Genomic DNA, 71,100 nt, shown 5'->3' on the forward strand with positions numbered 1-71,100 from the left:
CTGTCATAAGGAGAGCAAGATGTAAGTGTGGGGACCGACTGTTATCGTGGTGTCATCGAGTGCAGATCTGTCTTAGGTATCACGGCTTAACGTCATTGAAGTCTAGAGAGTGGACAACACGTTCGTCTTACTCAGAGCGGTGTCTGAACTCTATTTTCGACGTTATGCGTGCCACTTTCATTGTGGCCAACTACGATTCGATACAGAATGCACGAAACCTGAAAGACACCCTCACTGATACATAGAGAGTAGGGTTTGTCTGCGGAATAATGGGAGTGCAAGGGTCTGTGACGTTGATATGACTGTATGTAGCACTACTAGTTAACGGGGGGGTGGGCGTAGCTCAGATGGTAGAGCGCTCGCTTAGCGTGCGAGAGGTACTGGGATCGATACCCAGCGCCTCCAGAATTTTTAACACACCTACATGCGCACCTTGCCATGCAAGTGGAATAATTCCCAACCAGCAGAGGTGTGTAGGCAGATACGAGCGAACGATTAACATCCACAATTGGCGAGCGTGCTTTTATTCGTGCGCAGGAAGCACCCTCCTCCCACACCTACACTTAATTTAGAAACAGTACAAATGTTCCCATAAGATTCTCAGGCCTACGTCGGAAAGATCTGCCTTGCGCCGATTTCACGTAAATCCCACTGCACGTTCCCATTCTTTGCGTGCAGTCGGCTGCTACTGTTGTTGCTGGTTGTGACTGCTGATAACAGATGCCGTAGCAATCAATTCATGGAGTGAGTTGTATGTTTTGCGATAGTCTGTCTCTGACAAGGAAGCACAGGTGATATAGGTGCGAACACAGGAAGCTTGCAGCCCCTCGCTGCCTGCAGACACAGAGCAGCCACACTAGGAGAGCGGCCTAAGCCGTAGGCGAAATGTGCTCATTCGCTTTGGCGCGACGTCGAACTATAAATAAGGCTGTCACTAGCGTGAGCGTCGTGTAAAGTCGGAAAAGTCATCTGCATGGGTGATTGCCAAGTTTGGGGAGCGTTTCGTAGTACGATCAGTGCAATGGAGACGCGGAAACTTGTTGTGTCCCAGTGTTTTGCAGTTGGATGACAAGAGTTTTACACAGTAGCAAAGAGCGAGGCACTGAGTTGGCATGAACAATGGAGAGCACAATGGGGCTCGAGATGTGCTTGTTACCTCAGGTGCTGTGTGATTGTCGACAAGGAGTGAAATGGACCAATTTGTGACCGCCCTTTCAATTTAAGACGTTCAAAACAGACGGAATTTGCATTCGTAATACCAGAGCATCGAAACTACTTGGAACTCTTGTGTATATGAACGTGTCCGCGCCTTTGTATTCTGGTACCTTCGCCGCTACAAACCAACCAACCATCGTGTCCGTGCACATCAGAGTCGCAAAGAATGGAGAATAGCCAGGCTTGGTCGTGTGTGTAGCTGTAGCTCAGTTGACAGATCGTTCGCTTAGCGTGTGAACGGTCTCGGGTTCAAGCCCCGGCTCCTCCATGTTTTGTGGTCAGTACATGGTAAGTGTTGGTCGCGGCGAACATAAACGCACGCAAGAAGTTGCAAAACCAGCGTCACAGACTGATATGATGTATACTGTCATAAGGAGAGCAAGATGTAAGTGTGGGGACCGGCTGTTATCGTGGTGTCATCGAGTGCAGATCTGTCTTAGGTATCACGGCTTAACGTCATTGAAGTCTAGAGAGTGGACAACACGTTCGTCTTACTCAGAGCGGTATCTGAACTCTATTTTCGACGTTATGCGTGCCACTTTCATTGTGGCCAACTACGATTCGATACAGAATGCACGAAACCTGAAAGACACCCTCACTGATACATAGAGAGTAGGGTTTGTCTGCGGAATAATGGGAGTGCAAGGGTCTGTGACGTTGATATGACTGTATGTAGCACTACTAGTTAACGGGGGGGTGGGCGTAGCTCAGATGGTAGAGCGCTCGCTTAGCGTGCGGGAGGTACTGGGATCGATACCCAGCGCCTCCAGAATTTTTAACACACCTACATGCGCACCTTGCCATGCAAGTGGAATAATTCCCAACCAGCAGAGGTGTGTAGGCAGATACGAGCGAACGATTAACATCCACAATTGGCGAGCGAGGTTTTATTCGTGCGCAGGAAGCACCCTCCTCCCACACCTACACTTAATTTAGAAACAGTACAAATGTTCCCATAAGATTCTCAGGCCTACGTCGGAAAGATCTGCCTTGCGCCGATTTCACGTAAATCCCACTGCACGTTCCCATTCTTTGCGTGCAGTCGGCTGCTACTGGTGTTGCTGGTTGTGACTGCTGATAACAGATGCCGTAGCAATCAATTCATGGAGTGAGTTGTATGTTTTGCGATAGTCTGTCTCTGACAAGGAAGCACAGGTGATATAGGTGCGAACACAGGAAGCTTGCAGCCCCTCGCTGCCTGCAGACACAGAGCAGCCACACTAGGAGAGCGGCCTAAGCCGTAGGCGAAATGTGCTCATTCGCTTTGGCGCGACGTCGAACTATAAATAAGGCTGTCACTAGCGTGAGCGTCGTGTAAAGTCGGAAAAGTCATCTGCATGGGTGATTGCCAAGTTTGGGGAGCGTTTCGTAGTACGATCAGTGCAATGGAGACGCGGAAACTTGTTGTGTCCCAGTGTTTTGCAGTTGGATGACAAGAGTTTTACACAGTAGCAAAGAGCGAGGCACTGAGTTGGCATGAACAATGGAGAGCACAATGGGGCTCGAGATGTGCTTGTTACCTCAGGTGCTGTGTGATAGTCGACAAGGAGTGAAATGGACCAATTTGTGACCGCCCTTTCAATTTAAGACGTTCAAAACAGACGGAATTTGCATTCGTAATACCAGAGCATCGAAACTACTTGGAACTCTTGTGTATATGAACGTGTCCGCGCCTTTGTATTCTGGTACCTTCGCCGCTACAAACCAACCAACCATCGTGTCCGTGCACATCAGAGTCGCAAAGAATGGAGAATAGCCAGGCTTGGTCGTGTGTGTAGCTGTAGCTCAGTTGACAGATCGTTCGCTTAGCGTGTGAACGGTCTCGGGTTCAAGCCCCGGCTCCTCCATGTTTTGTGGTTAGTACATGGTAAGTGTTGGTCGCGGCGAACATAAACGCACGCAAGAAGTTGCAAAACCAGCGTCACAGACTGATATGATGTATACTGTCATAAGGAGAGCAAGATGTAAGTGTGGGGACCGGCTGTTATCGTGGTGTCATCGAGTGCAGATCTGTCTTAGGTATCACGGCTTAACGTCATTGAAGTCTAGAGAGTGGACAACACGTTCGTCTTACTCAGAGCGGTATCTGAACTCTATTTTCGACGTTATGCGTGCCACTTTCATTGTGGCCAACTACGATTCGATACAGAATGCACGAAACCTGAAAGACACCCTCACTGATACATAGAGAGTAGGGTTTGTCTGCGGAATAATGGGAGTGCAAGGGTCTGTGACGTTGATATGACTGTATGTAGCACTACTAGTTAACGGGGGGGTGGGCGTAGCTCAGATGGTAGAGCGCTCGCTTAGCGTGCGGGAGGTACTGGGATCGATACCCAGCGCCTCCAGAATTTTTAACACACCTACATGCGCACCTTGCCATGCAAGTGGAATAACTCCCAACCAGCAGAGGTGTGTAGGCAGATACGAGCGAACGATTAACATCCACAATTGGCGAGCGAGGTTTTATTCGTGCGCAGGAAGCACCCTCCTCCCACACCTACACTTAATTTAGAAACAGTACAAATGTTCCCATAAGATTCTCAGGCCTACGTCGGAAAGATCTGCCTTGCGCCGATTTCACGTAAATCCCACTGCACGTTCCCATTCTTTGCGTGCAGTCGGCTGCTACTGGTGTTGCTGGTTGTGACTGCTGATAACAGATGCCGTAGCAATCAATTCATGGAGTGAGTTGTATGTTTTGCGATAGTCTGTCTCTGACAAGGAAGCACAGGTGATATAGGTGCGAACACAGGAAGCTTGCAGCCCCTCGCTGCCTGCAGACACAGAGCAGCCACACTAGGAGAGCGGCCTAAGCCGTAGGCGAAATGTGCTCATTCGCTTTGGCGCGACGTCGAACTATAAATAAGGCTGTCACTAGCGTGAGCGTCGTGTAAAGTCGGAAAAGTCATCTGCATGGGTGATTGCCAAGTTTGGGGAGCGTTTCGTAGTACGATCAGTGCAATGGAGACGCGGAAACTTGTTGTGTCCCAGTGTTTTGCAGTTGGATGACAAGAGTTTTACACAGTAGCAAAGAGCGAGGCACTGAGTTGGCATGAACAATGGAGAGCACAATGGGGCTCGAGATGTGCTTGTTACCTCAGGTGCTGTGTGATTGTCGACAAGGAGTGAAATGGACCAATTTGTGACCGCCCTTTCAATTTAAGACGTTCAAAACAGACGGAATTTGCATTCGTAATACCAGAGCATCGAAACTACTTGGAACTCTTGTGTATATGAACGTGTCCGCGCCTTTGTATTCTGGTACCTTCGCCGCTACAAACCAACCAACCATCGTGTCCGTGCACATCAGAGTCGCAAAGAATGGAGAATAGCCAGGCTTGGTCGTGTGTGTAGCTGTAGCTCAGTTGACAGATCGTTCGCTTAGCGTGTGAACGGTCTCGGGTTCAAGCCCCGGCTCCTCCATGTTTTGTGGTCAGTACATGGTAAGTGTTGGTCGCGGCGAACATAAACGCACGCAAGAAGTTGCAAAACCAGCGTCACAGACTGATATGATGTATACTGTCATAAGGAGAGCAAGATGTAAGTGTGGGGACCGGCTGTTATCGTGGTGTCATCGAGTGCAGATCTGTCTTAGGTATCACGGCTTAACGTCATTGAAGTCTAGAGAGTGGACAACACGTTCGTCTTACTCAGAGCGGTATCTGAACTCTATTTTCGACGTTATGCGTGCCACTTTCATTGTGGCCAACTACGATTCGATACAGAATGCACGAAACCTGAAAGACACCCTCACTGATACATAGAGAGTAGGGTTTGTCTGCGGAATAATGGGAGTGCAAGGGTCTGTGACGTTGATATGACTGTATGTAGCACTACTAGTTAACGGGGGGGTGGGCGTAGCTCAGATGGTAGAGCGCTCGCCCAGCGTGCGAGAGGTACTGGGATCGATACCCAGCGCCTCCAGAATTTTTAACACACCTACATGCGCACCTTGCCATGTAAGTGGAATAATTCCCAACCAGCAGAGGTGTGTAGGCAGATACGAGCGAACGATTAACATCCACAATTGGCGAGCGAGGTTTTATTCGTGCGCAGGAAGCACCCTCCTCCCACACCTACACTTAATTTAGAAACAGTACAAATGTTCCCATAAGATTCTCAGGCCTACGTCGGAAAGATCTGCCTTGCGCCGATTTCACGTAAATCCCACTGCACGTTCCCATTCTTTGCGTGCAGTCGGCTGCTACTGGTGTTGCTGGTTGTGACTGCTGATAACAGATGCCGTAGCAATCAATTCATGGAGTGAGTTGTATGTTTTGCGATAGTCTGTCTCTGACAAGGAAGCACAGGTGATATAGGTGCGAACACAGGAAGCTTGCAGCCCCTCGCTGCCTGCAGACACAGAGCAGCCACACTAGGAGAGCGGCCTAAGCCGTAGGCGAAATGTGCTCATTCGCTTTGGCGCGACGTCGAACTATAAATAAGGCTGTCACTAGCGTGAGCGTCGTGTAAAGTCGGAAAAGTCATCTGCATGGGTGATTGCCAAGTTTGGGGAGCGTTTCGTAGTACGATCAGTGCAATGGAGACGCGGAAACTTGTTGTGTCCCAGTGTTTTGCAGTTGGATGACAAGAGTTTTACACAGTAGCAAAGAGCGAGGCACTGAGTTGGCATGAACAATGGAGAGCACAATGGGGCTCGAGATGTGCTTGTTACCTCAGGTGCTGTGTGATAGTCGACAAGGAGTGAAATGGACCAATTTGTGACCGCCCTTTCAATTTAAGACGTTCAAAACAGACGGAATTTGCATTCGTAATACCAGAGCATCGAAACTACTTGGAACTCTTGTGTATATGAACGTGTCCGCGCCTTTGTATTCTGGTACCTTCGCCGCTACAAACCAACCAACCATCGTGTCCGTGCACATCAGAGTCGCAAAGAATGGAGAATAGCCAGGCTTGGTCGTGTGTGTAGCTGTAGCTCAGTTGACAGATCGTTCGCTTAGCGTGTGAACGGTCTCGGGTTCAAGCCCCGGCTCCTCCATGTTTTGTGGTTAGTACATGGTAAGTGTTGGTCGCGGCGAACATAAACGCACGCAAGAAGTTGCAAAACCAGCGTCACAGACTGATATGATGTATACTGTCATAAGGAGAGCAAGATGTAAGTGTGGGGACCGGCTGTTATCGTGGTGTCATCGAGTGCAGATCTGTCTTAGGTATCACGGCTTAACGTCATTGAAGTCTAGAGAGTGGACAACACGTTCGTCTTACTCAGAGCGGTATCTGAACTCTATTTTCGACGTTATGCGTGCCACTTTCATTGTGGCCAACTACGATTCGATACAGAATGCACGAAACCTGAAAGACACCCTCACTGATACATAGAGAGTAGGGTTTGTCTGCGGAATAATGGGAGTGCAAGGGTCTGTGACGTTGATATGACTGTATGTAGCACTACTAGTTAACGGGGGGGTGGGCGTAGCTCAGATGGTAGAGCGCTCGCTTAGCGTGCGGGAGGTACTGGGATCGATACCCAGCGTCTCCAGAATTTTTAACACACCTACATGCGCACCTTGCCATGCAAGTGGAATAACTCCCAACCAGCAGAGGTGTGTAGGCAGATACGAGCGAACGATTAACATCCACAATTGGCGAGCGAGGTTTTATTCGTGCGCAGGAAGCACCCTCCTCCCACACCTACACTTAATTTAGAAACAGTACAAATGTTCCCATAAGATTCTCAGGCCTACGTCGGAAAGATCTGCCTTGCGCCGATTTCACGTAAATCCCACTGCACGTTCCCATTCTTTGCGTGCAGTCGGCTGCTACTGGTGTTGCTGGTTGTGACTGCTGATAACAGATGCCGTAGCAATCAATTCATGGAGTGAGTTGTATGTTTTGCGATAGTCTGTCTCTGACAAGGAAGCACAGGTGATATAGGTGCGAACACAGGAAGCTTGCAGCCCCTCGCTGCCTGCAGACACAGAGCAGCCACACTAGGAGAGCGGCCTAAGCCGTAGGCGAAATGTGCTCATTCGCTTTGGCGCGACGTCGAACTATAAATAAGGCTGTCACTAGCGTGAGCGTTGCGTGAGCGTCGTGTAAAGTCGGAAAAGTCATCTGCATGGGTGATTGCCAAGTTTGGGGAGCGTTTCGTAGTACGATCAGTGCAATGGAGACGCGGAAACTTGTTGTGTCCCAGTGTTTTGCAGTTGGATGACAAGAGTTTTACACAGTAGCAAAGAGCGAGGCACTGAGTTGGCATGAACAATGGAGAGCACAATGGGGCTCGAGATGTGCTTGTTACCTCAGGTGCTGTGTGATTGTCGACAAGGAGTGAAATGGACCAATTTGTGACCGCCCTTTCAATTTAAGACGTTCAAAACAGACGGAATTTGCATTCGTAATACCAGAGCATCGAAACTACTTGGAACTCTTGTGTATATGAACGTGTCCGCGCCTTTGTATTCTGGTACCTTCGCCGCTACAAACCAACCAACCATCGTGTCCGTGCACATCAGAGTCGCAAAGAATGGAGAATAGCCAGGCTTGGTCGTGTGTGTAGCTGTAGCTCAGTTGACAGATCGTTCGCTTAGCGTGTGAACGGTCTCGGGTTCAAGCCCCGGCTCCTCCATGTTTTGTGGTCAGTACATGGTAAGTGTTGGTCGCGGCGAACATAAACGCACGCAAGAAGTTGCAAAACCAGCGTCACAGACTGATATGATGTATACTGTCATAAGGAGAGCAAGATGTAAGTGTGGGGACCGGCTGTTATCGTGGTGTCATCGAGTGCAGATCTGTCTTAGGTATCACGGCTTAACGTCATTGAAGTCTAGAGAGTGGACAACACGTTCGTCTTACTCAGAGCGGTATCTGAACTCTATTTTCGACGTTATGCGTGCCACTTTCATTGTGGCCAACTACGATTCGATACAGAATGCACGAAACCTGAAAGACACCCTCACTGATACATAGAGAGTAGGGTTTGTCTGCGGAATAATGGGAGTGCAAGGGTCTGTGACGTTGATATGACTGTATGTAGCACTACTAGTTAACGGGGGGGTGGGCGTAGCTCAGATGGTAGAGCGCTCGCTTAGCGTGCGGGAGGTACTGGGATCGATACCCAGCGTCTCCAGAATTTTTAACACACCTACATGCGCACCTTGCCATGCAAGTGGAATAACTCCCAACCAGCAGAGGTGTGTAGGCAGATACGAGCGAACGATTAACATCCACAATTGGCGAGCGAGGTTTTATTCGTGCGCAGGAAGCACCCTCCTCCCACACCTACACTTAATTTAGAAACAGTACAAATGTTCCCATAAGATTCTCAGGCCTACGTCGGAAAGATCTGCCTTGCGCCGATTTCACGTAAATCCCACTGCACGTTCCCATTCTTTGCGTGCAGTCGGCTGCTACTGGTGTTGCTGGTTGTGACTGCTGATAACAGATGCCGTAGCAATCAATTCATGGAGTGAGTTGTATGTTTTGCGATAGTCTGTCTCTGACAAGGAAGCACAGGTGATATAGGTGCGAACACAGGAAGCTTGCAGCCCCTCGCTGCCTGCAGACACAGAGCAGCCACACTAGGAGAGCGGCCTAAGCCGTAGGCGAAATGTGCTCATTCGCTTTGGCGCGACGTCGAACTATAAATAAGGCTGTCACTAGCGTGAGCGTCGTGTAAAGTCGGAAAAGTCATCTGCATGGGTGATTGCCAAGTTTGGGGAGCGTTTCGTAGTACGATCAGTGCAATGGAGACGCGGAAACTTGTTGTGTCCCAGTGTTTTGCAGTTGGATGACAAGAGTTTTACACAGTAGCAAAGAGCGAGGCACTGAGTTGGCATGAACAATGGAGAGCACAATGGGGCTCGAGATGTGCTTGTTACCTCAGGTGCTGTGTGATAGTCGACAAGGAGTGAAATGGACCAATTTGTGACCGCCCTTTCAATTTAAGACGTTCAAAACAGACGGAATTTGCATTCGTAATACCAGAGCATCGAAACTACTTGGAACTCTTGTGTATATGAACGTGTCCGCGCCTTTGTATTCTGGTACCTTCGCCGCTACAAACCAACCAACCATCGTGTCCGTGCACATCAGAGTCGCAAAGAATGGAGAATAGCCAGGCTTGGTCGTGTGTGTAGCTGTAGCTCAGTTGACAGATCGTTCGCTTAGCGTGTGAACGGTCTCGGGTTCAAGCCCCGGCTCCTCCATGTTTTGTGGTTAGTACATGGTAAGTGTTGGTCGCGGCGAACATAAACGCACGCAAGAAGTTGCAAAACCAGCGTCACAGACTGATATGATGTATACTGTCATAAGGAGAGCAAGATGTAAGTGTGGGGACCGGCTGTTATCGTGGTGTCATCGAGTGCAGATCTGTCTTAGGTATCACGGCTTAACGTCATTGAAGTCTAGAGAGTGGACAACACGTTCGTCTTACTCAGAGCGGTATCTGAACTCTATTTTCGACGTTATGCGTGCCACTTTCATTGTGGCCAACTACGATTCGATACAGAATGCACGAAACCTGAAAGACACCCTCACTGATACATAGAGAGTAGGGTTTGTCTGCGGAATAATGGGAGTGCAAGGGTCTGTGACGTTGATATGACTGTATGTAGCACTACTAGTTAACGGGGGGGTGGGCGTAGCTCAGATGGTAGAGCGCTCGCTTAGCGTGCGGGAGGTACTGGGATCGATACCCAGCGTCTCCAGAATTTTTAACACACCTACATGCGCACCTTGCCATGCAAGTGGAATAACTCCCAACCAGCAGAGGTGTGTAGGCAGATACGAGCGAACGATTAACATCCACAATTGGCGAGCGAGGTTTTATTCGTGCGCAGGAAGCACCCTCCTCCCACACCTACACTTAATTTAGAAACAGTACAAATGTTCCCATAAGATTCTCAGGCCTACGTCGGAAAGATCTGCCTTGCGCCGATTTCACGTAAATCCCACTGCACGTTCCCATTCTTTGCGTGCAGTCGGCTGCTACTGGTGTTGCTGGTTGTGACTGCTGATAACAGATGCCGTAGCAATCAATTCATGGAGTGAGTTGTATGTTTTGCGATAGTCTGTCTCTGACAAGGAAGCACAGGTGATATAGGTGCGAACACAGGAAGCTTGCAGCCCCTCGCTGCCTGCAGACACAGAGCAGCCACACTAGGAGAGCGGCCTAAGCCGTAGGCGAAATGTGCTCATTCGCTTTGGCGCGACGTCGAACTATAAATAAGGCTGTCACTAGCGTGAGCGTTGCGTGAGCGTCGTGTAAAGTCGGAAAAGTCATCTGCATGGGTGATTGCCAAGTTTGGGGAGCGTTTCGTAGTACGATCAGTGCAATGGAGACGCGGAAACTTGTTGTGTCCCAGTGTTTTGCAGTTGGATGACAAGAGTTTTACACAGTAGCAAAGAGCGAGGCACTGAGTTGGCATGAACAATGGAGAGCACAATGGGGCTCGAGATGTGCTTGTTACCTCAGGTGCTGTGTGATTGTCGACAAGGAGTGAAATGGACCAATTTGTGACCGCCCTTTCAATTTAAGACGTTCAAAACAGACGGAATTTGCATTCGTAATACCAGAGCATCGAAACTACTTGGAACTCTTGTGTATATGAACGTGTCCGCGCCTTTGTATTCTGGTACCTTCGCCGCTACAAACCAACCAACCATCGTGTCCGTGCACATCAGAGTCGCAAAGAATGGAGAATAGCCAGGCTTGGTCGTGTGTGTAGCTGTAGCTCAGTTGACAGATCGTTCGCTTAGCGTGTGAACGGTCTCGGGTTCAAGCCCCGGCTCCTCCATGTTTTGTGGTCAGTACATGGTAAGTGTTGGTCGCGGCGAACATAAACGCACGCAAGAAGTTGCAAAACCAGCGTCACAGACTGATATGATGTATACTGTCATAAGGAGAGCAAGATGTAAGTGTGGGGACCGGCTGTTATCGTGGTGTCATCGAGTGCAGATCTGTCTTAGGTATCACGGCTTAACGTCATTGAAGTCTAGAGAGTGGACAACACGTTCGTCTTACTCAGAGCGGTATCTGAACTCTATTTTCGACGTTATGCGTGCCACTTTCATTGTGGCCAACTACGATTCGATACAGAATGCACGAAACCTGAAAGACACCCTCACTGATACATAGAGAGTAGGGTTTGTCTGCGGAATAATGGGAGTGCAAGGGTCTGTGACGTTGATATGACTGTATGTAGCACTACTAGTTAACGGGGGGGTGGGCGTAGCTCAGATGGTAGAGCGCTCGCTTAGCGTGCGGGAGGTACTGGGATCGATACCCAGCGTCTCCAGAATTTTTAACACACCTACATGCGCACCTTGCCATGCAAGTGGAATAACTCCCAACCAGCAGAGGTGTGTAGGCAGATACGAGCGAACGATTAACATCCACAATTGGCGAGCGAGGTTTTATTCGTGCGCAGGAAGCACCCTCCTCCCACACCTACACTTAATTTAGAAACAGTACAAATGTTCCCATAAGATTCTCAGGCCTACGTCGGAAAGATCTGCCTTGCGCCGATTTCACGTAAATCCCACTGCACGTTCCCATTCTTTGCGTGCAGTCGGCTGCTACTGGTGTTGCTGGTTGTGACTGCTGATAACAGATGCCGTAGCAATCAATTCATGGAGTGAGTTGTATGTTTTGCGATAGTCTGTCTCTGACAAGGAAGCACAGGTGATATAGGTGCGAACACAGGAAGCTTGCAGCCCCTCGCTGCCTGCAGACACAGAGCAGCCACACTAGGAGAGCGGCCTAAGCCGTAGGCGAAATGTGCTCATTCGCTTTGGCGCGACGTCGAACTATAAATAAGGCTGTCACTAGCGTGAGCGTCGTGTAAAGTCGGAAAAGTCATCTGCATGGGTGATTGCCAAGTTTGGGGAGCGTTTCGTAGTACGATCAGTGCAATGGAGACGCGGAAACTTGTTGTGTCCCAGTGTTTTGCAGTTGGATGACAAGAGTTTTACACAGTAGCAAAGAGCGAGGCACTGAGTTGGCATGAACAATGGAGAGCACAATGGGGCTCGAGATGTGCTTGTTACCTCAGGTGCTGTGTGATTGTCGACAAGGAGTGAAATGGACCAATTTGTGACCGCCCTTTCAATTTAAGACGTTCAAAACAGACGGAATTTGCATTCGTAATACCAGAGCATCGAAACTACTTGGAACTCTTGTGTATATGAACGTGTCCGCGCCTTTGTATTCTGGTACCTTCGCCGCTACAAACCAACCAACCATCGTGTCCGTGCACATCAGAGTCGCAAAGAATGGAGAATAGCCAGGCTTTGTCGTGTGTGTAGCTGTAGCTCAGTTGACAGATCGTTCGCTTAGCGTGTGAACGGTCTCGGGTTCAAGCCCCGGCTCCTCCATGTTTTGTGGTCAGTACATGGTAAGTGTTGGTCGCGGCGAACATAAACGCACGCAAGAAGTTGCAAAACCAGCGTCACAGACTGATATGATGTATACTGTCATAAGGAGAGCAAGATGTAAGTGTGGGGACCGGCTGTTATCGTGGTGTCATCGAGTGCAGATCTGTCTTAGGTATCACGGCTTAACGTCATTGAAGTCTAGAGAGTGGACAACACGTTCGTCTTACTCAGAGCGGTATCTGAACTCTATTTTCGACGTTATGCGTGCCACTTTCATTGTGGCCAACTACGATTCGATACAGAATGCACGAAACCTGAAAGACACCCTCACTGATACATAGAGAGTAGGGTTTGTCTGCGGAATAATGGGAGTGCAAGGGTCTGTGACGTTGATATGACTGTATGTAGCACTACTAGTTAACGGGGGGGTGGGCGTAGCTCAGATGGTAGAGCGCTCGCTTAGCGTGCGGGAGGTACTGGGATCGATACCCAGCGCCTCCAGAATTTTTAACACACCTACATGCGCACCTTGCCATGCAAGTGGAATAATTCCCAACCAGCAGAGGTGTGTAGGCAGATACGAGCGAACGATTAACATCCACAATTGGCGAGCGAGGTTTTATTCGTGCGCAGGAAGCACCCTCCTCCCACACCTACACTTAATTTAGAAACAGTACAAATGTTCCCATAAGATTCTCAGGCCTACGTCGGAAAGATCTGCCTTGCGCCGATTTCACGTAAATCCCACTGCACGTTCCCATTCTTTGCGTGCAGTCGGCTGCTACTGGTGTTGCTGGTTGTGACTGCTGATAACAGATGCCGTAGCAATCAATTCATGGAGTGAGTTGTATGTTTTGCGATAGTCTGTCTCTGACAAGGAAGCACAGGTGATATAGGTGCGAACACAGGAAGCTTGCAGCCGCTCGCTGCCTGCAGACACAGAGCAGCCACACTAGGAGAGCGGCCTAAGCCGTAGGCGAAATGTGCTCATTCGCTTTGGCGCGACGTCGAACTATAAATAAGGCTGTCACTAGCGTGAGCGTTGCGTGAGCGTCGTGTAAAGTCGGAAAAGTCATCTGCATGGGTGATTGCCAAGTTTGGGGAGCGTTTCGTAGTACGATCAGTGCAATGGAGACGCGGAAACTTGTTGTGTCCCAGTGTTTTGCAGTTGGATGACAAGAGTTTTACACAGTAGCAAAGAGCGAGGCACTGAGTTGGCATGAACAATGGAGAGCACAATGGGGCTCGAGATGTGCTTGTTACCTCAGGTGCTGTGTGATTGTCGACAAGGAGTGAAATGGACCAATTTGTGACCGCCCTTTCAATTTAAGACGTTCAAAACAGACGGAATTTGCATTCGTAATACCAGAGCATCGAAACTACTTGGAACTCTTGTGTATATGAACGTGTCCGCGCCTTTGTATTCTGGTACCTTCGCCGCTACAAACCAACCAACCATCGTGTCCGTGCACATCAGAGTCGCAAAGAATGGAGAATAGCCAGGCTTGGTCGTGTGTGTAGCTGTAGCTCAGTTGACAGATCGTTCGCTTAGCGTGTGAACGGTCTCGGGTTCAAGCCCCGGCTCCTCCATGTTTTGTGGTCAGTACATGGTAAGTGTTGGTCGCGGCGAACATAAACGCACGCAAGAAGTTGCAAAACCAGCGTCACAGACTGATATGATGTATACTGTCATAAGGAGAGCAAGATGTAAGTGTGGGGACCGGCTGTTATCGTGGTGTCATCGAGTGCAGATCTGTCTTAGGTATCACGGCTTAACGTCATTGAAGTCTAGAGAGTGGACAACACGTTCGTCTTACTCAGAGCGGTATCTGAACTCTATTTTCGACGTTATGCGTGCCACTTTCATTGTGGCCAACTACGATTCGATACAGAATGCACGAAACCTGAAAGACACCCTCACTGATACATAGAGAGTAGGGTTTGTCTGCGGAATAATGGGAGTGCAAGGGTCTGTGACGTTGATATGACTGTATGTAGCACTACTAGTTAACGGGGGGGTGGGCGTAGCTCAGATGGTAGAGCGCTCGCTTAGCGTGCGGGAGGTACTGGGATCGATACCCAGCGTCTCCAGAATTTTTAACACACCTACATGCGCACCTTGCCATGCAAGTGGAATAACTCCCAACCAGCAGAGGTGTGTAGGCAGATACGAGCGAACGATTAACATCCACAATTGGCGAGCGAGGTTTTATTCGTGCGCAGGAAGCACCCTCCTCCCACACCTACACTTAATTTAGAAACAGTACAAATGTTCCCATAAGATTCTCAGGCCTACGTCGGAAAGATCTGCCTTGCGCCGATTTCACGTAAATCCCACTGCACGTTCCCATTCTTTGCGTGCAGTCGGCTGCTACTGGTGTTGCTGGTTGTGACTGCTGATAACAGATGCCGTAGCAATCAATTCATGGAGTGAGTTGTATGTTTTGCGATAGTCTGTCTCTGACAAGGAAGCACAGGTGATATAGGTGCGAACACAGGAAGCTTGCAGCCCCTCGCTGCCTGCAGACACAGAGCAGCCACACTAGGAGAGCGGCCTAAGCCGTAGGCGAAATGTGCTCATTCGCTTTGGCGCGACGTCGAACTATAAATAAGGCTGTCACTAGCGTGAGCGTCGTGTAAAGTCGGAAAAGTCATCTGCATGGGTGATTGCCAAGTTTGGGGAGCGTTTCGTAGTACGATCAGTGCAATGGAGACGCGGAAACTTGTTGTGTCCCAGTGTTTTGCAGTTGGATGACAAGAGTTTTACACAGTAGCAAAGAGCGAGGCACTGAGTTGGCATGAACAATGGAGAGCACAATGGGGCTCGAGATGTGCTTGTTACCTCAGGTGCTGTGTGATTGTCGACAAGGAGTGAAATGGACCAATTTGTGACCGCCCTTTCAATTTAAGACGTTCAAAACAGACGGAATTTGCATTCGTAATACCAGAGCATCGAAACTACTTGGAACTCTTGTGTATATGAACGTGTCCGCGCCTTTGTATTCTGGTACCTTCGCCGCTACAAACCAACCAACCATCGTGTCCGTGCACATCAGAGTCGCAAAGAATGGAGAATAGCCAGGCTTTGTCGTGTGTGTAGCTGTAGCTCAGTTGACAGATCGTTCGCTTAGCGTGTGAACGGTCTCGGGTTCAAGCCCCGGCTCCTCCATGTTTTGTGGTCAGTACATGGTAAGTGTTGGTCGCGGCGAACATAAACGCACGCAAGAAGTTGCAAAACCAGCGTCACAGACTGATATGATGTATACTGTCATAAGGAGAGCAAGATGTAAGTGTGGGGACCGGCTGTTATCGTGGTGTCATCGAGTGCAGATCTGTCTTAGGTATCACGGCTTAACGTCATTGAAGTCTAGAGAGTGGACAACACGTTCGTCTTACTCAGAGCGGTATCTGAACTCTATTTTCGACGTTATGCGTGCCACTTTCATTGTGGCCAACTACGATTCGATACAGAATGCACGAAACCTGAAAGACACCCTCACTGATACATAGAGAGTAGGGTTTGTCTGCGGAATAATGGGAGTGCAAGGGTCTGTGACGTTGATATGACTGTATGTAGCACTACTAGTTAACGGGGGGGTGGGCGTAGCTCAGATGGTAGAGCGCTCGCTTAGCGTGCGGGAGGTACTGGGATCGATACCCAGCGCCTCCAGAATTTTTAACACACCTACATGCGCACCTTGCCATGCAAGTGGAATAATTCCCAACCAGCAGAGGTGTGTAGGCAGATACGAGCGAACGATTAACATCCACAATTGGCGAGCGAGGTTTTATTCGTGCGCAGGAAGCACCCTCCTCCCACACCTACACTTAATTTAGAAACAGTACAAATGTTCCCATAAGATTCTCAGGCCTACGTCGGAAAGATCTGCCTTGCGCCGATTTCACGTAAATCCCACTGCACGTTCCCATTCTTTGCGTGCAGTCGGCTGCTACTGGTGTTGCTGGTTGTGACTGCTGATAACAGATGCCGTAGCAATCAATTCATGGAGTGAGTTGTATGTTTTGCGATAGTCTGTCTCTGACAAGGAAGCACAGGTGATATAGGTGCGAACACAGGAAGCTTGCAGCCGCTCGCTGCCTGCAGACACAGAGCAGCCACACTAGGAGAGCGGCCTAAGCCGTAGGCGAAATGTGCTCATTCGCTTTGGCGCGACGTCGAACTATAAATAAGGCTGTCACTAGCGTGAGCGTTGCGTGAGCGTCGTGTAAAGTCGGAAAAGTCATCTGCATGGGTGATTGCCAAGTTTGGGGAGCGTTTCGTAGTACGATCAGTGCAATGGAGACGCGGAAACCTGTTGTGTCCCAGTGTTTTGCAGTTGGATGACAAGAGTTTTACACAGTAGCAAAGAGCGAGGCACTGAGTTGGCATGAACAATGGAGAGCACAATGGGGCTCGAGATGTGCTTGTTACCTCAGGTGCTGTGTGATTGTCGACAAGGAGTGAAATGGACCAATTTGTGACCGCCCTTTCAATTTAAGACGTTCAAAACAGACGGAATTTGCATTCGTAATACCAGAGCATCGAAACTACTTGGAACTCTTGTGTATATGAACGTGTCCGCGCCTTTGTATTCTGGTACCTTCGCCGCTACAAACCAACCAACCATCGTGTCCGTGCACATCAGAGTCGCAAAGAATGGAGAATAGCCAGGCTTGGTCGTGTGTGTAGCTGTAGCTCAGTTGACAGATCGTTCGCTTAGCGTGTGAACGGTCTCGGGTTCAAGCCCCGGCTCCTCCATGTTTTGTGGTCAGTACATGGTAAGTGTTGGTCGCGGCGAACATAAACGCACGCAAGAAGTTGCAAAACCAGCGTCACAGACTGATATGATGTATACTGTCATAAGGAGAGCAAGATGTAAGTGTGGGGACCGGCTGTTATCGTGGTGTCATCGAGTGCAGATCTGTCTTAGGTATCACGGCTTAACGTCATTGAAGTCTAGAGAGTGGACAACACGTTCGTCTTACTCAGAGCGGTGTCTGAACTCTATTTTCGACGTTATGCGTGCCACTTTCATTGTGGCCAACTACGATTCGATACAGAATGCACGAAACCTGAAAGACACCCTCACTGATACATAGAGAGTAGGGTTTGTCTGCGGAATAATGGGAGTGCAAGGGTCTGTGACGTTGATATGACTGTATGTAGCACTACTAGTTAATGGGGGGGGGTGGGCGTAGCTCAGATGGTAGAGCGCTCGCTTAGCGTGCGAGAGGTACTGGGATCGATACCCAGCGCCTCCAGAATTTTTAACACACCTACATGCGCACCTTGCCATGCAAGTGGAATAATTCCCAACCAGCAGAGGTGTGTAGGCAGATACGAGCGAACGATTAACATCCACAATTGGCGAGCGTGCTTTTATTCGTGCGCAGGAAGCACCCTCCTCCCACACCTACACTTAATTTAGAAACAGTACAAATGTTCCCATAAGATTCTCAGGCCTACGTCGGAAAGATCTGCCTTGCGCCGATTTCACGTAAATCCCACTGCACGTTCCCATTCTTTGCGTGCAGTCGGCTGCTACTGGTGTTGCTGGTTGTGACTGCTGATAACAGATGCCGTAGCAATCAATTCATGGAGTGAGTTGTATGTTTTGCGATAGTCTGTCTCTGACAAGGAAGCACAGGTGATATAGGTGCGAACACAGGAAGCTTGCAGCCCCTCGCTGCCTGCAGACACAGAGCAGCCACACTAGGAGAGCGGCCTAAGCCGTAGGCGAAATGTGCTCATTCGCTTTGGCGCGACGTCGAACTATAAATAAGGCTGTCACTAGCGTGAGCGTCGTGTAAAGTCGGAAAAGTCATCTGCATGGGTGATTGCCAAGTTTGGGGAGCGTTTCGTAGTACGATCAGTGCAATGGAGACGCGGAAACTTGTTGTGTCCCAGTGTTTTGCAGTTGGATGACAAGAGTTTTACACAGTAGCAAAGAGCGAGGCACTGAGTTGGCATGAACAATGGAGAGCACAATGGGGCTCGAGATGTGCTTGTTACCTCAGGTGCTGTGTGATTGTCGACAAGGAGTGAAATGGACCAATTTGTGACCGCCCTTTCAATTTAAGACGTTCAAAACAGACGGAATTTGCATTCGTAATACCAGAGCATCGAAACTACTTGGAACTCTTGTGTATATGAACGTGTCCGCGCCTTTGTATTCTGGTACCTTCGCCGCTACAAACCAACCAACCATCGTGTCCGTGCACATCAGAGTCGCAAAGAATGGAGAATAGCCAGGCTTGGTCGTGTGTGTAGCTGTAGCTCAGTTGACAGATCGTTCGCTTAGCGTGTGAACGGTCTCGGGTTCAAGCCCCGGCTCCTCCATGTTTTGTGGTCAGTACATGGTAAGTGTTGGTCGCGGCGAACATAAACGCACGCAAGAAGTTGCAAAACCAGCGTCACAGACTGATATGATGTATACTGTCATAAGGAGAGCAAGATGTAAGTGTGGGGACCGGCTGTTATCGTGGTGTCATCGAGTGCAGATCTGTCTTAGGTATCACGGCTTAACGTCATTGAAGTCTAGAGAGTGGACAACACGTTCGTCTTACTCAGAGCGGTGTCTGAACTCTATTTTCGACGTTATGCGTGCCACTTTCATTGTGGCCAACTACGATTCGATACAGAATGCACGAAACCTGAAAGACACCCTCACTGATACATAGAGAGTAGGGTTTGTCTGCGGAATAATGGGAGTGCAAGGGTCTGTGACGTTGATATGACTGTAAGTAGCACTACTAGTTAACGGGGTGGTGGGCGTAGCTCAGATGGTAGAGCGCTCGCTTAGCGTGCGAGAGGTACTGGGATCGATACCCAGCGCCTCCCGAATTTTTAACACACCTACATGCGCACCTTGCCATGCAAGTGGAATAATTCCCAACCAGCAGAGGTGTGTAGGCAGATACGAGCGAACGATTAACATCCACAATTGGCGAGCGTGCTTTTATTCGTGCGCAGGAAGCACCCTCCTCCCACACCTACACTTAATTTAGAAACAGTACAAATGTTCCCATAAGATTCTCAGGCCTACGTCGGAAAGATCTGCCTTGCGCCGATTTCACGTAAATCCCACTGCACGTTCCCATTCTTTGCGTGCAGTCGGCTGCTACTGGTGTTGCTGGTTGTGACTGCTGATAACAGATGCCGTAGCAATCAATTCATGGAGTGAGTTGTATGTTTTGCGATAGTCTGTCTCTGACAAGGAAGCACAGGTGATATAGGTGCGAACACAGGAAGCTTGCAGCCCCTCGCTGCCTGCAGACACAGAGCAGCCACACTAGGAGAGCGGCCTAAGCCGTAGGCGAAATGTGCTCATTCGCTTTGGCGCGACGTCGAACTATAAATAAGGCTGTCACTAGCGTGAGCGTCGTGTAAAGTCGGAAAAGTCATCTGCATGGGTGATTGCCAAGTTTGGGGAGCGTTTCGTAGTACGATCAGTGCAATGGAGACGCGGAAACCTGTTGTGTCCCAGTGTTTTGCAGTTGGATGACAAGAGTTTTACACAGTAGCAAAGAGCGAGGCACTGAGTTGGCATGAACAATGGAGAGCACAATGGGGCTCGAGATGTGCTTGTTACCTCAGGTGCTGTGTGATTGTCGACAAGGAGTGAAATGGACCAATTTGTGACCGCCCTTTCAATTTAAGACGTTCAAAACAGACGGAATTTGCATTCGTAATACCAGAGCATCGAAACTACTTGGAACTCTTGTGTATATGAACGTGTCCGCGCCTTTGTATTCTGGTACCTTCGCCGCTACAAACCAACCAACCATCGTGTCCGTGCACATCAGAGTCGCAAAGAATGGAGAATAGCCAGGCTTGGTCGTGTGTGTAGCTGTAGCTCAGTTGACAGATCGTTCGCTTAGCGTGTGAACGGTCTCGGGTTCAAGCCCCGGCTCCTCCATGTTTTGTGGTCAGTACATGGTAAGTGTTGGTCGCGGCGAACATAAACGCACGCAAGAAGTTGCAAAACCAGCGTCACAGACTGATATGATGTATACTGTCATAAGGAGAGCAAGATGTAAGTGTGGGGACCGGCTGTTATCGTGGTGTCATCGAGTGCAGATCTGTCTTAGGTATCACGGCTTAACGTCATTGAAGTCTAGAGAGTGGACAACACGTTCGTCTTACTCAGAGCGGTGTCTGAACTCTATTTTCGACGTTATGCGTGCCACTTTCATTGTGGCTAACTACGATTCGATACAGAATGCACGAAACCTGAAAGACACCCTCACTGATACATAGAGAGTAGGGTTTGTCTGCGGAATAATGGGAGTGCAAGGGTCTGTGACGTTGATATGACTGTATGTAGCACTACTAGTTAACGGGGAGGTGGGCGTAGCTCAGATGGTAGAGCGCTCGCTTAGCGTGCGAGAGGTACTGGGATCGATACCCAGCGCCTCCAGAATTTTTAACACACCTACATGCGCACCTTGCCATGCAAGTGGAATAATTCCCAACCAGCAGAGGTGTGTAGGCAGATACGAGCGAACGATTAACATCCACAATTGGCGAGCGTGCTTTTATTCGTGCGCAGGAAGCACCCTCCTCCCACACCTACACTTAATTTAGAAACAGTACAAATGTTCCCATAAGATTCTCAGGCCTACGTCGGAAAGATCTGCCTTGCGCCGATTTCACGTAAATCCCACTGCACGTTCCCATTCTTTGCGTGCAGTCGGCTGCTACTGGTGTTGCTGGTTGTGACTGCTGATAACAGATGCCGTAGCAATCAATTCATGGAGTGAGTTGTATGTTTTGCGATAGTCTGTCTCTGACAAGGAAGCACAGGTGATATAGGTGCGAACACAGGAAGCTTGCAGCCCCTCGCTGCCTGCAGACACAGAGCAGCCACACTAGGAGAGCGGCCTAAGCCGTAGGCGAAATGTGCTCATTCGCTTTGGCGCGACGTCGAACTATAAATAAGGCTGTCACTAGCGTGAGCGTCGTGTAAAGTCGGAAAAGTCATCTGCATGGGTGATTGCCAAGTTTGGGGAGCGTTTCGTAGTACGATCAGTGCAATGGAGACGCGGAAACTTGTTGTGTCCCAGTGTTTTGCAGTTGGATGACAAGAGTTTTACACAGTAGCAAAGAGCGAGGCACTGAGTTGGCATGAACAATGGAGAGCACAATGGGGCTCGAGATGTGCTTGTTACCTCAGGTGCTGTGTGATTGTCGACAAGGAGTGAAATGGACCAATTTGTGACCGCCCTTTCAATTTAAGACGTTCAAAACAGACGGAATTTGCATTCGTAATACCAGAGCATCGAAACTACTTGGAACTCTTGTGTATATGAACGTGTCCGCGCCTTTGTATTCTGGTACCTTCGCCGCTACAAACCAACCAACCATCGTGTCCGTGCACATCAGAGTCGCAAAGAATGGAGAATAGCCAGGCTTGGTCGTGTGTGTAGCTGTAGCTCAGTTGACAGATCGTTCGCTTAGCGTGTGAACGGTCTCGGGTTCAAGCCCCGGCTCCTCCATGTTTTGTGGTCAGTACATGGTAAGTGTTGGTCGCGGCGAACATAAACGCACGCAAGAAGTTGCAAAACCAGCGTCACAGACTGATATGATGTATACTGTCATAAGGAGAGCAAGATGTAAGTGTGGGGACCGGCTGTTATCGTGGTGTCATCGAGTGCAGATCTGTCTTAGGTATCACGGCTTAACGTCATTGAAGTCTAGAGAGTGGACAACACGTTCGTCTTACTCAGAGCGGTGTCTGAACTCTATTTTCGACGTTATGCGTGCCACTTTCATTGTGGCCAACTACGATTCGATACAGAATGCACGAAACCTGAAAGACACCCTCACTGATACATAGAGAGTAGGGTTTGTCTGCGGAATAATGGGAGTGCAAGGGTCTGTGACGTTGATATGACTGTATGTAGCACTACTAGTTAACGGGGGGGTGGGCGTAGCTCAGATGGTAGAGCGCTCGCTTAGCGTGCGAGAGGTACTGGGATCGATACCCAGCGCCTCCCGAATTTTTAACACACCTACATGCGCACCTTGCCATGCAAGTGGAATAATTCCCAACCAGCAGAGGTGTGTAGGCAGATACGAGCGAACGATTAACATCCACAATTGGCGAGCGTGCTTTTATTCGTGCGCAGGAAGCACCCTCCTCCCACACCTACACTTAATTTAGAAACAGTACAAATGTTCCCATAAGATTCTCAGGCCTACGTCGGAAAGATCTGCCTTGCGCCGATTTCACGTAAATCCCACTGCACGTTCCCATTCTTTGCGTGCAGTCGGCTGCTACTGGTGTTGCTGGTTGTGACTGCTGATAACAGATGCCGTAGCAATCAATTCATGGAGTGAGTTGTATGTTTTGCGATAGTCTGTCTCTGACAAGGAAGCACAGGTGATATAGGTGCGAACACAGGAAGCTTGCAGCCCCTCGCTGCCTGCAGACACAGAGCAGCCACACTAGGAGAGCGGCCTAAGCCGTAGGCGAAATGTGCTCATTCGCTTTGGCGCGACGTCGAACTATAAATAAGGCTGTCACTAGCGTGAGCGTCGTGTAAAGTCGGAAAAGTCATCTGCATGGGTGATTGCCAAGTTTGGGGAGCGTTTCGTAGTACGATCAGTGCAATGGAGACGCGGAAACCTGTTGTGTCCCAGTGTTTTGCAGTTGGATGACAAGAGTTTTACACAGTAGCAAAGAGCGAGGCACTGAGTTGGCATGAACAATGGAGAGCACAATGGGGCTCGAGATGTGCTTGTTACCTCAGGTGCTGTGTGATTGTCGACAAGGAGTGAAATGGACCAATTTGTGACCGCCCTTTCAATTTAAGACGTTCAAAACAGACGGAATTTGCATTCGTAATACCAGAGCATCGAAACTACTTGGAACTCTTGTGTATATGAACGTGTCCGCGCCTTTGTATTCTGGTACCTTCGCCGCTACAAACCAACCAACCATCGTGTCCGTGCACATCAGAGTCGCAAAGAATGGAGAATAGCCAGGCTTGGTCGTGTGTGTAGCTGTAGCTCAGTTGACAGATCGTTCGCTTAGCGTGTGAACGGTCTCGGGTTCAAGCCCCGGCTCCTCCATGTTTTGTGGTCAGTACATGGTAAGTGTTGGTCGCGGCGAACATAAACGCACGCAAGAAGTTGCAAAACCAGCGTCACAGACTGATATGATGTATACTGTCATAAGGAGAGCAAGATGTAAGTGTGGGGACCGGCTGTTATCGTGGTGTCATCGAGTGCAGATCTGTCTTAGGTATCACGGCTTAACGTCATTGAAGTCTAGAGAGTGGACAACACGTTCGTCTTACTCAGAGCGGTGTCTGAACTCTATTTTCGACGTTATGCGTGCCACTTTCATTGTGGCCAACTACGATTCGATACAGAATGCACGAAACCTGAAAGACACCCTCACTGATACATAGAGAGTAGGGTTTGTCTGCGGAATAATGGGAGTGCAAGGGTCTGTGACGTTGATATGACTGTATGTAGCACTACTAGTTAACGGGGGGGTGGGCGTAGCTCAGATGGTAGAGCGCTCGCTTAGCGTGCGAGAGGTACTGGGATCGATACCCAGCGCCTCCCGAATTTTTAACACACCTACATGCGCACCTTGCCATGCAAGTGGAATAATTCCCAACCAGCAGAGGTGTGTAGGCAGATACGAGCGAACGATTAACATCCACAATTGGCGAGCGTGCTTTTATTCGTGCGCAGGAAGCACCCTCCTCCCACACCTACACTTAATTTAGAAACAGTACAAATGTTCCCATAAGATTCTCAGGCCTACGTCGGAAAGATCTGCCTTGCGCCGATTTCACGTAAATCCCACTGCACGTTCCCATTCTTTGCGTGCAGTCGGCTGCTACTGGTGTTGCTGGTTGTGACTGCTGATAACAGATGCCGTAGCAATCAATTCATGGAGTGAGTTGTATGTTTTGCGATAGTCTGTCTCTGACAAGGAAGCACAGGTGATATAGGTGCGAACACAGGAAGCTTGCAGCCCCTCGCTGCCTGCAGACACAGAGCAGCCACACTAGGAGAGCGGCCTAAGCCGTAGGCGAAATGTGCTCATTCGCTTTGGCGCGACGTCGAACTATAAATAAGGCTGTCACTAGCGTGAGCGTCGTGTAAAGTCGGAAAAGTCATCTGCATGGGTGATTGCCAAGTTTGGGGAGCGTTTCGTAGTACGATCAGTGCAATGGAGACGCGGAAACCTGTTGTGTCCCAGTGTTTTGCAGTTGGATGACAAGAGTTTTACACAGTAGCAAAGAGCGAGGCACTGAGTTGGCATGAACAATGGAGAGCACAATGGGGCTCGAGATGTGCTTGTTACCTCAGGTGCTGTGTGATTGTCGACAAGGAGTGAAATGGACCAATTTGTGACCGCCCTTTCAATTTAAGACGTTCAAAACAGACGGAATTTGCATTCGTAATACCAGAGCATCGAAACTACTTGGAACTCTTGTGTATATGAACGTGTCCGCGCCTTTGTATTCTGGTACCTTCGCCGCTACAAACCAACCAACCATCGTGTCCGTGCACATCAGAGTCGCAAAGAATGGAGAATAGCCAGGCTTGGTCGTGTGTGTAGCTGTAGCTCAGTTGACAGATCGTTCGCTTAGCGTGTGAACGGTCTCGGGTTCAAGCCCCGGCTCCTCCATGTTTTGTGGTCAGTACATGGTAAGTGTTGGTCGCGGCGAACATAAACGCACGCAAGAAGTTGCAAAACCAGCGTCACAGACTGATATGATGTATACTGTCATAAGGAGAGCAAGATGTAAGTGTGGGGACCGGCTGTTATCGTGGTGTCATCGAGTGCAGATCTGTCTTAGGTATCACGGCTTAACGTCATTGAAGTCTAGAGAGTGGACAACACGTTCGTCTTACTCAGAGCGGTGTCTGAACTCTATTTTCGACGTTATGCGTGCCACTTTCATTGTGGCCAACTACGATTCGATACAGAATGCACGAAACCTGAAAGACACCCTCACTGATACATAGAGAGTAGGGTTTGTCTGCGGAATAATGGGAGTGCAAGGGTCTGTGACGTTGATATGACTGTATGTAGCACTACTAGTTAACGGGGGGGTGGGCGTAGCTCAGATGGTACAGCGCTCGCTTAGCGTGCGAGAGGTACTGGGATCGATACCCAGCGCCTCCCGAATTTTTAACACACCTACATGCGCACCTTGCCATGCAAGTGGAATAATTCCCAACCAGCAGAGGTGTGTAGGCAGATACGAGCGAACGATTAACATCCACAATTGGCGAGCGTGCTTTTATTCGTGCGCAGGAAGCACCCTCCTCCCACACCTACACTTAATTTAGAAACAGTACAAATGTTCCCATAAGATTCTCAGGCCTACGTCGGAAAGATCTGCCTTGCGCCGATTTCACGTAAATCCCACTGCACGTTCCCATTCTTTGCGTGCAGTCGGCTGCTACTGGTGTTGCTGGTTGTGACTGCTGATAACAGATGCCGTAGCAATCAATTCATGGAGTGAGTTGTATGTTTTGCGATAGTCTGTCTCTGACAAGGAAGCACAGGTGATATAGGTGCGAACACAGGAAGCTTGCAGCCCCTCGCTGCCTGCAGACACAGAGCAGCCACACTAGGAGAGCGGCCTAAGCCGTAGGCGAAATGTGCTCATTCGCTTTGGCGCGACGTCGAACTATAAATAAGGCTGTCACTAGCGTGAGCGTCGTGTAAAGTCGGAAAAGTCATCTGCATGGGTGATTGCCAAGTTTGGGGAGCGTTTCGTAGTACGATCAGTGCAATGGAGACGCGGAAACCTGTTGTGTCCCAGTGTTTTGCAGTTGGATGACAAGAGTTTTACACAGTAGCAAAGAGCGAGGCACTGAGTTGGCATGAACAATGGAGAGCACAATGGGGCTCGAGATGTGCTTGTTACCTCAGGTGCTGTGTGATTGTCGACAAGGAGTGAAATGGACCAATTTGTGACCGCCCTTTCAATTTAAGACGTTCAAAACAGACGGAATTTGCATTCGTAATACCAGAGCATCGAAACTACTTGGAACTCTTGTGTATATGAACGTGTCCGCGCCTTTGTATTCTGGTACCTTCGCCGCTACAAACCAACCAACCATCGTGTCCGTGCACATCAGAGTCGCAAAGAATGGAGAATAGCCAGGCTTGGTCGTGTGTGTAGCTGTAGCTCAGTTGACAGATCGTTCGCTTAGCGTGTGAACGGTCTCGGGTTCAAGCCCCGGCTCCTCCATGTTTTGTGGTCAGTACATGGTAAGTGTTGGTCGCGGCGAACATAAACGCACGCAAGAAGTTGCAAAACCAGCGTCACAGACTGATATGATGTATACTGTCATAAGGAGAGCAAGATGTAAGTGTGGGGACCGGCTGTTATCGTGGTGTCATCGAGTGCAGATCTGTCTTAGGTATCACGGCTTAACGTCATTGAAGTCTAGAGAGTGGACAACACGTTCGTCTTACTCAGAGCGGTGTCTGAACTCTATTTTCGACGTTATGCGTGCCACTTTCATTGTGGCCAACTACGATTCGATACAGAATGCACGAAACCTGAAAGACACCCTCACTGATACATAGAGAGTAGGGTTTGTCTGCGAAATAATGGGAGTGCAAGGGTCTGTGACGTTGATATGACTGTATGTAGCACTACTAGTTAACGGGGGGGTGGGCGTAGCTCAGATGGTAGAGCGCTCGCTTAGCGTGCGAGAGGTACTGGGATCGATACCCAGCGCCTCCAGAATTTTTAACACACCTACATGCGCACCTTGCCATGCAAGTGGAATAATTCCCAACCAGCAGAGGTGTGTAGGCAGATACGAGCGAACGATTAACATCCACAATTGGCGAGCGTGCTTTTATTCGTGCGCAGGAAGCACCCTCCTCCCACACCTACACTTAATTTAGAAACAGTACAAATGTTCCCATAAGATTCTCAGGCCTACGTCGGAAAGATCTGCCTTGCGCCGATTTCACGTAAATCCCACTGCACGTTCCCATTCTTTGCGTGCAGTCGGCTGCTACTGGTGTTGCTGGTTGTGACTGCTGATAACAGATGCCGTAGCAATCAATTCATGGAGTGAGTTGTATGTTTTGCGATAGTCTGTCTCTGACAAGGAAGCACAGGTGATATAGGTGCGAACACAGGAAGCTTGCAGCCCCTCGCTGCCTGCAGACACAGAGCAGCCACACTAGGAGAGCGGCCTAAGCCGTAGGCGAAATGTGCTCATTCGCTTTGGCGCGACGTCGAACTATAAATAAGGCTGTCACTAGCGTGAGCGTCGTGTAAAGTCGGAAAAGTCATCTGCATGGGTGATTGCCAAGTTTGGGGAGCGTTTCGTAGTACGATCAGTGCAATGGAGACGCGGAAACTTGTTGTGTCCCAGTGTTTTGCAGTTGGATGACAAGAGTTTTACACAGTAGCAAAGAGCGAGGCACTGAGTTGGCATGAACAATGGAGAGCACAATGGGGCTCGAGATGTGCTTGTTACCTCAGGTGCTGTGTGATTGTCGACAAGGAGTGAAATGGACCAATTTGTGACCGCCCTTTCAATTTAAGACGTTCAAAACAGACGGAATTTGCATTCGTAATACCAGAGCATCGAAACTACTTGGAACTCTTGTGTATATGAACGTGTCCGCGCCTTTGTATTCTGGTACCTTCGCCGCTACAAACCAACCAACCATCGTGTCCGTGCACATCAGAGTCGCAAAGAATGGAGAATAGCCAGGCTTGGTCGTGTGTGTAGCTGTAGCTCAGTTGACAGATCGTTCGCTTAGCGTGTGAACGGTCTCGGGTTCAAGCCCCGGCTCCTCCATGTTTTGTGGTCAGTACATGGTAAGTGTTGGTCGCGGCGAACATAAACGCACGCAAGAAGTTGCAAAAACAGCGTCACAGACTGATATGATGTATACTGTCATAAGGAGAGCAAGATGTAAGTGTGGGGACCGGCTGTTATCGTGGTGTCATCGAGTGCAGATCTGTCTTAGGTATCACGGCTTAACGTCATTGAAGTCTAGAGAGTGGACAACACGTTCGTCTTACTCAGAGCGGTATCTGAACTCTATTTTCGACGTTATGCGTGCCACTTTCATTGTGGCCAACTACGATTCGATACAGAATGCACGAAACCTGAAAGACACCCTCACTGATACATAGAGAGTAGGGTTTGTCTGCGGAATAATGGGAGTGCAAGGGTCTGTGACGTTGATATGACTGTATGTAGCACTACTAGTTAACGGGGGGGTGGGCGTAGCTCAGATGGTAGAGCGCTCGCTTAGCGTGCGGGAGGTACTGGGATCGATACCTAGCGCCTCCAGAATTTTTAACACACCTACATGCGCACCTTGCCATGCAAGTGGAATAATTCCCAACCAGCAGAGGTGTGTAGGCAGATACGAGCGAACGATTAACATCCACAATTGGCGAGCGAGGTTTTATTCGTGCGCAGGAAGCACCCTCCTCCCACACCTACACTTAATTTAGAAACAGTACAAATGTTCCCATAAGATTCTCAGGCCTACGTCGGAAAGATCTGCCTTGCGCCGATTTCACGTAAATCCCACTGCACGTTCCCATTCTTTGCGTGCAGTCGGCTGCTACTGGTGTTGCTGGTTGTGACTGCTGATAACAGATGCCGTAGCAATCAATTCATGGAGTGAGTTGTATGTTTTGCGATAGTCTGTCTCTGACAAGGAAGCACAGGTGATATAGGTGCGAACACAGGAAGCTTGCAGCCCCTCGCTGCCTGCAGACACGGAGCAGCCACACTAGGAGAGCGGCCTAAGCCGTAGGCGAAATGTGCTCATTCGCTTTGGCGCGACGTCGAACTATAAATAAGGCTGTCACTAGCGTGAGCGTTGCGTAAAGTCGGAAAAGTCATCTGCATGGGTGATTGCCAAGTTTGGGGAGCGTTTCGTAGTACGATCAGTGCAATGGAGACGCGGAAACTTGTTGTGTCCCAGTGTTTTGCAGTTGGATGACAAGAGTTTTACACAGTAGCAAAGAGCGAGGCACTGAGTTGGCATGAACAATGGAGAGCACAATGGGGCTCGAGATGTGCTTGTTACCTCAGGTGCTGTGTGATTGTCGACAAGGAGTGAAATGGACCAATTTGTGACCGCCCTTTCAATTTAAGACGTTCAAAACAGACGGAATTTGCATTCGTAATACCAGAGCATCGAAACTACTTGGAACTCTTGTGTATATGAACGTGTCCGCGCCTTTGTATTCTGGTACCTTCGCCGCTACAAACCAACCAACCATCGTGTCCGTGCACATCAGAGTCGCAAAGAATGGAGAATAGCCAGGCTTGGTCGTGTGTGTAGCTGTAGCTCAGTTGACAGATCGTTCGCTTAGCGTGTGAACGGTCTCGGGTTCAAGCCCCGGCTCCTCCATGTTTTGTGGTCAGTACATGGTAAGTGTTGGTCGCGGCGAACATAAACGCACGCAAGAAGTTGCAAAACCAGCGTCACAGACTGATATGATGTATACTGTCATAAGGAGAGCAAGATGTAAGTGTGGGGACCGGCTGTTATCGTGGTGTCATCGAGTGCAGATCTGTCTTAGGTATCACGGCTTAACGTCATTGAAGTCTAGAGAGTGGACAACACGTTCGTCTTACTCAGAGCGGTGTCTGAACTCTATTTTCGACGTTATGCGTGCCACTTTCATTGTGGCCAACTACGATTCGATACAGAATGCACGAAACCTGAAAGACACCCTCACTGATACATAGAGAGTAGGGTTTGTCTGCGGAATAATGGGAGTGCAAGGGTCTGTGACGTTGATATGACTGTATGTAGCACTACTAGTTAACGGGGGGGTGGGCGTAGCTCAGATGGTAGAGCGCTCGCTTAGCGTGCGAGAGGTACTGGGATCGATACCCAGCGCCTCCAGAATTTTTAACACACCTACATGCGCACCTTGCCATGCAAGTGGAATAATTCCCAACCAGCAGAGGTGTGTAGGCAGATACGAGCGAACGATTAACATCCACAATTGGCGAGCGTGCTTTTATTCGTGCGCAGGAAGCACCCTCCTCCCACACCTACACTTAATTTAGAAACAGTACAAATGTTCCCATAAGATTCTCAGGCCTACGTCGGAAAGATCTGCCTTGCGCCGATTTCACGTAAATCCCACTGCACGTTCCCATTCTTTGCGTGCAGTCGGCTGCTACTGGTGTTGCTGGTTGTGACTGCTGATAACAGATGCCGTAGCAATCAATTCATGGAGTGAGTTGTATGTTTTGCGATAGTCTGTCTCTGACAAGGAAGCACAGGTGATATAGGTGCGAACACAGGAAGCTTGCAGCCCCTCGCTGCCTGCAGACACAGAGCAGCCACACTAGGAGAGCGGCCTAAGCCGTAGGCGAAATGTGCTCATTCGCTTTGGCGCGACGTCGAACTATAAATAAGGCTGTCACTAGCGTGAGCGTTGCGTAAAGTCGGAAAAGTCATCTGCATGGGTGATTGCCAAGTTTGGGGAGCGTTTCGTAGTACGATCAGTGCAATGGAGACGCGGAAACTTGTTGTGTCCCAGTGTTTTGCAGTTGGATGACAAGAGTTTTACACAGTAGCAAAGAGCGAGGCACTGAGTTGGCATGAACAATGGAGAGCACAATGGGGCTCGAGATGTGCTTGTTACCTCAGGTGCTGTGTGATTGTCGACAAGGAGTGAAATGGACCAATTTGTGACCGCCCTTTCAATTTAAGACGTTCAAAACAGACGGAATTTGCATTCGTAATACCAGAGCATCGAAACTACTTGGAACTCTTGTGTATATGAACGTGTCCGCGCCTTTGTATTCTGGTACCTTCGCCGCTACAAACCAACCAACCATCGTGTCCGTGCACATCAGAGTCGCAAAGAATGGAGAATAGCCAGGCTTGGTCGTGTGTGTAGCTGTAGCTCAGTTGACAGATCGTTCGCTTAGCGTGTGAACGGTCTCGGGTTCAAGCCCCGGCTCCTCCATGTTTTGTGGTCAGTACATGGTAAGTGTTGGTCGCGGCGAACATAAACGCACGCAAGAAGTTGCAAAACCAGCGTCACAGACTGATATGATGTATACTGTCATAAGGAGAGCAAGATGTAAGTGTGGGGACCGGCTGTTATCGTGGTGTCATCGAGTGCAGATCTGTCTTAGGTATCACGGCTTAACGTCATTGAAGTCTAGAGAGTGGACAACACGTTCGTCTTACTCAGAGCGGTGTCTGAACTCTATTTTCGACGTTATGCGTGCCACTTTCATTGTGGCCAACTACGATTCGATACAGAATGCACGAAACCTGAAAGACACCCTCACTGATACATAGAGAGTAGGGTTTGTCTGCGGAATAATGGGAGTGCAAGGGTCTGTGACGTTGATATGACTGTATGTAGCACTACTAGTTAACGGGGGGGGTGGGCGTAGCTCAAATGGTAGAGCGCTCGCTTAGCGTGCGAGAGGTACTGGGATCGATACCCAGCGCCTCCAGAATTTTTAACACACCTACATGCGCACCTTGCCATGCAAGTGGAATAATTCCCAACCAGCAGAGGTGTGTAGGCAGATACGAGCGAACGATTAACATCCACAATTGGCGAGCGTGCTTTTATTCGTGCGCAGGAAGCACCCTCCTCCCACACCTACACTTAATTTAGAAACAGTACAAATGTTCCCATAAGATTCTCAGGCCTACGTCGGAAAGATCTGCCTTGCGCCGATTTCACGTAAATCCCACTGCACGTTCCCATTCTTTGCGTGCAGTCGGCTGCTACTGGTGTTGCTGGTTGTGACTGCTGATAACAGATGCCGTAGCAATCAATTCATGGAGTGAGTTGTATGTTTTGCGATAGTCTGTCTCTGACAAGGAAGCACAGGTGATATAGGTGCGAACACAGGAAGCTTGCAGCCCCTCGCTGCCTGCAGACACAGAGCAGCCACACTAGGAGAGCGGCCTAAGCCGTAGGCGAAATGTGCTCATTCGCTTTGGCGCGACGTCGAACTATAAATAAGGCTGTCACTAGCGTGAGCGTCGTGTAAAGTCGGAAAAGTCATCTGCATGGGTGATTACCAAGTTTGGGGAGCGTTTCGTAGTACGATCAGTGCAATGGAGACGCGGAAACTTGTTGTGTCCCAGTGTTTTGCAGTTGGATGACAAGAGTTTTACACAGTAGCAAAGAGCGATGCACTGAGTTGGCATGAACAATGGAGAGCACAATGGGGCTCGAGATGTGCTTGTTACCTCAGGTGCTGTGTGATTGTCGACAAGGAGTGAAATGGACCAATTTGTGACCGCCCTTTCAATTTAAGACGTTCAAAACAGACGGAATTTGCATTCGTAATACCAGAGCATCGAAACTACTTGGAACTCTTGTGTATATGAACGTGTCCGCGCCTTTGTATTCTGGTACCTTCGCCGCTACAAACCAACCAAACATCGTGTCCGTGCACATCAGAGTCGCAAAGAATGGAGAATAGCCAGGCTTGGTCGTGTGTGTAGCTGTAGCTCAGTTGACAGATCGTTCGCTTAGCGTGTGAACGGTCTCGGGTTCAAGCCCCGGCTCCTCCATGTTTTGTGGTCAGTACATGGTAAGTGTTGGTCGCGGCGAACATAAACGCACGCAAGAAGTTGCAAAACCAGCGTCACAGACTGATATGATGTATACTGTCATAAGGAGAGCAAGATGTAAGTGTGGGGACCGGCTGTTATCGTGGTGTCATCGAGTGCAGATCTGTCTTAGGTATCACGGCTTAACGTCATTGAAGTCTAGAGAGTGGACAACACGTTCGTCTTACTCAGAGCGGTGTCTGAACTCTATTTTCGACGTTATGCGTGCCACTTTCGTTGTGGCCAACTACGATTCGATACAGAATGCACGAAACCTGAAAGACACCCTCACTGATACATAGAGAGTAGGGTTTGTCTGCGGAATAATGGGAGTGCAAGGGTCTGTGACGTTGATATGACTGTATGTAGCACTACTAGTTAACGGGGGGGTGGGCGTAGCTCAGATGGTAGAGCGCTCGCCCAGCGTGCGAGAGGTACTGGGATCGATACCCAGCGCCTCCAGAATTTTTAACACACCTACATGCGCACCTTGCCATGCAAGTGGAATAATTCCCAACCAGCAGAGGTGTGTAGGCAGATACGAGCGAACGATTAACATCCACAATTGGCGAGCGTGCTTTTATTCGTGCGCAGGAAGCACCCTCCTCCCACACCTACACTTAATTTAGAAACAGTACAAATGTTCCCATAAGATTCTCAGGCCTACGTCGGAAAGATCTGCCTTGCGCCGATTTCACGTAAATCCCACTGCACGTTCCCATTCTTTGCGTGCAGTCGGCTGCTACTGGTGTTGCTGGTTGTGACTGCTGATAACAGATGCCGTAGCAATCAATTCATGGAGTGAGTTGTATGTTTTGCGATAGTCTGTCTCTGACAAGGAAGCACAGGTGATATAGGTGCGAACACAGGAAGCTTGCAGCCCCTCGCTGCCTGCAGACACAGAGCAGCCACACTAGGAGAGCGGCCTAAGCCGTAGGCGAAATGTGCTCATTCGCTTTGGCGCGACGTCGAACTATAAATAAGGCTGTCACTAGCGTGAGCGTTGCGTAAAGTCGGAAAAGTCATCTGCATGGGTGATTGCCAAGTTTGGGGAGCGTTTCGTAGTACGATCAGTGCAATGGAGACGCGGAAACTTGTTGTGTCCCAGTGTTTTGCAGTTGGATGACAAGAGTTTTACACAGTAGCAAAGAGCGAGGCACTGAGTTGGCATGAACAATGGAGAGCACAATGGGGCTCGAGATGTGCTTGTTACCTCAGGTGCTGTGTGATTGTGGACAAGGAGTGAAATGGACCAATTTGTGACCGCCCTTTCAATTTAAGACGTTCAAAACAGACGGAATTTGCATTCGTAATACCAGAGCATCGAAACTACTTGGAACTCTTGTGTATATGAACGTGTCCGCGCCTTTGTATTCTGGTACCTTCGCCGCTACAATCAACCAACCATCGTGTCCGTGCACATCAGAGTCGCAAAGAATGGAGAATAGCCAGGCTTGGTCGTGTGTGTAGCTGTAGCTCAGTTGACAGATCGTTCGCTTAGCGTGTGAACGGTCTCGGGTTCAAGCCCCGGCTCCTCCATGTTTTGTGGTCAGTACATGGTAAGTGTTGGTCGCGGCGAACATAAACGCACGCAAGAAGTTGCAAAACCAGCGTCACAGACTGATATGATGTATACTGTCATAAGGAGAGCAAGATGTAAGTGTGGGGACCGGCTGTTATCGTGGTGTCATCGAGTGCAGATCTGTCTTAGGTATCACGGCTTAACGTCATTGAAGTCTAGAGAGTGGACAACACGTTCGTCTTACTCAGAGCGGTATCTGAACTCTATTTTCGACGTTATGCGTGTCACTTTCATTGTGGCCAACTACGATTCGATACAGAATGCACGAAACCTGAAAGACACCCTCACTGATACATAGAGAGTAGGGTTTGTCTGCGGAATAATGGGAGTGCAAGGGTCTGTGACGTTGATATGACTGTATGTAGCACTACTAGTTAACGGGGGGGTGGGCGTAGCTCAGATGGTAGAGCGCTCGCTTAGCGTGCGAGAGGTACTGGGATCGATACCCAGCGCCTCCAGAATTTTTAACACACCTACATGCGCACCTTGCCATGCAAGTGGAATAATTCCCAACCAGCAGAGGTGTGTAGGCAGATACGAGCGAACGATTAACATCCACAATTGGCGAGCGTGCTTTTATTCGTGCGCAGGAAGCACCCTCCTCCCACACCTACACTTAATTTAGAAACAGTACAAATGTTCCCATAAGATTCTCAGGCCTACGTCGGAAAGATCTGCCTTGCGCCGATTTCACGTAAATCCCACTGCACGTTCCCATTCTTTGCGTGCAGTCGGCTGCTACTGGTGTTGCTGGTTGTGACTGCTGATAACAGATGCCGTAGCAATCAATTCATGGAGTGAGTTGTATGTTTTGCGATAGTCTGTCTCTGACAAGGAAGCACAGGTGATATAGGTGCGAACACAGGAAGCTTGCAGCCCCTCGCTGCCTGCAGACACAGAGCAGCCACACTAGGAGAGCGGCCTAAGCCGTAGGCGAAATGTGCTCATTCGCTTTGGCGCGACGTCGAACTATAAATAAGGCTGTCACTAGCGTGAGCGTTGCGTAAAGTCGGAAAAGTCATCTGCATGGGTGATTGCCAAGTTTGGGGAGCGTTTCGTAGTACGATCAGTGCAATGGAGACGCGGAAACTTGTTGTGTCTTAGTGTTTTGCAGTTGGATGACAAGAGTTTTACACAGTAGCAAAGAGCGAGGCACTGAGTTGGCATGAACAATGGAGAGCACAATGGGGCTCGAGATGTGCTTGTTACCTCAGGTGCTGTGTGATTGTCGACAAGGAGTGAAATGGACCAATTTGTGACCGCCCTTTCAATTTAAGACGTTCAAAACAGACGGAATTTGCATTCGTAATACCAGAGCATCGAAACTACTTGGAACTCTTGTGTATATGAACGTGTCCGCGCCTTTGTATTCTGGTACCTTCGCCGCTACAATCAACCAACCATCGTGTCCGTGCACATCAGAGTCGCAAAGAATGGAGAATAGCCAGGCTTGGTCGTGTGTGTAGCTGTAGCTCAGTTGACAGATCGTTCGCTTAGCGTGTGAACGGTCTCGGGTTCAAGCCCCGGCTCCTCCATGTTTTGTGGTCAGTACATGGTAAGTGTTGGTCGCGGCGAACATAAACGCACGCAAGAAGTTGCAAAACCAGCGTCACAGACTGATATGATGTATACTGTCATAAGGAGAGCAAGATGTAAGTGTGGGGACCGGCTGTTATCGTGGTGTCATCGAGTGCAGATCTGTCTTAGGTATCACGGCTTAACGTCATTGAAGTCTAGAGAGTGGACAACACGTTCGTCTTACTCAGAGCGGTATCTGAACTCTATTTTCGACGTTATGCGTGCCACTTTCATTGTGGCCAACTACGATTCGATACAGAATGCACGAAACCTGAAAGACACCCTCACTGATACATAGAGAGTAGGGTTTGTCTGCGGAATAATGGGAGTGCAAGGGTCTGTGACGTTGATATGACTGTATGTAGCACTACTAGTTAACGGGGGGGTGGGCGTAGCTCAGATGGTAGAGCGCTCGCTTAGCGTGCGGGAGGTACTGGGATCGATACCCAGCGCCTCCAGAATTTTTAACACACCTACATGCGCACCTTGCCATGCAAGTGGAATAATTCCCAACCAGCAGAGGTGTGTAGGCAGATACGAGCGAACGATTAACATCCACAATTGGCGAGCGAGGTTTTATTCGTGCGCAGGAAGCACCCTCCTCCCACACCTACACTTAATTTAGAAACAGTACAAATGTTCCCATAAGATTCTCAGGCCTACGTCGGAAAGATCTGCCTTGCGCCGATTTCACGTAAATCCCACTGCACGTTCCCATTCTTTGCGTTCAGTCGGCTGCTACTGGTGTTGCTGGTTGTGACTGCTGATAACAGATGCCGTAGCAATCAATTCATGGAGTGAGTTGTATGTTTTGCGATAGTCTGTCTCTGACAAGGAAGCACAGGTGATATAGGTGCGAACACAGGAAGCTTGCAGCCCCTCGCTGCCTGCAGACACAGAGCAGCCACACTAGGAGAGCGGCCTAAGCCGTAGGCGAAATGTGCTCATTCGCTTTGGCGCGACGTCGAACTATAAATAAGGCTGTCACTAGCGTGAGCGTTGCGTAAAGTCGGAAAAGTCATCTGCATGGGTGATTGCCAAGTTTGGGGAGCGTTTCGTAGTATGATCAGTGCAATGGAGACGCGGAAACTTGTTGTGTCCCAGTGTTTTGCAGTTGGATGACAAGAGTTTTACACAGTAGCAAAGAGCGAGGCACTGAGTTGGCATGAACAATGGAGAGCACAATGGGGCTCGAGATGTGCTTGTTACCTCAGGTGCTGTGTGATTGTCGACAAGGAGTGAAATGGACCAATTTGTGACCGCCCTTTCAATTTAAGACGTTCAAAACAGACGGAATTTGCATTCGTAATACCAGAGCATCGAAACTACTTGGAACTCTTGTGTATATGAACGTGTCCGCGCCTTTGTATTCTGGTACCTTCGCCGCTACAATCAACCAACCATCGTGTCCGTGCACATCAGAGTCGCAAAGAATGGAGAATAGCCAGGCTTGGTCGTGTGTGTAGCTGTAGCTCAGTTGACAGATCGTTCGCTTAGCGTGTGAACGGTCTCGGGTTCAAGCCCCGGCTCCTCCATGTTTTGTGGTCAGTACATGGTAAGTGTTGGTCGCGGCGAACATAAACGCACGCAAGAAGTTGCAAAACCAGCGTCACAGACTGATATGATGTATACTGTCATAAGGAGAGCAAGATGTAAGTGTGGGGACCGGCTGTTATCGTGGTGTCATCGAGTGCAGATCTGTCTTAGGTATCACGGCTTAACGTCATTGAAGTCTAGAGAGTGGACAACACGTTCGTCTTACTCAGAGCGGTATCTGAACTCTATTTTCGACGTTATGCGTGTCACTTTCATTGTGGCCAACTACGATTCGATACAGAATGCACGAAACCTGAAAGACACCCTCACTGATACATAGAGAGTAGGGTTTGTCTGCGGAATAATGGGAGTGCAAGGGTCTGTGACGTTGATATGACTGTATGTAGCACTACTAGTTAACGGGGGGGTGGGCGTAGCTCAGATGGTAGAGCGCTCGCTTAGCGTGCGAGAGGTACTGGGATCGATACCCAGCGCCTCCAGAATTTTTAACACACCTACATGCGCACCTTGCCATGCAAGTGGAATAATTCCCAACCAGCAGAGGTGTGTAGGCAGATACGAGCGAACGATTAACATCCACAATTGGCGAGCGTGCTTTTATTCGTGCGCAGGAAGCACCCTCCTCCCACACCTACACTTAATTTAGAAACAGTACAAATGTTCCCATAAGATTCTCAGGCCTACGTCGGAAAGATCTGCCTTGCGCCGATTTCACGTAAATCCCACTGCACGTTCCCATTCTTTGCGTGCAGTCGGCTGCTACTGGTGTTGCTGGTTGTGACTGCTGATAACAGATGCCGTAGCAATCAATTCATGGAGTGAGTTGTATGTTTTGCGATAGTCTGTCTCTGACAAGGAAGCACAGGTGATATAGGTGCGAACACAGGAAGCTTGCAGCCCCTCGCTGCCTGCAGACACAGAGCAGCCACACTAGGAGAGCGGCCTAAGCCGTAGGCGAAATGTGCTCATTCGCTTTGGCGCGACGTCGAACTATAAATAAGGCTGTCACTAGCGTGAGCGTTGCGTAAAGTCGGAAAAGTCATCTGCATGGGTGATTGCCAAGTTTGGGGAGCGTTTCGTAGTACGATCAGTGCAATGGAGACGCGGAAACTTGTTGTGTCTTAGTGTTTTGCAGTTGGATGACAAGAGTTTTACACAGTAGCAAAGAGCGAGGCACTGAGTTGGCATGAACAATGGAGAGCACAATGGGGCTCGAGATGTGCTTGTTACCTCAGGTGCTGTGTGATTGTCGACAAGGAGTGAAATGGACCAATTTGTGACCGCCCTTTCAATTTAAGACGTTCAAAACAGACGGAATTTGCATTCGTAATACCAGAGCATCGAAACTACTTGGAACTCTTGTGTATATGAACGTGTCCGCGCCTTTGTATTCTGGTACCTTCGCCGCTACAATCAACCAACCATCGTGTCCGTGCACATCAGAGTCGCAAAGAATGGAGAATAGCCAGGCTTGGTCGTGTGTGTTGCTGTAGCTCAGTTGACAGATCGTTCGCTTAGCGTGTGAACGGTCTCGGGTTCAAGCCCCGGCTCCTCCATGTTTTGTGGTCAGTACATGGTAAGTGTTGGTCGCGGCGAACATAAACGCACGCAAGAAGTTGCAAAACCAGCGTCACAGACTGATATGATGTATACTGTCATAAGGAGAGCAAGATGTAAGTGTGGGGACCGGCTGTTATCGTGGTGTCATCGAGTGCAGATCTGTCTTAGGTATCACGGCTTAACGTCATTGAAGTCTAGAGAGTGGACAACACGTTCGTCTTACTCAGAGCGGTATCTGAACTCTATTTTCGACGTTATGCGTGTCACTTTCATTGTGGCCAACTACGATTCGATACAGAATGCACGAAACCTGAAAGACACCCTCACTGATACATAGAGAGTAGGGTTTGTCTGCGGAATAATGGGAGTGCAAGGGTCTGTGACGTTGATATGACTGTATGTAGCACTACTAGTTAACGGGGGGGTGGGCGTAGCTCAGATGGTAGAGCGCTCGCTTAGCGTGCGGGAGGTACTGGGATCGATACCCAGCGCCTCCAGAATTTTTAACACACCTACATGCGCACCTTGCCATGCAAGTGGAATAATTCCCAACCAGCAGAGGTGTGTAGGCAGATACGAGCGAACGATTAACATCCACAATTGGCGAGCGAGGTTTTATTCGTGCGCAGGAAGCACCCTCCTCCCACACCTACACTTAATTTAGAAACAGTACAAATGTTCCCATAAGATTCTCAGGCCTACGTCGGAAAGATCTGCCTTGCGCCGATTTCACGTAAATCCCACTGCACGTTCCCATTCTTTGCGTTCAGTCGGCTGCTACTGGTGTTGCTGGTTGTGATTGCTGATAACAGATGCCGTAGCAATCAATTCATGGAGTGAGTTGTATGTTTTGCGATAGTCTGTCTCTGACAAGGAAGCACAGGTGATATAGGTGCGAACACAGGAAGCTTGCAGCCCCTCGCTGCCTGCAGACACAGAGCAGCCACACTAGGAGAGCGGCCTAAGCCGTAGGCGAAATGTGCTCATTCGCTTTGGCGCGACGTCGAACTATAAATAAGGCTGTCACTAGCGTGAGCGTTGCGTAAAGTCGGAAAAGTCATCTGCATGGGTGATTGCCAAGTTTGGGGAGCGTTTCGTAGTACGATCAGTGCAATGGAGACGCGGAAACTTGTTGTGTCCCAGTGTTTTGCAGTTGGATGACAAGAGTTTTACACAGTAGCAAAGAGCGAGGCACTGAGTTGGCATGAACAATGGAGAGCACAATGGGGCTCGAGATGTGCTTGTTACCTCAGGTGCTGTGTGATTGTCGACAAGGAGTGAAATGGACCAATTTGTGACCGCCCTTTCAATTTAAGACGTTCAAAACAGACGGAATTTGCATTCGTAATACCAGAGCATCGAAACTACTTGGAACTCTTGTGTATATGAACGTGTCCGCGCCTTTGTATTCTGGTACCTTCGCCGCTACAATCAACCAACCATCGTGTCCGTGCACATCAGAGTCGCAAAGAATGGAGAATAGCCAGGCTTGGTCGTGTGTGTAGCTGTAGCTCAGTTGACAGATCGTTCGCTTAGCGTGTGAACGGTCTCGGGTTCAAGCCCCGGCTCCTCCATGTTTTGTGGTCAGTACATGGTAAGTGTTGGTCGCGGCGAACATAAACGCACGCAAGAAGTTGCAAAACCAGCGTCACAGACTGATATGATGTATACTGTCATAAGGAGAGCAAGATGTAAGTGTGGGGACCGGCTGTTATCGTGGTGTCATCGAGTGCAGATCTGTCTTAGGTATCACGGCTTAACGTCATTGAAGTCTAGAGAGTGGACAACACGTTCGTCTTACTCAGAGCGGTATCTGAACTCTATTTTCGACGTTATGCGTGTCACTTTCATTGTGGCCAACTACGATTCGATACAGAATGCACGAAACCTGAAAGACACCCTCACTGATACATAGAGAGTAGGGTTTGTCTGCGGAATAATGGGAGTGCAAGGGTCTGTGACGTTGATATGACTGTATGTAGCACTACTAGTTAACGGGGGGGTGGGCGTAGCTCAGATGGTAGAGCGCTCGCTTAGCGTGCGAGAGGTACTGGGATCGATACCCAGCGCCTCCAGAATTTTTAACACACCTACATGCGCACCTTGCCATGCAAGTGGAATAATTCCCAACCAGCAGAGGTGTGTAGGCAGATACGAGCGAACGATTAACATCCACAATTGGCGAGCGTGCTTTTATTCGTGCGCAGGAAGCACCCTCCTCCCACACCTACACTTAATTTAGAAACAGTACAAATGTTCCCATAAGATTCTCAGGCCTACGTCGGAAAGATCTGCCTTGCGCCGATTTCACGTAAATCCCACTGCACGTTCCCATTCTTTGCGTGCAGTCGGCTGCTACTGGTGTTGCTGGTTGTGACTGCTGATAACAGATGCCGTAGCAATCAATTCATGGAGTGAGTTGTATGTTTTGCGATAGTCTGTCTCTGACAAGGAAGCACAGGTGATATAGGTGCGAACACAGGAAGCTTGCAGCCCCTCGCTGCCTGCAGACACAGAGCAGCCACACTAGGAGAGCGGCCTAAGCCGTAGGCGAAATGTGCTCATTCGCTTTGGCGCGACGTCGAACTATAAATAAGGCTGTCACTAGCGTGAGCGTTGCGTAAAGTCGGAAAAGTCATCTGCATGGGTGATTGCCAAGTTTGGGGAGCGTTTCGTAGTACGATCAGTGCAATGGAGACGCGGAAACTTGTTGTGTCTTAGTGTTTTGCAGTTGGATGACAAGAGTTTTACACAGTAGCAAAGAGCGAGGCACTGAGTTGGCATGAACAATGGAGAGCACAATGGGGCTCGAGATGTGCTTGTTACCTCAGGTGCTGTGTGATTGTCGACAAGGAGTGAAATGGACCAATTTGTGACCGCCCTTTCAATTTAAGACGTTCAAAACAGACGGAATTTGCATTCGTAATACCAGAGCATCGAAACTACTTGGAACTCTTGTGTATATGAACGTGTCCGCGCCTTTGTATTCTGGTACCTTCGCCGCTACAATCAACCAACCATCGTGTCCGTGCACATCAGAGTCGCAAAGAATGGAGAATAGCCAGGCTTGGTCGTGTGTGTTGCTGTAGCTCAGTTGACAGATCGTTCGCTTAGCGTGTGAACGGTCTCGGGTTCAAGCCCCGGCTCCTCCATGTTTTGTGGTCAGTACATGGTAAGTGTTGGTCGCGGCGAACATAAACGCACGCAAGAAGTTGCAAAACCAGCGTCACAGACTGATATGATGTATACTGTCATAAGGAGAGCAAGATGTAAGTGTGGGGACCGGCTGTTATCGTGGTGTCATCGAGTGCAGATCTGTCTTAGGTATCACGGCTTAACGTCATTGAAGTCTAGAGAGTGGACAACACGTTCGTCTTACTCAGAGCGGTATCTGAACTCTATTTTCGACGTTATGCGTGTCACTTTCATTGTGGCCAACTACGATTCGATACAGAATGCACGAAACCTGAAAGACACCCTCACTGATACATAGAGAGTAGGGTTTGTCTGCGGAATAATGGGAGTGCAAGGGTCTGTGACGTTGATATGACTGTATGTAGCACTACTAGTTAACGGGGGGGTGGGCGTAGCTCAGATGGTAGAGCGCTCGCTTAGCGTGCGGGAGGTACTGGGATCGATACCCAGCGCCTCCAGAATTTTTAACACACCTACATGCGCACCTTGCCATGCAAGTGGAATAATTCCCAACCAGCAGAGGTGTGTAGGCAGATACGAGCGAACGATTAACATCCACAATTGGCGAGCGAGGTTTTATTCGTGCGCAGGAAGCACCCTCCTCCCACACCTACACTTAATTTAGAAACAGTACAAATGTTCCCATAAGATTCTCAGGCCTACGTCGGAAAGATCTGCCTTGCGCCGATTTCACGTAAATCCCACTGCACGTTCCCATTCTTTGCGTTCAGTCGGCTGCTACTGGTGTTGCTGGTTGTGATTGCTGATAACAGATGCCGTAGCAATCAATTCATGGAGTGAGTTGTATGTTTTGCGATAGTCTGTCTCTGACAAGGAAGCACAGGTGATATAGGTGCGAACACAGGAAGCTTGCAGCCCCTCGCTGCCTGCAGACACAGAGCAGCCACACTAGGAGAGCGGCCTAAGCCGTAGGCGAAATGTGCTCATTCGCTTTGGCGCGACGTCGAACTATAAATAAAGCTGTCACTAGCGTGAGCGTTGCGTGAGCGTCGTGTAAAGTCGGAAAAGTCATCTGCATGGGTGATTGCCAAGTTTGGGGAGCGTTTCGTAGTACGATCAGTGCAATGGAGACGCGGAAACTTGTTGTGTCCCAGTGTTTTGCAGTTGGATGACAAGAGTTTTACACAGTAGCAAAGAGCGAGGCACTGAATTGGCATGAACAATGGAGAGCACAATGGGGCTCGAGATGTGCTTGTTACCTCAGGTGCTGTGTGATTGTCGACAAGGAGTGAAATGGACCAATTTGTGACCGCCCTTTCAATTTAAGACGTTCAAAACAGACGGAATTTGCATTCGTAATACCAGAGCATCGAAACTACTTGGAACTCTTGTGTATATGAACGTGTCCGCGCCTTTGTATTCTGGTACCTTCGCCGCTACAAACCAACCAACCATCGTGTCCGTGCACATCAGAGTCGCAAAGAATGGAGAATAGCCAGGCTTGGTCGTGTGTGTAGCTGTAGCTCAGTTGACAGATCGTTCGCTTAGCGTGTGAACGGTCTCGGGTTCAAGCCCCAGCTCCTCCATGTTTTGTGGTCAGTACATGGTAAGTGTTGGTCGCGGCGAACATAAACGCACGCAAGAAGTTGCAAAACCAGCGTCACAGACTGATATGATGTATACTGTCATAAGGAGAGCAAGATGTAAGTGTGGGGACCGGCTGTTATCGTGGTGTCATCGAGTGCAGATCTGTCTTAGGTATCACGGCTTAACGTCATTGAAGTCTAGAGAGTGGACAACACGTTCGTCTTACTCAGAGCGGTATCTGAACTCTATTTTCGACGTTATGCGTGCCACTTTCATTGTGGCCAACTACGATTCGATACAGAATGCACGAAACCTGAAAGACACCCTCACTGATACATAGAGAGTAGGGTTTGTCTGCGGAATAATGGGAGTGCAAGGGTCTGTGACGTTGATATGACTGTATGTAGCACTACTAGTTAACGGGGGGGTTGGGCGTAGCTCAGATGGTAGAGCGTTCGCTTAGCGTGCGGGAGGTACTGGGATCGATACCCAGCGCCTCCAGAATTTTTAACACACCTACATGCGCACCTTGCCATGCAAGTGGAATAATTCCCAACCAGCAGAGGTGTGTAGGCAGATACGAGCGAACGATTAACATCCACAATTGGCGAGCGTGCTTTTATTCGTGCGCAGGAAGCACCCTCCTCCCACACCTACACTTAATTTAGAAACAGTACAAATGTTCCCATAAGATTCTCAGGCCTACGTCGGAAAGATCTGCCTTGCGCCGATTTCACGTAAATCCCACTGCACGTTCCCATTCTTTGCGTGCAGTCGGCTGCTACTGGTGTTGCTGGTTGTGACTGCTGATAACAGATGCCGTAGCAATCAATTCATGGAGTGAGTTGTATGTTTTGCGATAGTCTGTCTCTGACAAGGAAGCACAGGTGATATAGGTGCGAACACAGGAATCTTGCAGCCCCTCGCTGCCTGCAGACACAGAGCAGCCACACTAGGAGAGCGGCCTAAGCCGTAGGCGAAATGTGCTCATTCGCTTTGGCGCGACGTCGAACTATAAATAAGGCTGTCACTAGCGTGAGCGTTGCGTGAGCGTCGTGTAAAGTCGGAAAAGTCATCTGCATGGGTGATTGCCAAGTTTGGGGAGCGTTTCGTAGTACGATCAGTGCAATGGAGACGCGGAAACTTGTTGTGTCCCAGTGTTTTGCAGTTGGATGACAAGAGTTTTACACAGTAGCAAAGAGCGAGGCACTGAGTTGGCATGAACAATGGAGAGCACAATGGGGCTCGAGATGTGCTTGTTACCTCAGGTGCTGTGTGATTGTCGACAAGGAGTGAAATGGACCAATTTGTGACCGCCCTTTCAATTTAAGACGTTCAAAACAGACGGAATTTGCATTCGTAATACCAGAGCATCGAAACTACTTGGAACTCTTGTGTATATGAACGTGTCCGCGCCTTTGTATTCTGGTACCTTCGCCGCTACAATCAACCAACCATCGTGTCCGTGCACATCAGAGTCGCAAAGAATGGAGAATAGCCAGGCTTGGTCGTGTGTGTAGCTGTAGCTCAGTTGGCAGATCGTTCGCTTAGCGTGTGAACGGTCTCGGGTTCAAGCCCCGGCTCCTCCATGTTTTGTGGTCAGTGCATGGTAAGTGTTGGTCGCGGCGAACATAAACGCACGCAAGAAGTTGCAAAACCAGCGTCACAGACTGATATGATGTATACTGTCATAAGGAGAGCAAGATGTAAGTGTGGGGACCGGCTGTTATCGTGGTGTTATCGAGTGCAGATCTGTCTTAGGTATCACGGCTTAACGTCATTGAAGTCTAGAGGTGGACAACACGTTCGTCTTACTCAGAGCGGTGTCTGAACTCTATTTTCGACGTTATGCGTGCCACTTTCATTGAGGCCAACTACGATTCGATACAGAATGCACGAAACCTGAAAGACACCCTCACTGATACATAGAGAGTAGTGTTTGTCTGCGGAATAATGGGAGTGCAAGGGTCTGTGACGTTGATATGACTGTATGTAGCACTACTAGTTATCGGGGGGGTGGGCGTAGCTCAGATGGTAGAGCGCTCGTTTAGTGTGCGAGAGGTACTGGGATCGATACCCAGCGCCTCCAGAATTTTTAACACAGAATTTTTAACATGGTAGAGCGCTCGTTTAGTGTGCGAGAGGTACTGGGATCGATACACAGCGCCTCCAGAATTTTTAACACACCTACATGCGCACCTTGCCATGCTAGTGGAATAGTTCCCAACCGGCAGAGGTGTGTAGGCAGATACAAGCGAACGATTATCATCCACAATTGCGCCGATTTCACGTAAATCCCACTGCACGTTCCCATTCTTTGCGTGCAGTCGGCTGCTACTGGTGTTGCTGGTTGTGACTGCTGATAACATATGCCGTAGCAATCAATTCATGGAGTGAGTTGTATGTTTTGCGATAGTCTGTCTCTGACAAGGAAGCACAGGTCATATAGGTGCGAACACAGGAAGCTTGCAGCCCCTCGCTGCCTGCAGACACAGAGCAGCCACACTAGAAGAGCGGCCTAAGCCGTAGGCGAAATGTGCTCATTCGCTTTGGCGCGACGTCGAACTATAAATAAGGCTGTCACTAGCGTGAGCGTTGCGTGAGCGTCGTGTAAAGTCGGAAAAGTCATCTGCATGGGTGATTGCCAAGTTTGGGGAGCGTTTCGTAGTACGATCAGTGCAATGGGGACACGGAAACTTGTTGTGTCCCAGTGTTTTGCAGTTGGACGACAAGAGTTTTACACAGTAGCAAAGAGCGAGGCACTGAGTTGGCATGAACAATGGAGAGCACAATGGGGCTCGAGATGTGCTTGTTACCTCAGGTGCTGTGTGATTGTGGACAAGGAGTGAAATGGACCAATTTGTGACCGCCCTTTCAATTTAAGACGTTCAAAACAGACGGAATTTGCATTCGTAATACCAGAGCATCGAAACTACTTGGAACTCTTGTGTATATGAACGTGTCCGCGCCTTTGTATTCTGGTACCTTCGCCGCTACAAACCAACCAACCATCGTGTCCGTGCACATCAGAGTCGCAAAGAATGGAGAATAGCCAGGCTTGGTCGTGTGTGTAGCTGTAGCTCAGTTGGCAGATCGTTCGCTTAGCGTGTGAACGGTCTCGGGTTCAAGCCCCGGCTCCTCCATGTTTTGTGGTCAGTGCATGGTAAGTGTTGGTCGCGGCGAACATAAACGCACGCAAGAAGTTGCAAAACCAGCGTCACAGACTGATATGATGTATACTGTCATAAGGAGAGCAAGATGTAAGTGTGGGGACCGGCTGTTATCGTGGTGTTATCGAGTGCAGATCTGTCTTAGGTATCACGGCTTAACGTCATTGAAGTCTAGAGGTGGACAACACGTTCGTCTTACTCAGAGCGGTGTCTGAACTCTATTTTCGACGTTATACGTGCCACTTTCATTGTGGCCAACTACGATTCGATACAGAATGCACGAAACCTGAAAGACACCCTCACTGATACATAGAGAGTAGTGTTTGTCTGCGGAATAATGGGAGTGCAAGGGTCTGTGACGTTGATATGACTGTATGTAGCACTACTAGTTATCGGGGGGGTGGGCGTAGCTCAGATGGTAGAGCGCTCGTTTAGTGTGCGAGAGGTACTGGGATCGATACCCAGCGCCTCCAGAATTTTTAACACAGAATTTTTAACATGGTAGAGCGCTCGTTTAGTGTGCGAGAGGTACTGGGATCGATACACAGCGCCTCCAGAATTTTTAACACACCTACATGCGCACCTTGCCATGCTAGTGGAATAGTTCCCAACCGGCAGAGGTGTGTAGGCAGATACAAGCGAACGATTATCATCCACAATTGCGCCGATTTCACGTAAATCCCACTGCACGTTCCCATTCTTTGCGTGCAGTCGGCTGCTACTGGTGTTGCTGGTTGTGACTGCTGATAACATATGCCGTAGCAATCAATTCATGGAGTGAGTTGTATGTTTTGCGATAGTCTGTCTCTGACAAGGAAGCACAGGTCATATAGGTGCGAACACAGGAAGCTTGCAGCCCCTCGCTGCCTGCAGACACAGAGCAGCCACACTAAAAGAGCGGCCTAAGCCGTAGGCGGAATGTGCTCATTCGCTTTGGCGCGACGTCGAACTATAAATAAGGCTGTCACTAGCGTGAGCGTTGCGTGAGCGTCGTGTAAAGTCGGAAAAGTCATCTGCATGGGTGATTGCCAAGTTTGGGGAGCGTTTCGTAGTACGATCAGTGCAATGGGGACACGGAAACTTGTTGTGTCCCAGTGTTTTGCAGTTGGACGACAAGAGTTTTACACAGTAGCAAAGAGCGAGGCACTGAGTTGGCATGAACAATGGAGAGCACAATGGGGCTCGAGATGTGCTTGTTACCTCAGGTGCTGTGTGATTGTCGACAAGGAGTGAAATGGACCAATTTGTGACCGCCCTTTCAATTTAAGACGTTCAAAACAGACGGAATTTGCATTCGTAATACCAGAGCATCGAAACTACTTGGAACTCTTGTGTATATGAACGTGTCCGCGCCTTTGTATTCTGGTACCTTCGCCGCTACAAACCAACCAACCATCGTGTCCGTGCACATCAGAGTCGCAAAGAATGGAGAATAGCCAGGCTTGGTCGTGTGTGTAGCTGTAGCTCAGTTGACAGATCGTTCGCTTAGCGTGTGAACGGTCTCGGGTTCAAGCCCCGGCTCCTCCATGTTTTGTGGTCAGTACATGGTAAGTGTTGGTCGCGGCGAACATAAACGCACGCAAGAAGTTGCAAAACCAGCGTCACAGACTGATATGATGTATACTGTCATAAGGAGAGCAAGATGTAAGTGTGGGGACCGGCTGTTATCGTGGTGTCATCGAGTGCAGATCTGTCTTAGGTATCACGGCTTAACGTCATTGAAGTCTAGAGAGTGGACAACACGTTCGTCTTACTCAGAGCGGTATCTGAACTCTATTTTCGACGTTATGCGTGCCACTTTCATTGTGGCCAACTACGATTCGATACAGAATGCACGAAACCTGAAAGACACCCTCACTGATACATAGAGAGTAGGGTTTGTCTGCGGAATAATGGGAGTGCAAGGGTCTGTGACGTTGATATGACTGTATGTAGCACTACTAGTTAACGGGGGGGTTGGGCGTAGCTCAGATGGTAGAGCGTTCGCTTAGCGTGCGGGAGGTACTGGGATCGATACCCAGCGCCTCCAGAATTTTTAACACACCTACATGCGCACCTTGCCATGCAAGTGGAATAATTCCCAACCAGCAGAGGTGTGTAGGCAGATACGAGCGAACGATTAACATCCACAATTGGCGAGCGTGCTTTTATTCGTGCGCAGGAAGCACCCTCCTCCCACACCTACACTTAATTTAGAAACAGTACAAATGTTCCCATAAGATTCTCAGACTTACGTCGGAAAGATCTGCCTTGCGCCGATTTCACGTAAATCCCACTGCACGTTCCCATTCTTTGCGTGCAGTCGGCTGCTACTGGTGTTGCTGGTTGTGACTGCTGATAACAGATGCCGTAGCAATCAATTCATGGAGTGAGTTGTATGTTTTGCGATAGTCTGTCTCTGACAAGGAAGCACAGGTCATATAGGTGCGAACACAGGAAGCTTGCAGCCCCTTGCTGCCTGCAGACACAGAGCAGCCACACTAGAAGAGCGGCCTAAGCCGTAGGCGAAATGTGCTCATTCGCTTTGGCGCGACGTCGAACTATAAATAAGGCTGTCACTAGCGTGAGCGTTCCGTGAGCGTCGTGTAAAGTCGGAAAAGTCATCTGCATGGGTGATTGCCAAGTTTGGGGAGCGTTTCGTAGTACGATCAGTGCAATGGGGACACGGAAACTTGTTGTGTCCCAGTGTTTTGCAGTTGGACGACAAGAGTTTTACACAGTAGCAAAGAGCGAGGCACTGAGTTGGCATGAACAATGGAGAGCACAATGGGGCTCGAGATGTGCTTGTTACCTCAGGTGTTGTGTGATTGTGGACAAGGAGTGAAATGGACCAATTTGTGACCGCCCTTTCAATTTAAGACGTTCAAAACAGACGGAATTTGTATTCGTAATACCAGAGCATCGAAACTACTTGGAACTCTTGTGTATATGAACGTGTCCGCGCCTTTGTATTCTGGTACCTTCGCCGCTACAAACCAACCAACCATCGTGTTCGTGCACATCAGAGTCGCAAAGAATGGAGAATAGCCAGGCTTGGTCGTGTGTGTAGCTGTAGCTCAGTTGGCAGATCGTTCGCTTAGCGTGTGAACGGTCTCGCGTTCAAGCCCCGGCTCCTCCATGTTTTGTGGTCAGTGCATGGTAAGTGTTGGTCGCGGCGAACATAAACGCACGCAAGAAGTTGCAAAACCAGCGTCACAGACTGATATGATGTATACTGTCATAAGGAGAGCAAGATGTAAGTGTGGGGACCGGCTGTTATCGTGGTGTTATCGAGTGCAGATCTCTCTTAGGTATCACGGCTTAACGTCATTGAAGTCTAGAGGTGGACAACACGTTCGTCTTACTCAGAGCGGTGTCTGAACCCTATTTTCGACGTTATGCGTGCCATTTTCATTGTGGCCAACTACGATTCGATACAGAATGCACGAAACCTGAAAGACACCCTCACTGATACATAGAGAGTAGAGTTTGTCTGCGGAATAATGGGAGTGCAAGGGTCTGTGACGTTGATATGACTGTATGTAGCACTACTAGTTAACGGGGGGGTGGGCGTAGCTCAGATGGTAGAGCGCTCGCTTAGCGTGCGAGAGGTACTGGGATCGATACCCAGCGCCTCCAGAATTTTTAACACACCTACATGCGCACCTTGCCATGCAAGTGGAATAATTCCCAACCAGCGGAGGTGTGTAGGCAGATACGAGCGAACGATTAACATCCACAATTGGCGAGCGTGCTTTTATTCGTGCGCAGGAAGCACCCTCCTCCCACACCTACACTTAATTTAGAAACAGTACAAATGTTCCCATAAGATTCTCAGGCCTACGTCGGAAAGATCTGCCTTGCGCCGATTTCACGTAAATCCCACTGCACGTTCCCATTGTTTGCGTGCAGTCGGCTGCTACTGGTGTTGCTGGTTGTGACTGCTGATAACAGATGCCGTAGCAATCAATTCATGGAGTGAGTTGTATGTTTTGCGATAGTCTGTCTCTGACAAGGAAGCACAGGTGATATAGGTGCGAACACAGGAAGCTTGCAGCCCCTCGCTGCCTGCAGACACAGAGCAGCCACACTAGGAGAGCGGCCTAAGCCGTAGGCGAAATGTGCTCATTCGCTTTGGCGCGACGACGAACTATAAATAAGGCTGTCACTAGCGTGAGCGTTGCGTAAAGTCGGAAAAGTCATCTGCATGGGTGATTGCCAAGTTTGGGGAGCGTTTCGTAGTACGATCAGTGCAATGGAGACGCGGAAACTTGTTGTGTCCCAGTGTTTTGCAGTTGGATGACAAGAGTTTTACACAGTAGCAAAGAGCGAGGCACTGAGTTGGCATGAACAATGGAGAGCACAATGGGGCTCGAGATGTGCTTGTTACCTCAGGTGCTGTGTGATTGTCGACAAGGAGTGAAATGGACCAATTTGTGACCGCCCTTTCAATTTAAGACGTTCAAAACAGACGGAATTTGCATTCGTAATACCAGAGCATCGAAACTACTTGGAACTCTTGTGTATATGAACGTGTCCGCGCCTTTGTATTCTGGTACCTTCGCCGCTACAATCAACCAACCATCGTGTCCGTGCACATCAGAGTCGCAAAGAATGGAGAATAGCCAGGCTTGGTCGTGTGTGTAGCTGTAGCTCAGTTGACAGATCGTTCGCTTAGCGTGTGAACGGTCTCGGGTTCAAGCCCCAGCTCCTCCATGTTTTGTGGTCAGTACATGGTAAGTGTTGGTCGCGGCGAACATAAACGCACGCAAGAAGTTGCAAAACCAGCGTCACAGACTGATATGATGTATACTGTCATAAGGAGAGCAAGATGTAAGTGTGGGGACCGGCTGTTATCGTGGTGTCATCGAGTGCAGATCTGTCTTATGTATCACGGCTTAACGTCATTGAAGTCTAGAGAGTGGACAACACGTTCGTCTTACTCAGAGCGGTATCTGAACTCTATTTTCGACGTTATGCGTGCCACTTTCATTGTGGCCAACTACGATTCGATACAGAATGCACGAAACCTGAAAGACACCCTCACTGATACATAGAGAGTAGGGTTTGTCTGCGGAATAATGGGAGTGCAAGGGTCTGTGACGTTGATATGACTGTATGTAGCACTACTAGTTAACGGGGGGGTTGGGCGTAGCTCAGATGGTAGAGCGTTCGCTTAGCGTGCGGGAGGTACTGGGATCGATACCCAGCGCCTCCAGAATTTTTAACACACCTACATGCGCACCTTGCCATGCAAGTGGAATAATTCCCAACCAGCAGAGGTGTGTAGGCAGATACGAGCGAACGATTAACATCCACAATTGGCGAGCGTGCTTTTATTCGTGCGCAGGAAGCACCCTCCTCCCACACCTACACTTAATTTAGAAACAGTACAAATGTTCCCATAAGATTCTCAGGCCTACGTCGGAAAGATCTGCCTTGCGCCGATTTCACGTAAATCCCACTGCACGTTCCCATTCTTTGCGTGCAGTCGGCTGCTACTGGTGTTGCTGGTTGTGACTGCTGATAACAGATGCCGTAGCAATCAATTCATGGAGTGAGTTGTATGTTTTGCGATAGTCTGTCTCTGACAAGGAAGCACAGGTGATATAGGTGCGAACACAGGAATCTTGCAGCCCCTCGCTGCCTGCAGACACAGAGCAGCCACACTAGGAGAGCGGCCTAAGCCGTAGGCGAAATGTGCTCATTCGCTTTGGCGCGACGACGAACTATAAATAAGGCTGTCACTAGCGTGAGCGTTGCGTAAAGTCGGAAAAGTCATCTGCATGGGTGATTGCCAAGTTTGGGGAGCGTTTCGTAGTACGATCAGTGCAATGGAGACGCGGAAACTTGTTGTGTCCCAGTGTTTTGCAGTTGGATGACAAGAGTTTTACACAGTAGCAAAGAGCGAGGCACTGAGTTGGCATGAACAATGGAGAGCACAATGGGGCTCGAGATGTGCTTGTTACCTCAGGTGCTGTGTGATTGTGGACAAGGAGTGAAATGGACCAATTTGTGACCGCCCTTTCAATTTAAGACGTTCAAAACAGACGGAATTTGCATTCGTAATACCAGAGCATCGAAACTACTTGGAACTCTTGTGTATATGAACGTGTCCGCGCCTTTGTATTCTGGTACCTTCGCCACTACAATCAACCAACCATCGTGTCCGTGCACATCAGAGTCGCAAAGAATGGAGAATAGCCAGGCTTGGTCGTGTGTGTAGCTGTAGCTCAGTTGACAGATCGTTCGCTTAGCGTGTGAACGGTCTCGGGTTCAAGCCCCAGCTCCTCCATGTTTTGTGGTCAGTACATGGTAAGTGTTGGTCGCGGCGAACATAAACGCACGCAAGAAGTTGCAAAACCAGCGTCACAGACTGATATGATGTATACTGTCATAAGGAGAGCAAGATGTAAGTGTGGGGACCGGCTGTTATCGTGGTGTCATCGAGTGCAGATCTGTCTTATGTATCACGGCTTAACGTCATTGAAGTCTAGAGAGTGGACAACACGTTCGTCTTACTCAGAGCGGTATCTGAACTCTATTTTCGACGTTATGCGTGCCACTTTCATTGTGGCCAACTACGATTCGATACAGAATGCACGAAACCTGAAAGACACCCTCACTGATACATAGAGAGTAGGGTTTGTCTGCGGAATAATGGGAGTGCAAGGGTCTGTGACGTTGATATGACTGTATGTAGCACTACTAGTTAACGGGGGGGTTGGGCGTAGCTCAGATGGTAGAGCGTTCGCTTAGCGTGCGGGAGGTACTGGGATCGATACCCAGCGCCTCCAGAATTGTTAACACACCTACATGCGCACCTTGCCATGCAAGTGGAATAATTCCCAACCAGCAGAGGTGTGTAGGCAGATACGAGCGAACGATTAACATCCACAATTGGCGAGCGTGCTTTTATTCGTGCGCAGGAAGCACCCTCCTCCCACACCTACACTTAATTTAGAAACAGTACAAATGTTCCCATAAGATTCTCAGGCCTACGTCGGAAAGATCTGCCTTGCGCCGATTTCACGTAAATCCCACTGCACGTTCCCATTCTTTGCGTGCAGTCGGCTGCTACTGGTGTTGCTGGTTGTGACTGCTGATAACAGATGCCGTAGCAATCAATTCATGGAGTGAGTTGTATGTTTTGCGATAGTCTGTCTCTGACAAGGAAGCACAGGTGATATAGGTGCGAACACAGGAATCTTGCAGCCCCTCGCTGCCTGCAGACACAGAGCAGCCACACTAGGAGAGCGGCCTAAGCCGTAGGCGAAATGTGCTCATTCGCTTTGGCGCGACGTCGAACTATAAATAAGGCTGTCACTAGCGTGAGCGTTGCGTGAGCGTCGTGTAAAGTCGGAAAAGTCATCTGCATGGGTGATTGCCAAGTTTGGGGAGCGTGTCGTAGTACGATCAGTGCAATGGAGACGCGGAAACTTGTTGTGTCCCAGTGTTTTGCAGTTGGATGACAAGAGTTTTACACAGTAGCAAAGAGCGAGGCACTGAGTTGGCATGAACAATGGAGAGCACAATGGGGCTCGAGATGTGCTTGTTACCTCAGGTGCTGTGTGATTGTGGACAAGGAGTGAAATGGACCAATTTGTGACCGCCCTTTCAATTTAAGACGTTCAAAACAGACGGAATTTGCATTCGTAATACCAGAGCATCGAAACTACTTGGAACTCTTGTGTATATGAACGTGTCCGCGCCTTTGTATTCTGGTACCTTCGCCGCTACAAACCAACCAACCATCGTGTCCGTGCACATCAGAGTCGCAAAGAATGGAGAATAGCCAGGCTTGGTCGTGTGTGTAGCTGTAGCTCAGTTGGCAGATCGTTCGCTTAGCGTGTGAACGGTCTCGGGTTCAAGCCCTGGCTCCTCCATGTTTTGTGGTCAGTGCATGGTAAGTGTTGGTCGCGGCGAACATAAACGCACGCAAGAAGTTGCAAAACCAGCGTCACAGACTGATATGATGTATACTGTCATAAGGAGAGCAAGATGTAAGTGTGGGGACCGGCTGTTATCGTGGTGTTATCGAGTGCAGATCTGTCTTAGGTATCACGGCTTAACGTCATTGAAGTCTAGAGGTGGACAACACGTTCGTCTTACTCAGAGCGGTGTCTGAACTCTATTTTCGACGTTATGCGTGCCACTTTCATTGTGGCCAACTACGATTCGATACAGAATGCACGAAACCTGAAAGACACCCTCACTGATACATAGAGAGTAGTGTTTGTCTGCGGAATAATGGGAGTGCAAGGGTCTGTGACGTTGATATGACTGTATGTAGCACTACTAGTTATCGGGGGGGTGGGCGTAGCTCAGATGGTAGAGCGCTCGTTTAGTGTGCGAGAGGTACTGGGATCGATACCCAGCGCCTCCAGAATTTTTAACACAGAATTTTTAACATGGTAGAGCGCTCGTTTAGTGTGCGAGAGGTACTGGGATCGATACCCAGCGCCTCCAGAATTTTTAACACACCTACATGCGCACCTTGCCATGCTAGTGGAATAGTTCCCAACCGGCAGAGGTGTGTAGGCAGATACAAGCGAACGATTATCATCCACAATTGCGCCGATTTCACGTAAATCCCACTGCACGTTCCCATTCTTTGCGTGCAGTCGGCTGCTACTGGTGTTGCTGGTTGTGACTGCTGATAACATATGCCGTAGCAATCAATTCATGGAGTGAGTTGTATGTTTTGCGATAGTCTGTCTCTGACAAGGAAGCACAGGTCATATAGGTGCGAACACAGGAAGCTTGCAGCCCCTCGCTGCCTGCAGACACAGAGCAGCCACACTAGAAGAGCGGCCTAAGCCGTAGGCGAAATGTGCTCATTCGCTTTGGCGCGACGTCGAACTATAAATAAGGCTGTCACTAGCGTGAGCGATGCGTGAGCGTCGTGTAAAGTCGGAAAAGTCATCTGCATGGGTGATTGCCAAGTTTGGGGAGCGTTTCGTAGTACGATCAGTGCAATGGGGACACGGAAACTTGTTGTGTCCCAGTGTTTTGCAGTTGGACGACAAGAGATTTACACAGTAGCAAAGAGCGAGGCACTGAGTTGGCATGAACAATGGAGAGCACAATGGGGCTCGAGATGTGCTTGTTACCTCAGGTGCTGTGTGATTGTCGACAAGGAGTGAAATGGACCAATTTGTGACCGCCCTTTCAATTTAAGACGTTCAAAACAGACGGAATTTGCATTCGTAATACCAGAGCATCGAAACTACTTGGAACTCTTGTGTATGTGAACGTGTCCGCGCCTTTGTATTCTGGTACCTTCGCCGCTACAAACCAACCAACCATCGTGTCCGTGCACATCAGAGGCGCAAAGAATGGAGAATAGCCAGGCTTGGTCGTGTGGGTAGCTGTAGCTCAGTTGGCAGATCGTTCGCTTAGCGTGTGAACGGTCTCGGGTTCAAGCCCCGGCTCCTCCATGTCTTGTGGTCAGTGCATGGTAAGTGTTGGTCGCGGCGAACATAAACGCACGCAAGAAGTTGCAAAACCAGCGTCACAGACTGATATGATGTATACTGTCATAAGGAGAGCAAGATGTAAGTGTGGGGACCGGCTGTTATCGTGGTGTCATCGAGTGCAGATCTGTCTTAGGTATCACGGCTTAACGTCATTGAAGTCTAGAGAGTGGACAACACGTTCGTCTTACTCAGAGCGGTGTCTGAACTCTATTTTCGACGTTATGCGTGCCACTTTCATTGTGGCCAACTACGATTCGATACAGATTGCACGAAACCTGAAAGACACCCTCACTGATACATAGAGAGTAGTGTTTGTCTGCGGAATAATGGGAGTGCAAGGGTCTGTGACGTTGATATGACTGTATGTAGCACTACTAGTTATCGCGGGGGGTGGGCGTAGCTCAGATGGTTATTCTGGCTTTAGCCGTCGCCGCGGTCGGACGTGCTTGTTGTTTACTCCGCGTACGTTAGCGCTATCGCCGGTGTTTTTGGTGTTTACGTGAAGTTAGCTGTACATTTTCGCTGTTATTTTTTGAGTGGTGTCTCTGATAAGTGTTTTTATAGTGCTTTCGTCCGTTCCACGTCTCGTGCTTCGCCGCAATTTCGGTTGTTGCCGGAATTTCGTCGGAACCGACGACCATGTCTGACACCGTCAGGAAGAATACTTTAGTTTTCTCGTTCGAGAAAGAAACACGGCCGGTCCAACCCACTGCGCTGGAAATCCACGATTGGCTGACTGAGGTAATCGGTATAAATTCTGACTCTGTTCATACCACGCAATTAGATGCTGAAAAATACTGTGTTTTTGTTAAATTTCTGAACTCAGTGACAGTCGATAAGTTGCTTGCAAAATGGGGTAATTCCGTCGAATTTGTTCATCGAGACGGTTCAAAAAGTAATGTCTCTGTACGAAAAGCTGATATCATGTACACCAATGTCAGGATTTTGAATGTTCCAATTGAAATTGATAATCAGTTGATCAAGGACGCTCTATCTAAATATGGCGAAGTTAAATCTATCTATAACGAAAGATGGTCGAAGCTATACAAGATACAGTGTTTTAATGGCATTAGATCCGTTGAAATGGAGGTGAAAGCCAACATTCCGTCCCATATATCCGTTGCAGGCCATAAAGCACATGTTGTGTATTCTGGTCAGGAGCGCACGTGCAATATTTGCAATGAGACAGGTCATTTCCGACAAGATTGTCCGCGCCGTGTTTTTGTTCTTAGGAACAATCTAACACAGCGTCAAAAACTGACCCTCAGCGATGTCTTACCAAATAGCACTTCCCTTCTTTCGGTTAACGACAGTGGTGCATGTACTTCTGCAGTGCCCGCCATAACTACTACGGAGTTCCCTCCCCTGAGCGTCATTACATCACACCCTTCTGTTCCCGATTGCGATCTCCAGAATAAGAAGCGACCGTTGGAAACGACCGATGACGGCTCGGACGGCGAGTCCGCCCGTAATTCGCCTTCCACCCGCAAGCAGAAGCAGTGTAATGCGGATGTGCTCGAGGAAACAAACAGTACATGTATTGACGTGACGACAGCCGCTGAGGCAACCCGGCCGCTGTCGGCGGCTGAACGGGTACAAACGGTCCACGGAGGGGACGCAGTAACGATTGTCGCGGAGACGGAAGAGGCGCACTCCGAAGCACAAGAGGTGACGGAGCGGAACCCAACTCAAGAACTTACAGACCCACAAACCGCCGACTCAGTCAGTGCTCTGGAGCCAGTGACGGAAGAACAAGGAAATGGCACTCGTAAAAAGGACGCTGTTGAGGCAGCTTCGGTCACAACGGTGGTAAAGATAGACAATCCGAATGACGGCGCGTTGAACCAAGATGTCCGAAGACGCCGACTCAAACCGCAACCTAATCTCAAAGCTTCCCGTAACCAAAGCAAACAACAACCAGCACAAGAGGAAGCGACGGCCAAGAACGTCTTGTATGAAATCATCACGGAAAGACCTAAGGAGGTACCTTCAAGTGACATTAGTGATGCAAAGCCCCTCGGTAAAACTAAAACCCGAGATGTTCGGAATCCTGCACCAAAATGAGGCTGTAAGATGAAAAAAAAAGGATTTTGTTGAACCAGTTTCATTTCTAATTGTACTACTGTCTTAGTCATATTTCAGAGGAACCAGATGAAGTGTTTACCGAGCTTCAAATACTGACTATTCTTTTAGATGTTTGTTTAAGCGGAGTCGTTTCTCCCTTCTAGAAGCTGCACATCTCTTTTTTTTTTTATTAATATTTTGTTATCTTTTTAATCACTTATTTACTTTTTATGCAAACTAAATGTCCCAGGCATATACAATTACGACTATCAATATTAACAGGATTCAATCCGTGACTAAAGTTACAGCGCTCAAGGATTATTTATATGAGTCAGGGACGGACATTGCTTTCCTACAGGAAGTAGTGCTGACTAATCTTACAGTGCCTGGATATTTGGCGATTTTAAATGTCTCACTTGACACCAACGTCGGTACAGCAATTTTAGTCAGGGAGGGGATTCCTGTCTCGGATATCGAGAGGTTGGACTCCGGCAGAGCGATAGGTATAAAAGTCTTTGGTTCTACCCTTATCAATCTGTATGCCCCTTCTGGCACATCCAATAGAATGGAAAGAGCACAGTTCTATAAAGAAGAAATCATTTATTTATTACGGAAAAACCCAAAAGATCTTATAATAGGCGGTGATTTTAATTGTGTGATAAATAAGAAAGACCAGGTTCCGAATTTTAATCACTGCAATGAACTGAAGCGTTTCGTCACTGTTTTACAGCTTAAAGATGCTTGGGAAATAATGTATCCCACATTTGTGGCATTTACATTCCTAGGTCCTCACTCACGTAGCAGGATCGACAGACTCTACATATCGCAAAGTCTAGTCAGCTCCTTCATTAAAGCAGAGACGATTCCAGTTTACTTTTCTGATCATAGCTCCGTGCTAGCTTCCATCAACCTTACTGCGCAACCCACTCGCCGTTTTAGAAGTTCATGGCACCTTAATACGTCGCTGATGCAGGACGACGGATTAGAAGAAAGTTTGACAGAAGCGTGGGCATTGTGCCTCCGCTCTGCAGATAGACACGTCTCAGTACTAGACTGGTGGTGCAACAGGGCAAAGCCTAAACTGAGAAAAGTTCTCATCCAGTATAGTGTACAACGATCGAAAGACTTGAAAAATTCCATAGAATTTTATTATACCATGCTGCGAAATTTATATGAGCAGGCAAACACTTCCAACGTCCGTCTGGCAGATATCAAGCAAACTAAGGCCAAATTGCTCAGTCTTAAAAGACAGCAGATGGAGGGTCTGAAATTAAAATCCAAGGCTAAGACAGTCGTGGAGGATGAACATGCTTCCTTGTACCATCTACTGAAGCACGAAAGAAACAGGAGACGCACCTTCATTGATGGACTTCAGTCTGAAACTGGCGAGACACTCACGACTCAGAGAGACATCGTCAATGCAGTGCACAAATATTACGAAGACCTATACACTGCCAACCCGGTATGTGAAGAGTCCTTCGATGAGTTCCTTAGTTCCATAGCTCCACAGGTCTCGGACGAGGAAAACGAAGACCTTCTCGTTGAGTGTACTAACGAAGATATCCACAGAATCATCTGCAAATATCCTCTGAGGAAATCGCCGGGACCGGATGGTTTGCCTGTTGAATTTTATAAACGATACTGGCCACTGATTGGTGACATGTTTACCCGAATGACGAACGAGGTGCTTCAGGGAAAGCATTTACCTGCTGTTTTTAAAGAGAGCACAATAGTACTAATCCCAAAAAATGCTGCAAAAAGAAACCTCAACAACTTTCGTCCTATCTCCCTGTTAAACTCCGATTATAAAATCATCGGCAGAATTTTAAACAACAGACTCTCACAGTTGGCCAAAAAGATAGTAAGTCCATACCAGTCCTGTGTGCCTACCAAGAGCATTTTCAAAAGCATAGCTGAATATAGAGATATAATTGCAATCACTGCTGTGACCACCATAAAATGTGCTATCATGTTTATTGACTTCCAGAAAGCATTTGATCGTGTGGATCATAGATTCCTTAGTGCCACACTGAACAAAATAGGTTTTAATGAGCGAGTCGTAAGTGTGATCAGAAATGTTGCAACAGGCATCAGCGCTTGTATATCAGTTAACTGCCAGAGGACAAAGCAGATTCAGAACAGGCGCGGCGTTCCTCAAGGAAGCCCCCTCTCCATGTTCCTATTCGTGCTTTCATTAGAACCTTTCCTCCGCAGTGTTCATGCCACTCTAACTGGCATCACATTATCTGGTCACCGAACAGTCATAAACGCCTATGCCGATGATGTCGGAGTCGTCCTGCGAAATCCCGACGACATTTTGAAATTGGAAACGCTAATTAAAAAGTACTGTAGAGTCTCCGGAGCAGGTGTCAACGCAAACAAAAGCAAACTCCTAAACCTGCGGGGTTTTCAACATACCACCTTAGCCTGGGCCACAATGGTCACCCAATGCAAAGCACTAGGAATAACACTGACACCTTGTCCGTTAAAAATGGCAGCTATCAATTGGAGGAATACGTCGGGACAACTTCTTGGAACAACAAGGGAAAACCTCCACCGTAACATGAACCAAGTTCAGAGGGTGATTTTCATTAACCACTGCATTCTCTCCAGGAGTTACTTTATAGCACAGATCTTCCCACTACCGAAAATGATTGGAAAAAAGATAATGTCTACCATTGCCAGCTATCTTTGGAGAGGGGATATATTCAGAGTCGACGCAAAAACTGCGACCTTAGATCCCAGGAATGGAGGTTTGGGGTTAGTTGACATCAGAAATAAGGCGTCTGCGCTTTTTATAAAAAGGACCGCCACTATCCTTAGCGACCACGCTGATAGCATTACAACTAAATTATTTGAAGTTGTCAGGCCTGCCAGTTTACAGGCGCCGGTGAATGTGCAAAAAATAAATAACCGGCTCCAGTACGTTCGTGTATATTTTGTGGAATTCAGCTATCTCGGCGGTGTCATCATCAACTCACGACGGATCACGGCCCGCGATATTCTGTGCCATCGAAAGAAAATGGAGGGGAGAAACAAATTGGAAAGTAAATACCCACACACTGATTGGGCCGCCATATGGAAAAATATTAATATGCGTGGTCTACCATCGGACGTCAAGTCAGCGTGGTATAAAACAGTGAATGAGACCGTAAGCACCAATGAAAGGTTACATGCAATCGGCGTTAGCGACACGAACCTATGTCTCAAATGTAAATTGATCGACACGTTAGTGCACAGATTCACGTGCGGTGGCAATCTACAACTCTGTAATTGGATTAGGGAACAACTGGCTTTTCTTACGAGATCTTCGGTGGAAAATTTTCCCCCTGTTACATTCCTCAGGCCTCAGACTTGCTATTTTCCAGCAGCAAAAAACAACTCGGTCCATTGGTTAATGGGACACTATGTGAATTACGTAATTAATCACCTGGGAAATGACAATTCCACTGATTTTTACATGTACTTGAAGTGTGCTTTTTATAACGCCCTGAAATATAAAGACCACAAGAAAAACTACGGCAATATGCTTAAAATTGTATTCGAGCGACTGGGCATTGGTTGACAAGCCAACGAGATAAACAAAAATCGTTTATTTAAGCGAAACGACGCTTAAACAAAAACAATTGGGGAGAAGTACAATTTTACAGTTTCATATTACAATCACTTATCCTCTGCTGGCAAAGAAGGCTATTTTGTTTATTGCACAGCAGAAGCCGAAGCCGAAAGCCAGTATCGCAGGGTTAAAGATAAATTGTTTTCTTATACATTCATTTTATGACTGAGAAGGAAGTTTCATTTGTTTCCATGGAAGGGAACATACTTTTTTATTATTATTATTAATCTCAAGAAGGAAAGGAGGCTATGGAATTAGTGCCTTAACATAAAATTCCTTCTTCACATTCCATGAAGATTTTTCTTTTACAATAAAAAAATAACAAACAAAAAAAAATAATAATAATAACAATAAAAAAACTAAACAGAAATTAAAAAAAATAATATACAGGTTCAGGGTCCACTACTTCCTACAACTTTATTATATATTACAAAGAAGTATGCTAGGTTGCCGAGAAGCAGTGGATGAGAAAAAAAAAAAAATAAAAATAAAAATAAAAAAAAAAACACTAAAGCTATAACCTTCAATCTCTATTGCCTCGGCATGACATAACTTTTTTGTTTCAAATGAAGCATCTTTTGGTTCAGGATTTCGAAGGCAAAACAGCATATATCTACGTATACACAAGATGTAAAATTTCTTATTGAAAACTATGATAAAGACACGCCTCAGCAACAGGACTGGGTGGAGACATCGCGGCCAGGCCTCGAGATTTTGACCCCTGCCCGCTTTGCCTCCGCCTGCCTCATGCTGCCAAGTTCCTTACAAAAAAAAAAAAAAAAAAAAAAAAAAAAAAAAAAAAAAAATGTATAGAGTGTCAAAAAAAAAGTTGATAGAGCAAAAAAAAAAAAAAAGTGGATAAGGCGTCGGACTTCGGATCTGAAGATTACAGGTTCGAATGCTGTCACGCTTGTGTTTTTCCAGTTCTGAAAAACACAATTAAAAAAAAAAAAAAAAAAAAAAGATGGTAGAGCGCTCGTTTAGTGTGCGAGAGGTACTGCGATCGATACCCAGCGCCTCCAGAATTTTTAACACACCTACATGCGCACCTTGCCATGCAAGTGGAATAATTCCCAACCAGCAGAGGTGTGTAGGCAGATACGAGCGAACGATTAACATCCACAATTGGCGAGCGTGCTTTTATTCGTGCGCAGGAAGCACCCTCCTCCCACACCTACACTTAATTTAGAAACAGTACAAACGTTCCCATAAGATTCTCAGGCCTACGTCGGAAAGGTCTGCCTTGCGCCGATTTCACGTAAATCCCACTGCACGTTCCCATTCTTTGCGTGCAGTCGGCTGCTACTGGTGTTGCTGGTTGTGACTGCTGATAACAGATGCCGTAGCAATCAATTCATGGAGTGAGTTGTATGTTTTGCGATAGTCTGTCTCTGACAAGGAAGCACAGGTGATATAGGTGCGAACACAGGAAGCTTGCAGCCCCTCGCTGCCTGCAGACACAGAGCAGCCACACTAGGAGAGCGGCCTAAGCCGTAGGCGAAATGTGCTCATTCGCTTTGGCGCGACGTCGAACTATAAATAAGGCTGTCACTAGCGTGAGCGTTGCGTAAAGTCGGAAAAGTCATCTGCATGGGTGATTGCCAAGTTTGGGGAGCGTTTCGTAGTACGATCAGTGCAATGGGGACACGGAATCTTGTTGTGTCCCAGTGTTTTGCAGTTGGACGACAAGAGTTTTACACAGTAGCAAAGAGCGAGGCACTGAGTTGGCATGAACAATGGAGAGCACAATGGGGCTCGAGATGTGCTTGTTACCTCAGGTGCTGTGTGATTGTGGACAAGGAGTGAAATGGACCAATTTGTGACCGCCCTTTCAATTTAAGACGTTCAAAACAGACGGAATTTGCATTCGTAATACCAGAGCATCGAAACTACTTGGAACTCTTGTGTATATGAACGTGTCCGCGCCTTTGTATTCTGGTACCTTCGCCGCTACAAACCAACCAACCATCGTGTCCGTGCACATCAGAGTGGCAAAGAATGGAGAATAGCCAGGCTTGGACGTGTGTGTAGCTGTAGCTCAGTTGGCAGATCGTTCGCTTAGCGTGTGAGTGGTTTCGGGTTCAAGCCCCGGCTCCTGCATGATTTGTGGTCAGTACATGGTAAGTGTTGGTCGCGGCGAACATAAACGCACGCAAAAAGTTGCAAAACCAGCGTCACAGACTGATATGATGTATACTGTCATAAGGAGAGCAAGATGTAAGTGTGGGGACCGGCTGTTGTCGTGGTGTCATCGAGTGCAGATCTGTCTTAGGTATCACGGCTTAACGTCATTGAAGTCTAGAGAGTGGACAACACGTTCGTCTTACTCAGAGCGGTGTCTGAACTCTATTTTCGACGTTATGCGTGCCACTTTCATTGTGGCCAACTACGATTCGATACAGAATGCACGAAACCTGAAAGACACCCTCACTGATACATAGAGAGTAGGGTTTGTCTGCGGAATAATGGGAGTGCAAGGGTCTGTGACGTTGATATGACTGTATGTAGCACTACTAGTTAACGGGGGGGTGGGCGTAGCTCAGATGGTAGAGCGCTCGCCCAGCGTGCGAGAGGTACTGGGATCGATACCCAGCGCCTCCGGAATTTTTAACACACCTACATGCGCACCTTGCCATGCAAGTGGAATAATTCCCAACCAGCAGAGGTGTGTAGGCAGATACGAGCGAACGATTAACATCCACAATTGGCGAGCGTGCTTTTATTCGTGCGCAGGAAGCACCCTCCTCCCACACCTACACTTAATTTAGAAACAGTACAAATGTTCCCATAAGATTCTCAGGCCTACGTCGGAAAGATCTGCCTTGCGCCGATTTCACGTAAATCCCACTGCACGTTCCCATTCTTTGCGTGCAGTCGGCTGCTACTGGTGTTGCTGGTTGTGACTGCTGATAACAGATGCCGTAGCAATCAATTCATGGAGTGAGTTGTATGTTTTGCGATAGTCTGTCTCTGACAAGGAAGCACAGGTGATATAGGTGCGAACACAGGAAGCTTGCAGCCCCTCGCTGCCTGCAGACACAGAGCAGCCACACTAGGAGAGCGGCCTAAGCCGTAGGCGAAATGTGCTCATTCGCTTTGGCGCGACGTCGAACTATAAATAAGGCTGTCACTAGCGTGAGCGTTGCGTAAAGTCGGAAAAGTCATCTGCATGGGTGATTGCCAAGTTTGGGGAGCGTTTCGTAGTACGATCAGTGCAATGGAGACGCGGAAACTTGTTGTGTCCCAGTGTTTTGCAGTTGGATGACAAGAGTTTTACACAGTAGCAAAGAGCGAGGCACTGAGTTGGCATGAACAATGGAGAGCACAATGGGGCTCGAGATGTGCTTGTTACCTCAGGTGCTGTGTGATTGTCGACAAGGAGTGAAATGGACCAATTTGTGACCGCCCTTTCAATTTAAGACGTTCAAAACAGACGGAATTTGCATTCGTAATACCAGAGCATCGAAACTACTTGGAACTCTTGTGTATATGAACGTGTCCGCGCCTTTGTATTCTGGTACCTTCGCCGCTACAAACCAACCAACCATCGTGTCCGTGCACATCAGATTCGCAAAGAAAGGAGAATAGCCAGGCTTGGTCGTGTGTGTAGCTGTAGCTCAGTTGACAGATCGTTCGCTTAGCGTGTGAACGGTCTCGGCTTCAAGCCCCGGCTCCTCCATGTTTTGTGGTCAGTACATGGTAAGTGTTGGTCGCGGCGAACATAAACGCACGCAAAAAGTTGCAAAACCAGCGTCACAGACTGATATGATGTATACTGTCATAAGGAGAGCAAGATGTAAGTGTGGGGACCGGCTGTTGTCGTGGTGTCATCGAGTGCAGATCTGTCTTAGGTATCACGGCTTAACGTCATTGAAGTCTAGAGAGTGGACAACACGTTCGTCTTACTCAGAGCGGTGTCTGAACTCTATTTTCGACGTTATGCGTGCCACTTTCATTGTGGCCAACTACGATTCGATACAGAATGCACGAAACCTGAAAGACACCCTCACTGATACATAGAGAGTAGGGTTTGTCTGCGGAATAATGGGAGTGCAAGGGTCTGTGACGTTGATATGACTGTATGTAGCACTACTAGTTAACGGGGGGGTGGGCGTAGCTCAGATGGTAGAGCGCTCGCTTAGCGTGCGAGAGGTACTGGGATCGATACCCAGCGCCTCCGGAATTTTTAACACACCTACATGCGCACCTTGCCATGCAAGTGGAATAATTCCCAACCAGCAGAGGTGTGTAGGCAGATACGAGCGAACGATTAACATCCACAATTGGCGAGCGTGCTTTTATTCGTGCGCAGGAAGCACCCTCCTCCCACACCTACACTTAATTTAGAAACAGTACAAATGTTCCCATAAGATTCTCAGGCCTACGTCGGAAAGATCTGCCTTGCGCCGATTTCACGTAAATCCCACTGCACGTTCCCATTCTTTGCGTGCAGTCGGCTGCTACTGGTGTTGCTGGTTGTGACTGCTGATAACAGATGCCGTAGCAATCAATTCATGGAGTGAGTTGTATGTTTTGCGATAGTCTGTCTCTGACAAGGAAGCACAGGTGATATAGGTGCGAACACAGGAAGCTTGCAGCCGCTCGCTGCCTGCAGACACAGAGCAGCCACACTAGGAGAGCGGCCTAAGCCGTAGGCGAAATGTGCTCATTCGCTTTGGCGCGACGTCGAACTATAAATAAGGCTGTCACTAGCGTGAGCGTTGCGTAAAGTCGGAAAAGTCATCTGCATGGGTGATTGCCAAGTTTGGGGAGCGTTTCGTAGTACGATCAGTGCAATGGAGACGCGGAAACTTGTTGTGTCCCAGTGTTTTGCAGTTGGATGACAAGAGTTTTACACAGTAGCAAAGAGCGAGGCACTGAGTTGGCATGAACAATGGAGAGCACAATGGGGCTCGAGATGTGCTTGTTACCTCAGGTGCTGTGTGATTGTCGACAAGGAGTGAAATGGACCAATTTGTGACCGCCCTTTCAATTTAAGACGTTCAAAACAGACGGAATTTGCATTCGTAATACCAGAGCATCGAAACTACTTGGAACTCTTGTGTATATGAACGTGTCCGCGCCTTTGTATTCTGGTACCTTCGCCGCTACAAACCAACCAACCATCGTGTCCGTGCACATCAGAGTCGCAAAGAATGGAGAATAGCCAGGCTTGGTCGTGTGTGTAGCTGTAGCTCAGTTGACAGATCGTTCGCTTAGCGTGTGAGCGGTCTCGGGTTCAAGCCCTGGCTCCTCCATGTTTTGTGGTCAGTACATGGTAAGTGTTGGTCGCGGCGAACATAAACGCACGCAAAAAGTTGCAAAACCAGCGTCACAGACTGATATGATGTATACTGTCATAAGGAGAGCAAGATGTAAGTGTGGGGACCGGCTGTTATCGTGGTGTCATCGAGTGCAGATCTGTGTTAGGTATCACGGCTTAACGTCATTGAAGTCTAGAGAGTGGACAACACGTTCGTCTTACTCAGAGCGGTGTCTGAACTCCATTTTCGACGTTATGCGTGCCACTTTCATTGTGGCCAACTACGATTCGATACAGAATGCACGAAACCTGAAAGACACCCTCACTGATACATAGAGAGTAGGGTTTGTCTGCGGAATAATGGGAGTGCAAGGGTCTGTGACGTTGATATGACTGTATGTAGCACTACTAGTTAATGGGGGGGGGTGGGCGTAGCTCAGATGGTAGAGCGCTCGCTTAGCGTGCCAGAGGTACTGGGATCGATACCCAGCGCCTCCAGAATTTTTAACACACCTACATGCGCACCTTGCCATGCAAGTGGAATAATTCCCAACCAGCAGAGGTGTGTAGTTAATGGGGGGGGGTGGGCGTAGCTCAGATGGTAGAGCGCTCGCTTAGCGTGCCAGAGGTACTGGGATCGATACCCAGCGCCTCCAGAATTTTTAACACACCTACATGCGCACCTTGCCATGCAAGTGGAATAATTCCCAACCAGCAGAGGTGTGTAGGCAGATACGAGCGAACGATTAACATCCACAATTGGCGAGCGTGCTTTTATTCGTGCGCAGGAAGCACCCTCCTCCCACACCTACACTTAATTTAGAAACAGTACAAATGTTCCCATAAGATTCTCAGGCCTACGTCGGAAAGATCTGCCTTGCGCCGATTTCACGTAAATCCCACTGCACGTTCCCATTCTTTGCGTGCAGTCGGCTGCTACTGGTGTTGCTGGTTGTGACTGCTGATAACAGATGCCGTAGCAATCAATTCATGGAGTGAGTTGTATGTTTTGCGATAGTCTGTCTCTGACAAGGAAGCACAGGTGATATAGGTGCGAACACAGGAAGCTTGCAGCCGCTCGCTGCCTGCAGACACAGAGCAGCCACACTAGGAGAGCGGCCTAAGCCGTAAGCGAAATGTGCTCATTCGCTTTGGCGCGACGTCGAACTATAAATAAGGCTGTCACTAGCGTGAGCGTTGCGTAAAGTCGGAAAAGTCATCTGCATGGGTGATTGCCAAGTTTGGGGAGCGTTTCGTAGTACGATCAGTGCAATGGAGACGCGGAAACTTGTTGTGTCCCAGTGTTTTGCAGTTGGATGACAAGAGTTTTACACAGTAGCAAAGAGCGAGGCACTGAGTTGGCATGAACAATGGAGAGCACAATGGGGCTCGAGATGTGCTTGTTACCTCAGGTGCAGTGTGATTGTCGACAAGGAGTGAAATGGACCAATTTGTGACCGCCCTTTCAATTTAAGACGTTCAAAACAGACGGAATTTGCATTCGTAATACCAGAGCATCGAAACTACTTGGAACTCTTGTGTATATGAACGTGTCCGCGCCTTTGTATTCTGGTACCTTCGCCGCTACAAACCAACCAACCATCGTGTCCGTGCACATCAGATTCGCAAAGAAAGGAGAATAGCCAGGCTTGGTCGTGTGTGTAGCTGTAGCTCAGTTGACAGATCGTTCGCTTAGCGTGTGAACGGTCTCGGCTTCAAGCCCCGGCTCCTCCATGTTTTGTGGTCAGTACATGGTAAGTGTTGGTCGCGGCGAACATAAACGCACGCAAAAAGTTGCAAAACCAGCGTCACAGACTGATATGATGTATACTGTCATAAGGAGAGCAAGATGTAAGTGTGGGGACCGGCTGTTGTCGTGGTGTCATCGAGTGCAGATCTGTCTTAGGTATCACGGCTTAACGTCATTGAAGTCTAGAGAGTGGACAACACGTTCGTCTTACTCAGAGCGGTGTCTGAACTCTATTTTCGACGTTATGCGTGCCACTTTCATTGTGGCCAACTACGATTCGATACAGAATGCACGAAACCTGAAAGACACCCTCACTGATACATAGAGAGTAGGGTTTGTCTGCGGAATAATGGGAGTGCAAGGGTCTGTGACGTTGATATGACTGTATGTAGCACTACTAGTTAACGGGGGGGTGGGCGTAGCTCAGATGGTAGAGCGCTCGCTTAGCGTGCGAGAGGTACTGGGATCGATACCCAGCGCCTCCGGAATTTTTAACACACCTACATGCGCACCTTGCCATGCAAGTGGAATAATTCCCAACCAGCAGAGGTGTGTAGGCAGATACGAGCGAACGATTAACATCCACAATTGGCGAGCGTGCTTTTATTCGTGCGCAGGAAGCACCCTCCTCCCACACCTACACTTAATTTAGAAACAGTACAAATGTTCCCATAAGATTCTCAGGCCTACGTCGGAAAGATCTGCCTTGCGCCGATTTCACGTAAATCCCACTGCACGTTCCCATTCTTTGCGTGCAGTCGGCTGCTACTGGTGTTGCTGGTTGTGACTGCTGATAACAGATGCCGTAGCAATCAATTCATGGAGTGAGTTGTATGTTTTGCGATAGTCTGTCTCTGACAAGGAAGCACAGGTGATATAGGTGCGAACACAGGAAGCTTGCAGCCGCTCGCTGCCTGCAGACACAGAGCAGCCACACTAGGAGAGCGGCCTAAGCCGTAGGCGAAATGTGCTCATTCGCTTTGGCGCGACGTCGAACTATAAATAAGGCTGTCACTAGCGTGAGCGTTGCGTAAAGTCGGAAAAGTCATCTGCATGGGTGATTGCCAAGTTTGGGGAGCGTTTCGTAGTACGATCAGTGCAATGGAGACGCGGAAACTTGTTGTGTCCCAGTGTTTTGCAGTTGGATGACAAGAGTTTTACACAGTAGCAAAGAGCGAGGCACTGAGTTGGCATGAACAATGGAGAGCACAATGGGGCTCGAGATGTGCTTGTTACCTCAGGTGCTGTGTGATTGTCGACAAGGAGTGAAATGGACCAATTTGTGACCGCCCTTTCAATTTAAGACGTTCAAAACAGACGGAATTTGCATTCGTAATACCAGAGCATCGAAACTACTTGGAACTCTTGTGTATATGAACGTGTCCGCGCCTTTGTATTCTGGTACCTTCGCCGCTACAAACCAACCAACCATCGTGTCCGTGCACATCAGAGGCGCAAAGAATGGAGAATAGCCAGGCTTGGTCGTGTGTGTAGCTGTAGCTCAGTTGACAGATCGTTCGCTTAGCGTGTGAGCGGTCTCGGGTTCAAGCCCTGGCTCCTCCATGTTTTGTGGTCAGTACATGGTAAGTGTTGGTCGCGGCGAACATAAA

The 71,100-nt window shown here is 48.6% G+C and overlaps 14 non-coding genes across 14 annotated transcripts; all 14 read left to right on the top strand.

Annotated features, from left to right (window-relative positions):
* Positions 1-331: 331 nt before the first annotated feature.
* Positions 332-405, top strand: Trnaa-agc (transfer RNA alanine (anticodon AGC)). The gene has a single exon. It is a non-coding gene; the product is annotated as a tRNA-Ala (tRNA).
* A 4,663-nt stretch (positions 406-5,068) lies between these two features.
* Trnaa-agc (transfer RNA alanine (anticodon AGC)) lies at positions 5,069-5,142 on the top strand. The gene has a single exon. It is a non-coding gene; the product is annotated as a tRNA-Ala (tRNA).
* A 12,604-nt stretch (positions 5,143-17,746) lies between these two features.
* Positions 17,747-17,820, top strand: Trnaa-agc (transfer RNA alanine (anticodon AGC)). The gene has a single exon. It is a non-coding gene; the product is annotated as a tRNA-Ala (tRNA).
* A 3,084-nt stretch (positions 17,821-20,904) lies between these two features.
* Trnaa-agc (transfer RNA alanine (anticodon AGC)) lies at positions 20,905-20,978 on the top strand. Its single transcript has one exon. It is a non-coding gene; the product is annotated as a tRNA-Ala (tRNA).
* Positions 20,979-27,220: 6,242 nt separating this feature from the next.
* On the top strand, positions 27,221-27,294 carry Trnaa-agc (transfer RNA alanine (anticodon AGC)). Its single transcript has one exon. It is a non-coding gene; the product is annotated as a tRNA-Ala (tRNA).
* A 3,084-nt stretch (positions 27,295-30,378) lies between these two features.
* Positions 30,379-30,452, top strand: Trnaa-agc (transfer RNA alanine (anticodon AGC)). The gene has a single exon. It is a non-coding gene; the product is annotated as a tRNA-Ala (tRNA).
* Positions 30,453-31,958: 1,506 nt separating this feature from the next.
* On the top strand, positions 31,959-32,032 carry Trnaa-agc (transfer RNA alanine (anticodon AGC)). Its single transcript has one exon. It is a non-coding gene; the product is annotated as a tRNA-Ala (tRNA).
* Positions 32,033-33,537: 1,505 nt separating this feature from the next.
* On the top strand, positions 33,538-33,611 carry Trnaa-agc (transfer RNA alanine (anticodon AGC)). Its single transcript has one exon. It is a non-coding gene; the product is annotated as a tRNA-Ala (tRNA).
* A 1,504-nt stretch (positions 33,612-35,115) lies between these two features.
* Trnaa-agc (transfer RNA alanine (anticodon AGC)) lies at positions 35,116-35,189 on the top strand. The gene has a single exon. It is a non-coding gene; the product is annotated as a tRNA-Ala (tRNA).
* Positions 35,190-38,271: 3,082 nt separating this feature from the next.
* Positions 38,272-38,345, top strand: Trnaa-agc (transfer RNA alanine (anticodon AGC)). The gene has a single exon. It is a non-coding gene; the product is annotated as a tRNA-Ala (tRNA).
* A 3,082-nt stretch (positions 38,346-41,427) lies between these two features.
* On the top strand, positions 41,428-41,501 carry Trnaa-agc (transfer RNA alanine (anticodon AGC)). The gene has a single exon. It is a non-coding gene; the product is annotated as a tRNA-Ala (tRNA).
* A 9,382-nt stretch (positions 41,502-50,883) lies between these two features.
* On the top strand, positions 50,884-50,957 carry Trnaa-agc (transfer RNA alanine (anticodon AGC)). The gene has a single exon. It is a non-coding gene; the product is annotated as a tRNA-Ala (tRNA).
* A 15,626-nt stretch (positions 50,958-66,583) lies between these two features.
* Positions 66,584-66,657, top strand: Trnaa-agc (transfer RNA alanine (anticodon AGC)). The gene has a single exon. It is a non-coding gene; the product is annotated as a tRNA-Ala (tRNA).
* A 3,244-nt stretch (positions 66,658-69,901) lies between these two features.
* Positions 69,902-69,975, top strand: Trnaa-agc (transfer RNA alanine (anticodon AGC)). Its single transcript has one exon. It is a non-coding gene; the product is annotated as a tRNA-Ala (tRNA).
* The last annotated feature ends 1,125 nt before the right edge of the window (positions 69,976-71,100 follow it).

This window comes from Schistocerca gregaria, unplaced genomic scaffold (genome assembly GCF_023897955.1).
Source record: "Schistocerca gregaria isolate iqSchGreg1 unplaced genomic scaffold, iqSchGreg1.2 ptg000451l, whole genome shotgun sequence".
Taxonomy (NCBI): domain Eukaryota; kingdom Metazoa; phylum Arthropoda; class Insecta; order Orthoptera; family Acrididae; genus Schistocerca; species Schistocerca gregaria.